The 60,438-nt window shown below is 40.0% G+C and overlaps 1 long non-coding RNA gene across 1 annotated transcript; it reads left to right on the top strand.

The window, feature by feature from the left end:
• Positions 1-37,555: 37,555 nt before the first annotated feature.
• Positions 37,556-55,845, top strand: LOC120522744. Its single transcript, XR_005632513.1, has 3 exons — positions 37,556-38,321; positions 41,796-41,831; positions 55,737-55,845. It is a non-coding gene; the product is annotated as an uncharacterized LOC120522744 (long non-coding RNA).
• The last annotated feature ends 4,593 nt before the right edge of the window (positions 55,846-60,438 follow it).

Raw genomic sequence — 60,438 nt, 5'->3', positions numbered from 1 at the left:
TTAATTGCAGCAACTCAAAATTGTATGCAGCACTTTGTATGGCCCCTGTGTTCTTGTATACATGCCTGACAACATCGGTGCATGCTTCTAATGAGATGACAGATGGTGTTGTGGGGATCTCCCCCAGATCTGACCAGGCATCACTGAGCTCCTGGACAGTCTGAGGTGCAACCTGGTGGATTATGACCAAAACATAATGTCCCAGAGGTGTTCTATTGGATTTAGGTCAGGAAAGTGTGATGGCCAGTCAATGGTATCAATTCCTTCATCCTCCAGGAACTGCCTGCATACTCTCACCACATGAGGCCAGGAATTGTCGCACCAGGAGCCACTGTACCAGCATAGGGTCTGACAATGGGTCCAAGGATTTCATCCTGATACCTAATGGCAGGCCAGGTGCCTTTGTCAACCTGTAGCGGTCTGTGTGACCCTCCATGGATATGCCTCCCCAGACAATCATTAACCCACCACCAAACTGCTCATGCTGAATGATGTGACAGGCAGCATAATGTTCTCCATGCTTCTCCAGACCCTTTCACTTCTGTCACGTGCTCAGGGTGAACCTGCTCTCATCTGTAAAGCACGGGGCACCAGTGGTGCATCTGCCAATTCTGGTATTCTATGGCGAATGCCAATCGAGCTGCATGCTACTGGGCAGTGAGCTCAGGGCCCATTAGAGGACATGGGGCCTTTGGGTCACCCTCATGAAGTCTTTCTGGTTGTTTGGGCAGAGACATTCACACCATTGGCCTGCTGGAGGTCATTTTGTAGGGCTCTGGCAGTACTCATCCTGTTCCTCCTTGCCCAAAGGAGCAGATACTGGTCCTGCTGATGGGTTATGGACCTTCTATGGCCCTCCAGCTCTCCTAGAGTAACTGCTTGTCTCCTAGAATCTCCTCCATGCCCTTGAGACTGTGCAGGGAGACACAGCAAACCTTCTGGCAATGACACGTATTGATGTGCCATCCTGGAGAGTTGGACTACCTGTGCAACCTCTGTAGGGTCCAGGTATCACCTCATGCTACCAGTAGTGACACTGACTGTAGCCAAATGCAAAACTAGTGAAGAAACAGTCAGAAAAGATGAGGAGGGAAAAATGTCAGTGGCCTCCACCTGTTAAACCATTCCTGTTTTGGGGGTCATCTCATTGTTGCCCCTCTAGTGCATCTGTTGTTAATTTCATTAACACCACAGCAGCTGAAACTGATTAACAACCCCTCTGCTACTTAACTGACCAGATTAATATCCCATAAGTTTCATTGACTTTATGCTATACTCTGATTAAAAGTGTTCCTTTAATTCTTTTGAGCAGTATATATATATATATATATATATATATATATATATATATATATATATATATATATATATATATTATATATATATATATATATATATAATCCAATGTGTGTATATATGTATGTTCAAGCATCACGTCCGAACAGCTGGAGCGATTTGCATGACACTTGGTACACACGTTTCTCATTGGTCGACTGAAAACACTGAAGAGTGAAATCAGCCCTAACCCACCCCCTTCTGGGTATGGTGAGGGCTGATCTTGCTTTGTATGCATGTTATCATCCAGTTGACACTCGGAATGACCACCAGGGGCAAACTAGAAGTGTCTGCCAGCTATCTTTATGTTTGAGCACCACCGCCCCTGTTGCTTTTCAAATTAAATAGAGTTGGCCGGTTCCGAGCGTCAACTGGATGATAACATACATACATACATACAAGACCTAAGACAAGCACATTAGTGAGTCTTCATTGTTTGTTCATTTATTTTTAAAGTTGTGGGGTTTTTTTTATTTTTATTATTTTTTTCTAAAAAAAATTAAAAAACACTTTGTTTCCTCCTGGATATTTCAGCTAGTATATACACACACTCATTATACTGTAGGCATCTATGCTTGCCATTACGGGAATTGTTGCGCACGGCGGCTGTTTCCCTTACTTGACAGGGTGAAGACTGGTGTACTACATTCGCACGTACGCGTGTGTGTACTGTTACAATATGTTATACATGGCCAGCAGGATGTGACAGACCATATATGGTTGAATTGTAATTTGAGTGTGACATCATCGAGATGCGCAGTGAAGTAAAGGATTAAGCACAAGAAAACCTGCGTTTCTGAGACTCCTTGTTTAGAAGGGATAATTGATTACCGGAGTGAACTAAGCTTAAAACATGTACCTGGAAAATAATCTCATTTTTCGAATTAAAACATTCGCTGTAATTCATACGGTCAAAGTGAAGTGAATGTGTTGAAACTTCCATCGCGCAGGCGACGCTTTGCCTTAAGTAGCGGAGCCCACAATTAAACACAGTGAAACATACTCGCCTGCACGGATCTCTGCGGCCACTAAAAACGGGAATTCAAGTTTAAGAAATACCGCGTATCTCTACGCTTAACCATTCAAGTAGGACTCCACTGCAAACATGAAAAACTGCGGAACTTGGTGCCCCGAGGACGGACGTGTTGCACCGAGATGCTTAGCAGACAATCGGGATACGCAGACAAAATGGATCGGCCTACAGCTGCTGCTGGGCGACCACCGTGTCTCACACTATTTTGGGAGCACTTCAAGGGGAAAGCTGGACCTCGTTTTTCAAATGAGAAATAAACTATGGAAATCAATAGGCTTTGTGTATTCACAACCGTTGTGCAGATTAAGAGCTCAAATCCCACGATAAAGACGGAAAAAAAAAGCAATATACACGGAGCAATGGCTAAAAAAGGGGAACATAGGTCTCCAGGCACTTTAAAGCATAAATAGGGATGACTTCACTGACATGTGAGAAACCAGGGTACAACGGTGAGACTCGCAGCACTCCCCGGGCCCTACAACTAACAATAATAATATCCGCCCGTTTGTTACGGTGTAATTTTTTTTACCCACTGTTCTTTCTTCTTCATATTTACGTGGCACATACCTTTTATCTTCGGCAATCTCATTCCAAACCAAGCCTCGGGAGCTAACCAGCATAGGGCCTACCGATTTGGCGCGCAGGCGTTTGAAAGCCTAACTCCGTAAAGTGTTCACGCATGCGTTAAACAGATTAGGCAGCACCGTAAAGTGTGTGATGACGTAGCCTTTCAATACGCACCCCATGCAGATCGCCGTCAACAACAGGAACCGGGTAGTAAATACACATGCAGGGCGCAATGAAAAATTTTAAAAAAAAATCATTTTTTCGGCACGGCCGATCAAAACTTAGAAATGCACACATTTTGACATTACGGTTTATTCATTTTAGTTCCACAGTAGTTACATAATGAAAATATCCTGCAAAATAAACGAAGAGGCTTCTGTGGCGTAACGTTGATGCCCAATGTTTAATCGCCAAAAGGGAAGCTTAGGTGTGCCAACTGATTAGTCCCAATTGAGGCGAACTACACGCTTGTACTCTTTGTATTATTTGGCAGGTACATATACATATATGTATATAGGGCGGCACGGTGGCGCTGCTGCCTCGCGATTAGGAGCCCCAGGTTCGCTTCCCGGTCCTCGTGGGTTGCATGTTCTCCCCGTGTCTGCGGGGGTTTCCTCCACAATCCAAACACATGCGGTTAGGTGGATTGCGTTCTAAATTGGCCTAGTGTGTGCTTGGTGTGTTTGTGTGTGTCCTGCGGTGGGATTGGTTCCTGCCTTGTGCCCTGTGTTGGCTGGGATTGGCTCAGCAGACCCTGTATTCGGATTCAGTGGGTTAAAAAATGGATGGATGGATGTATGTTATATAAAGTATATAGTGTTTTATTTTCCCACTCCGTAATAAATCATATAAAGTTTCCTTTTGATCTATTGTTGCAATTTCCTCTTATGTGCAAATTGTGTTTGTTTAAAAATATCTTTAGACATCAATTTTATTAAAAAAATTTTCCCATTTGTCTTAAGGCATCAGGTTTACAAAACCTAATGTATCCAACATTTTTATAGAAATATATGGTCCTTTTCAAAAAAAAAAGAATTAACACAGTGTTGCATGGCATTGTGCGGTGTCCCTGTCCTTAGTGTTAACTGTGACTTCCACTTGTTAGAATTCTTTAATTGTTCTCAGTTTGCAGTCAGGTCAGATGCTGAAGAAATGAAAAGCATAAACCCCCGGTTCAAACCCTCATTTTTTCCCAATGGCTATTAATCTTACAGAAGTTTAACTTTATACCCACAGACTTAAATTATGTGAAGGGTGCTCTGTTATCACTTGAATCTATCTTTTTGATCTATTTTTTTTAAGTAAGTGCTTGTTGCTGTGGTTCATATTTGTATTACGTTTGTTCTTAGTGATGTGTTTTTTAATTTTATTTTCAAGCGTCCCCGTAAAACCAGCTGAGAAACCAATTTACCGTTAATTATAATAAAACTGAACTGAATTTAACAGCTGTAAAAAAAATATTCTCCACTAACTCGCAGAATTTAAACAGCATGAAGTAGTTCAGTTTATGATGAACAGCATGTGGAGGAGGCAGTGATATTCTTACAAGTTTAATTAACAAAAGCACCGCTGTTTTTTAATGGATCCTCATCTCATGTCAGTGATTTTATTCACCATTTGACACAGAGCCAGTTCATTTTTATAACAAAAAAAGGAAATACAATACACTTCTCATACATTTTTATTGAAGGAATAAAGGGGTATGTTTAAAAATAAAAAGTGAAAGATCTGTGAACAATGTTTCTCAAAAACAAATTATACAACCCATATTTATATGTATATATATATATGTATATATATATATATATATATATATATATATATATATATATATATATATATATATATATATATATATATATATTGATAGAAAATTCAGTAATCATAAGATGTATAAATGGTAAATTCATTTAATTAGAACACAACTACAATGAAAATGGCAACAAGGGGTGATTTTAAAACTTTTGGGAAGGAGAACACAAATATATTTACAGATTTTTACCTTAGTTTTTAAAAAAATGTTGTAAGGTTTTTGAACACAATAAAAGTGAATCATTAAATTTGTCAAAACAGGAAAAATGCAAATTTTAGCTTTATGAACAGATGCTACTCAGAGTCCGAGTTGTTATCCAGCAATATTCCATAAAATTCTGTTTCTTTTTAAACTGACATTTTCCTGATTTTCCCCTTAACATTTGTTCACTAAAAATATTTTTATATCACCTTTGCTTACAAGTGCAGCTCAAATTGCTCCACAAAAATATACAGTTACAAAAGAAATGAAGGCATTATAAAAGTAAATGAGAAAGCAAATGGAGGGTCCTTGTCCTTTGCAATAAATACACTGCCTGGTCAAATGGCTGGGGACAAAGACAAATTTGCAGCTTTCAAGGACACTGGAATAATAAACCTCTGGGGGTCCCAAGCTAAAGCCCACACAGCCCCTCTGAAATCCCAGCATACATAATTGTGGCCGTCTCAGTCAATCACAATTCCATTTCAGGACGTCTTGTGAACTTTTTTTCCCTATCACACACAGTTGGAGTTGATGTAACGGGCGTTGGAAGGCGCGGGGGCACCATTTGCAATAAACTGGAAAAACCAACAAGAGAAACACAGCAGAGTGGGGTGCCAGTGAAAGAGCTTACAAAGTGAACACAGCACCATTTCTAATCAAATTACAACCAACACAAGTCACTAAGAAAAGCCAAATTAGAAAAGGGGGCTTGTTGAATTTTTTAAATGCTTGACATTTGTAGCCTGGCACTTCTCCATTGTAGCCCCCCAGATTTTGTTGCATGAATACAGAAGCTGCTGGTTTTATGGTTGATCTTGGAAAAAAAAACAAAGAAACGCTTGAGAAAGAAATATTGGGAGCAGATACTCCAAAAAACAGGCAGGGTCTAAAATACTCAAAGCCTTCTAATTATTTAATAGAACCTTAAAATCAATTCTAAGTGAGACAGGCGGTCAGTGTAATGGGACCGAAACCAAAAAGGCCAATACTGCGATCATTGGCAAGGCCAGCAGATCAGACCAGAGATTGAGATGGGATTCTAGGCGTGTCGGAGGGCCGCCGCTACTTCAACATGGCACACATCTCTCTGTCCTTCTTCCTTAACTGCCTGCCCCATAACGACCAGACTCTTCTACATCACTGTAACGGGAAAAAACATCAACACAATAGATATTCCTCAGGGAGTTTAAACATTAATAAAGTGTAATTCTTATTCTGCCTTCTTTCTGTTCACCTTAGATCAATTATTTCCAAAGTAAACCATCACAATAGATAATGGTCTGCTTAGAGTAAAGTCTAACTAATAATATTATTCTTAATTGTGTTTTGTTTGTATGATTTTGAAAGACCCCAACTTAACTGTCATTATATGTAACATCATTTTTTCCCATTTACATTACACATACAGTAGACATTGTGTTATAATCTCTGTATATCTGAACTTCTAATGTGTTGTGCTCAGGTGTCAGTACTTACATGAAAACATCTTTGTTTTCACTCCTGCCTTATTTTTGTATTAATTTAAAATTAAGTCTCGATTCTTTCAAAATCCAACAACAAAGCACAGTAACTTAAGAACATAAATGTTATTTTGCAAAACAGAACAATATCCCTGTTTAGTGACTGCTGGGACTGATGTCCTCAGTCTCTGTTTTTTGTGAGGATTCATCTCAGGCTTTCCTGTCTAAAATTAAAGCGTTTAGTTACTGGACAGAGTGAGCAGACATACAGTACAGTATTCAAGACAGCAAAATATTATCAATCAAGTAATAAATATGGGGAGGCTTTGCAGGAATTGTGCACAAATTACTTTTTGAAACCTGGAAGCCTCAGTAGTCTTACCTGAAAATAGCAAATCTAACATGAACTGCACATCATCTCGAACTGGAAATCTTAAAACCAGAAGAAAAGAACATCCAGTTGTGTCTCAGAATTTGGGTACACTGGCATCTGTTCAGCCACATGGAAGGCTGGTTACCACCAGGCATCCTGTAGGATCAAGGAAAAATACAATAAAGGGGCATTGTTTTCTAACTGCAGCAATAAGAAATAAGTTCTCTAAGGAGCAAGACTCCTCCGTTATATTCAGTTAAATGTATGTATGTGAACTTCTATAACATAATACATGACAACAGCAGGGTGCCCAGCCTGTCACTGTCCACATCAGACGCACCACACTTCTCTGATGGCTTCGGATAAAAATTTTTAAAATTGCCTGTTTTCAACCATGAATTTTTCTACTAAATAAGGTTAAAGAAATCCATTAACAATTTTATCCGCATCCTGCTTTCTTGTAAAAACTTAGTTGTTGCTACTCTTGTATGTAATATAGCTTTCATCATTATAATTTGTTAACGTTATTATGGAAAAACTATTACATTGATGTAATCTGATGTCAACACAATACAAAAGATGGCTTTGAGGGCACACTTTACCGGTCGAGTGTCAGTCCTGCACCCCTAATTCTTTCTAATTCGACCCCTCGATTACATTGTTTGCTTAATTATGAGCACGCCGTTCGCTCTTTAATAAAAAAAATGTGGACAAATGTTAAAAGAAACACATCACCAAATGCTAATAGGTTGTTACAAATAAATGACATACATCTATAAATCTATTACAAACACGGAAAATGCTGTGATTTTTACGATTAAACCACGAGATTACGAAGTGGTTTAACTAAAGTGTATCTTACAAAAAGCTGTAGATGGCCATTATAAAGTTCACAGACACACGTCGCATTTCATTTCGCTCCCTCTTCATTCGACTGGAGTTAAATTTTTCAGGCGACACATCTTCCATGACGTTATAAAATTCAAAAGTTGCCATCTTTTCCAGTAATAAGTCAACTTACAGGACGGGGTTAAACGACAACAAAAAAATGACTCCAAGTAGTGATGGGCCGCTCGATACTCAGGTTTCGACACTGTGTCAGCTATCGAGCTTCTTCAAATGCGCCTCACGTGTTTTTGAGACCGCAGCGTAATACGTCATTGATATCCGCGCAGTCAGCAGTCGATTTGGTCAGTAACTAGTCTGCTGAAGTGTTTTTGGCTGAAAGCGAAAAAGCGGTTGTCTTGCTATATTGATAAAATACGCAACCCGAGTTCAAATCCTAGTTGGGGCTCGCATATGTTGAAATGAGGATTTTGTATAAAACAGTTAAGTAGTACTTGTTTGAAAGTTAACAAATATATTTTGGAACATTATGAACGAAATTTTCATGGGGCACCTTTTTCCTCAGTGTGGAATTTTGTCCCCAAGAATCTGTAACAAATCGATGAGCATATTTTTTCGTAGGTAGCACGTACTGTAACAATCCAGAATCTATTCTACCCCATTCGATCATATCACAGAGGCTAAAAATGCTTCCTCAAAGCCGACTGGTCATTTCCAGTATATGCGCAAGACATTCCTCATTAAACGTTTTTACTATTCAGTGATTCCAGATCTGTTGCTGATTTGTTTTTTGATTTCCAAAAGAATGTAGTAAAAGCGTGTTCTCAGAACTAATCACCTGTCTTTAAAACAGAATCAGCGCCATCAACAGTGTCTTCTCAATTTAGGAAACCTCAAGTTTCTGCGTTAATGAGACAAAAGTTGTAAAGAAACTTTGCAAATTCATCCAAAAGAAAGAACGTAAAGATCACTCAAGTACTGAGAAAGAAGGACGCTGGATAAGCACATCCCGGAGCCAAACTTTCAAAAGAACCTGACTTTGTCCCGCAACATCCTGTACTTGTAATTCATCTTATCAAAAGGGTGCGCGCGGGTAAATAAGTAATCTTCCGAAGTGCAGCACAACAGAGTAAATAATTGATGTAAATGGGAAATTTCTGAAAGACTAAGTTTTTGCCGTTTCTGTATTCTTAAACCATCTTCCAGTTACACAATCCCCCGCAGTCAATGTCACATTCAATGTTCTCTGCTCCTTAACCTGTCTTGTTACCCAAAGCATCAACACTCAGTTTCATTCAAGGCTTTACCGTCCTTCCTTTCAAGACATAAAATAAAACACATTTCCTCTACATGTCCAATAATAGTAAACTTCAGGAACAGAAAAGCACAAGATGGGAATATTTATGACAAGAGCCTGGACATCAGGATGAGAATGTGCCTTGTCACCCATTCCGTGAGTTTGCTGCCATCCCTCGGTTACACTGGCACATGTTACACTCGGGAGCAAATGCAATGGAGAATATCAATCAATCAATCAACATTTATTTATATAGCACTTATTCATACAAAAAAATGTAGCTCAAAGTGCTTTACAAAATGAATAGAAAAATAGAAGACACAATAAAAAATAAACAGAAGTCAACATTAATTAACATAGAATAAGTAAGGTCCGATGGCCAGACTGGACAGAAAAAACTCCAAGGCTGGAGAAAAAATAAAATCTGTAGGGGTTCCAGACCAAGAGACCGCCCAGTCCCCCCTGGACAATCCCACCTAACATAAGTCAAACAGTCCTCTTTGTATTTAGGGTTTTCATGGAAAGGGTCTGATGATGATGGTCACTAGACTTCTGGCTTTCAGTCCATCAATGTTGGTGCATCAGGATGCTTTGAGTATTGGTAAACAGGCCCCCTACAAAAAAACAGGAAAAGAAAAGAAAAGTTGGGGTCAGTATGGATTTTGGAGCCACCATGAATAGTTATTATGAAGAACTGAACATACAAAAGTATCAGGATTAAGTTAAAGTGAAGTTATAAAAAGGCCATATTAAAGTAATAAAGTAAAAATAAACCCACAATGTACCTTCAAGTGGAATAAATCGACTGTATCGTAGAACATTTCAGATAAACTGATGAATTTTTTAATCATAAACAATGCAACTAACTATTATATGTATTTGTTACTTTTATTTTTACTCACCAAACGTTACAGATCTAAATATGTTTATAATCATTCTCATAAAAGACACTGTCAAATATTAATTAAGAAATTGAAAACATGGCCTTTAGGAATATAAAAAGTTTAAAGTACGACTTAGGACAAGAATCATTGTGCGGTGGGCCCCTCTACTTTGGATATCCCCGAAAAAAGAAACAGCGCAGTCCAAGTCTAACTCAAATCCTCCTTGATGTTTGACCCCAATGATTAATTGTCAATATCAAAATCGATAAAATCATTTTAAAAAGATGACAAGTCTCTATAAGTCAGTTTAATCAACGCTACTTTTTAAAAAGTTTCCCTTATACAGAATATAAAACAGAATCTCAATGTACGGGACTCACTTGAGTAGTAACCGAATAATATTGACACTGAAATTATAATTCTTAATACGGAACAAGTAAAAACTCTGACTTCCTAAACGGACACTAAATGTAGGGGATTTCAATAAATAATTGGAAAACTTGGTGTGCATTTCAATATGATTTAAGAACTCACGTATGCCACCTGTTGTACTATAACGGTAGCTCAAGCAGCACTTGAGCGCACAGTAAATAGTCTAACAGGACTATAATTTAACGAGATGTTACAATAAGGTTCACACTTCGTTCTGCATGTTTAGAAGGCCCGATTGCGGGAAAATGTTTATAGCAATTGTCCCAAGTTGGAATTTCATATAGCAATCAGAAACAAAAAGACACATTAGGCATGCTGGACATTTGTTTGTTTTCTACTACAAATTCAATGACACACCTGGTCTCTAAACCACCTAAAAAGACATACATTTTACAGTGAAACTCTTTACATACACAATATAAATAGGGCGTGTTACTGCCCGACTCGCGTTGGCCCAACCTTCCTCGATAGCTCGATTAACATAGCTATCGTCAAGCTTAAATGGAGAATAGAAAAAACTTTCACAAGAGGAGGATTTAAACGCACTGAACCTGGCGACAACACCACTGAGCCACCTAATCCGGATAAATTCAGCTCACACTGAACTACTACTACTTTCTTACTGCGGCCGGTTGAAAATGTTGTTTGCATATCCGTTAAAATGGTTTAATTAACGAAGTATCATTTTTATTCTCTAATGAAGCGAAAAAATTATTAAAGTATAGATGTATACTATATCGTCTGGTTTTGAACAAAATTAAGTGTTCCATAAAGGTTGAGGGATTACCTAATCTTTTCATATATATATAAAGTTAATATATGACAATATATCTTTGACACTATGTATCAGACAAAGGAAATCACAGCAATCCACAAGACAATAATTTTCTCAGCAACTTTATTGAGCTTAACCATATCAACTGAAATGTGTAATTCAATACAATTACAAAAATTAACTAGAGTTAAGTTCCCGATAGACTCTCAAAAATTAAGAGGTCACTGCACCTTTCAGTGTGCTGAGGCTTTACAAGATTCAGTAACCAGTGACCATGTCTGCTCAAGCCCTATCATGATCCAATCTGGTACTACGCGATGTCTGAGGCTTCAGTAGCCGCTCATCATCTCAGTAGCATGCATGTCTGAGGCTTCAGTAGCGCTGTCATCATCTCAGTAGTACGCATGTCTGAGGCTCTCGTGCCCCGCTCAAAGCCTGTCATGACGCAATCTATTTGTACGATGTCTGAGGCTTCAGTAGCCTCCATCATCTCAGTAGATGCATGTCTGAGGTTTCGTGCCCCGCTTCAAAGCTCCGTCATGACGAATCTCAGTACTTCAAGAAAGCTTCCACTCATTATTTGTTCAACGAGCTCCCGCTTGAAGTAGTATACATATGGCATCAACAGAGTTAAAAACTCAACAGAATTCCCATTGAAATGAAAGTTTGTAGATGATCAATACATGTTAAATGATCGTGCCCGAGCATAATATCTGTAGCAAAAATAAAATTATAAATTATACATCATACAAACGCTGACTTGTTGAATGCATAATGCTGCAAAGAAGAGCTTTAGTAATAACGGGTGTGAACACATCTCTCACTATAATACTACTCCTAAATATCCATTCTTCGCCTCATGCAACGCTTTCATGCAACACTGAAGTGTATCTATATATAATTGTTTTCGTCTTCACTACATACATACATGTATACATTAAAAACATACATTATATACCATCCCCTGAAAATAGTAGTGGTGCAGCGTAGCTTACCACTTCATACCTAAAGCATACGTGGGTTCGGGTCCACCCTCTGTAATTTATGACCCAAAAGAGTCTGATTTTCTTTTTTTTTAATTTTTATTAAACAGCAAATTCCAGCGTGGACCGGAAGCGAGCAAGGCGAGAACACTAGTAAGGATATATCAAATGGAAACGTGCATCTTGTTTTATGTCTATAACAAAAAAAATATTTGAGTAACGATTTCAACTGTTTTTGTAGTTGTTGATGGTGGGTTTAGCGGTTTAATTTTTAAATATTAAATTGATAAGGTGGAATGTGTTCTTGCTTTGAGTGTTAATGTGTTAGTAACTGGGATTGCGCCTCTATTACTGGAAGATTGCTTAGGAATGATACAGACTGGACAACTATGTGTTTTAGGAAATGTTTTATTATTGCACTGTGCTGTGACTAAAAAACTTTTTACTGATCACCTGTCCGGACCTTGAAGATGTGTTCACGAGGGAGGGATGCTGTTGTTAAAAGCAAATGTTTTTCAACAGAAGGTCCAGATGTGTTTATCCCGCTGCTGCTTGTTGCCCTCAGCACTCAATCTTTAATGCCGACCTTGATATGTGCACTGCTCACATTGGAGTGTCCCTGTGTCTGTGTGCCGGTGACTGATCTGGCGCCGTGTCTCTCAGCCTCTCTGATGTGCTCTGGATTGACACCTTTGAATGTTTGCGCAGCACAGCAAATTCAAGCTGATCTACCACAGTGGGTTTGTTATCACCTTATTCCAGCCGCTTTTCAACCTTTAAGTATTTGCGACCAGAGTTTTCATATAACAGTTTTAATCGCTACTTCCAACATTTTTGAAATGTAGATGCATATTTGATTATACCTACTTAACTTTTATCGACATTTATCTAACTCTATACAGTATTTATTGTTCTATTATCAGAATGTAGTTTAAGTTAATTTGTTTTGGTTCCAACAGATGTTTCTTTTTTTTTCACATCTTCTTTTGTTACTACAATTCCTACAGGTTGAGAACCATTGCCTTATTCAATGGAGGGTTCATGGACGTCAAAATGGCAATGAATAGAAATGGATTAATGTAAATACGCGAGCTGCCATCCGCAATGAGACATCGTGATTTTGATGGCGATTTTGGTGATTCCCTAACAGATCTCTTATGTGATCCTTCCACAGTATCTCTCAAAATTATTTAGTTCAAATTGGTTATAAAGATTTCAATTTGGATCATTTTTTTATTATTGTTAATTTTGATGAGTCTTTAAGTGGGATCAACTCGGGCTAGCACTACGCTCAGAATTTGAAAAGCAAACCACCTTAGTTAATTGTGCCATTGACGGCGTCATTCGCTTTAGCTAATTCGTTATTTTCGTGCTCCACAAAATATTGTAAAGTACTAATAAATGAAATATTTCAATACTTGATCGAATAATAACAACTGATTTAAGGATTTCACCTTTTCTTTCTCAAATGTGCTTACCTATATCATGGCAAAGTACAGGGATAAACCATTATTTTCCGTCTACTCCATTTTAATTAAGTCAAACCAAGGAAAACATTTAAGGCTATTAAATGTGATCTCAAGAAAAGATGAGGGTTAATTCTAATACTAATAACAGGAGCGATTATAATGATACAGTGCAAAGGTAAATACTCAATTGAAAGAGCTGGAATCCATGCAGTGAGGCGTCTTATTTTAACTCTTGCTATCGTATAGTGCATTCTGCTTGTCGGCGTTAGTTATATATATATATATATATATATATATATATATATATATATATATATATATATATATATATATATATATATATATATATATATATATATATATATATATATATATTTATTTATATTTTTAGACATCAGACACTAGAAGCTTGCTGACGAACCCTTCTCTTCGTTGTCAGTCTGTAGCAGCGAAAAAATAAAAGCAATAAGAGTTATAACTGACGTCATTGAAGTGGATCATGAGTTTGTGTAATGTTAATGAAAATGGCCAGGAGGGGTCACTAAAGAGGTGAGTGTCAAATGCTTCGAAGCTTCGATACGATTTCCGACACAATTGCTTCAAACGTTTTGATGTTTCATGAGGCTTCACTCCGCCCATCACTCACTCGCAAGTACAAGTCAAACCTGACGAGTGACGTGTGTCGTAAAACATCTGACATGCGCAGAACAAATCGGGCACCGTCGTGAAATGAATTTTAATTAAGCAGAGAGCGCAAAAGAAAAAACGCACATCGGACAGGGTCATAATAGTAAAGTTGTACGCAGTGCAGTGCGCGCGCAAATCGGGTTTACTCCGCAGATATGGCAGCGATAAGTACGATAGCAGGTGATATCAACGATAAATTATGAATAAACGTGAATTACACAACATTGCAAAATATATAATGAATTAAGATTGTAACTGCATTTAACATTAAAGAGGCTGCATTTGCACAGGAAGCTGTCTCTCAAATACCACAAGGAACAAGCCTGTCTCATTTTCTCTCCCGCTGTACACATCAGCAGGACTATAACTATAACGCCAGGTGCTGTTTGTATAAAACTTGCTTACGGTCGGCAACGTGCGTAAACAATTCTTACACAGAAGTCGGGATTTATAAAACACGAACTAGACGTGGAAATTGGCTATAAAGATTCGACCATCTCAAAATTCATATGAAGACCTTTTGAGTTGGTATTTTTAGCGGTTCCTGGCGACAGTCCAATGTAACGGGCAGAAAATCTCAATTCAGTACACGTTTTAATGACGTATCAGTCACATTCTGATCTCCGTCCATTCATCCATCCATTTTCTAAACCCAGTTGTTCTAAATCTGTAGCAGAACACAGTCTGGCTTCTGCGTGATGGTCTCTGTATGTTGGCTCCAGTTCAGCACACAACTCTAGGACCCCTTAATCGGCTTATAAGTCAGTCATCATCGCGAAAAGAACACAAATACCACTATTTTAATGACAGACGTTGTATTTTTAGTTTGTTTGTTTACTATTTAAAATCTGGCAAAATAATCACTGTAAGAGTTTAGAAAATGTATAGCATAACTTTGGATGCGAAAGTTGATTTCCAAAGTTACAGGATTCTCTGTTATATATTTGCCTCATGAAAGAGAGAGAAATTTTACAGTTTTTTATTTTAAAATATTTGGTCACAGGGTTACGCAGCAGCCTGGATGAAGGTTTACCCAGACCCAAGCCACAGGCACGCCGCACTATGTTTGCAATCGGTCGTACGGACGATCTGTATGGTCGAGAGCGCCGGGTGTAAAAGAGGAAAATATTGAATCTCTAAGATGAAATAATCTCTGAAGGTAAATCTGCATTGGGTATAACTGTAATTAAATAGTATTTCTTTAGTAAAAGTTGCTCTTGGGCGGAGCGGATTTTTTCATCCATCCTATAAAGTGCCAGAGTGGTTCTTTAGAGCAATGAAGGCTAACCATTTTTGGTTCCAAAAAGGTCCATCCACATGAAAGTTCCAAATGAAATATTATTTATTCAGATCCTTAATAGGCTACATACAGCAAATACTGTAACTAATGAATAAATGGTAATAAATGTGTGAAATACTAATAATGGCCTGATTTTAAATGATTCTCGCTGCATATATAACACAGGCTAAGTCCAGGTTTCTGTAATTTGTTAGTGTCCTGCTAGGTACCCTACGACTATACATTAAAGATTTCAGGGTTTTTTTTTCTACATATTTGGAATTTTTCAAAGCAGAAAGAGCCAACTTTATATGCTAAGAACTCTTCTGTGCTTTGGAATCATACCAACTACTCAAAGAACCACATAAAGTGCTATTAAGAACAAGGATTTTAAGAGAGCATAGGGATAGCTGGAGCCTACCCTGGCAAGCAACAGGAGCAGGCAGGAATGTTCTAATTGAACCCTAATTTCAAAGTAAACACACACACACATCATCAATTCACCTGAACCACATTTTTGGGATTGTTGAGGAAATCCATGAGGACCCACATGCAAACTCCATGCAGGCAGCACTGGGACTCGACTCCAGACTTACTTACTATGAGGCAGTGGATCTACTACTGTATCAATGTAAAACCTGATTTGATTATTAACATATTTACTGTACATTAATGGTGGCCTTTTCTTCTAAGACTTATTTTAGTAACCTGGTGAATACTTTAGAGCAGGGGTGTCCAGTTCCAGTTCAGGGCCACAGTGGCTGCAGGTTTTCATTCTAACCATCTTCTTAATTAGTGACCAGTTTTTGCTGTGAATTTTCTTCTTCTGACTTAGTTTTAATTGACTTGATTCAGACCCCCAATTATTCTTTGTTTCCTTAATTAGCAGCCAAATAATGAGACTCAAATGAGCCAATACATGACCAGGGGCCTCATGTATAAACGGTGCTGCACACGCAGAAATGTTGCATAAGATCTTTTCCACGTTCAAATCGCGATATATAAACCTACACTTCGCGAAAGCCACGCACTTTTCCACGGTACCTCATACCTTGTCGCAGTAAAGTTCTCCAGCTCAGTTTTGCAGACTGGCGGCACTCCAGCGCGCAAAGCAGTGCTACTGTTCCTGTGTGGTTACTCATTATATTCCCTGACGTGGCTTTATAAATACATTGAAACTAACCGCATATTGTTTATTAGTGTATGCATCTGATTGTAATTAACTCGTAACAATATAATGGTCCAGGGAACAGCCATAGTATTCCAAATACCATAACTGCTTTAGCGTTGTTACTCTCACTGCTCCTTCATCTTTCAGCTCCTCCCGCTAGGAGTTGCCACAGCTGATCATCTTTTTCCATATTACTCACTACTGATCCTTCGGAGTATTTATATCACTGTATCTGAGTGTGAATCACAGCAGCAGCTGATCGGAAAGAGAATTATCGGTATATAGCATCAAGGACACGCTGTCTCAGCCACTGCAAAACGCTTCAAGCCTTTCCTGTATGGACCTCATGGTTCAGAAACAGTTTCATCCCAAGAACTATAAACGCATCCAATCAATTGCTCCTTGTAGAACAGTTTGTACTTATAAGTACAATCACTCTTAGCCATTACGGGAATTGTTGCGCCACGGCGGCTGTTTCCCTTACTTGACAGGGTGAAGACTGGTGTACTACATTCGCACGTACGCGTGTGTGTACTGTTACAATATGTTATACATGGCCAGCAGGATGTGACAGACCATATATGGTTGAATTGTAATTTGAGTGTGTGACATCATCGAGATGCGCGAGTGAAGTAAAGGATTAAGCACAAGAAAACCTGCGTTTCTGAGACTCCTTGTTTAGAAGGGATAATTGATTACCGGAGTGAACTAAGCTTAAAACATGTACCTGGAAAAATAAATCTCATTTTCGAATTAAAACATTCGCTGTAATTCATACGGTCAAAGTGAAGTGAATGTGTTGAAACTTCCATCGCGCAGGCGACGCTTTGCCTTAAGTAGCGGAGCCCACAATTAAACACAGTGAAACATACTCGCCTGCACGGATCTCTGCGGCCACTAAAAACAGGAATTCAAGTTTAAGAAATTTTACCGCGTATCTCTCGCAACCATTCAAAAAAAGGACTCCACTGCAAACTTTTAAAAAAATTTTGCGGAACTTGGTGCCCCAAAACCCGGGACGGACGTTTTGGGCACCGAGATCCCCAACCAGACAACCCGGGAATACGGCAGACAAAATGGATCGGCCTACAGCTGCTGCTGGAGCGACCACCTTTCTCACACTATTTTGGGAAGCACTTCAAGGGGAAAGCTGGACCAACTCGTTTGCTTCAAATGAGAAATAAACTATGGAAATCAATAGGTTTTTGTGTATTCACAACCGTTGTGCAGTTTAAGGCTCAAACCCCACGATAAACCGACGGAAAAAAAAAAGCAATATACAGGGGCAATGGCTAAAAAAGGGGACACATAGGTCTCCAGGCACTTTAAAGCATAAAATGGGGAAAATGACTTCACTGACATGTGAGAAAACCAGGGTAAAACCGGTGAGACCCCCCGGCACTCGCCGGCTACAACTAACAATAATAATATCCGCCCGTGTTGTTACGGTGTAATTTTTTTTCCCCACTTTTCTTTCTTTCATTCTTTATTTACGTAGGGCACATCCCTTTTTACCTTCCCGGCAATTCTTTCCCAAGGGCCAAGCCTCAGGAGCAAACCCAGCATAGGGCCTCCCCGATTTGCGCCCCAGGCGTTTTGAAACCCTAACATGCCGTAAAGTGTTGCATCGTTAAACAGATTAGGCAGCACCGTAAAGTGTGTGATGACGTAGCCTTTCAATCGCACCCCATGCAGATCCCGTCAACAACAGGAACCGGGTAGTGATACACATCGCATGGCCCAATAAAAAATTTTAAAAAAAAATCATTTTTTCGGCAGGGCCCCGATAAAACTTAATAAGCACACATTTTGACATTACGGTTTATTCATTTTTTTTCCCACAGTAGTTGACCATAATAAAAATATCCCTGCAAAATAAAGGGAAACGGCTTCTGTGGCGTAACGTTGATGCCCAATGTTTAAATCGCCATAAGGGGAAGCTTGGGTGTGCCAACTATTAGTCCCAATTAGGGGGCGAATTTAACACGCTTTTACTCTTTGTATTATTTGGCAGGTACATATACATATATGTATATAGGGCGGCACGGTGGCGCTGCTGCCTCGCGGTTAGGAGGCCCGGGGTTCGTTTCCCCGGGCCCTTTTCCCGTGGAGTTGCATGTTCTCCCCGTGTCTGCGGGGGTTTCCTCCCACAACCCAAACACATGCAGGTTAGGTGGTTTGGGTTTCAAATTGGCCTAGTGTGTGCTTGGTGTGTTTGTGTGTGTCCTGCGGTGGGATTGGTTCCTGCCTTGTCCCCTGTGTTGGCTGGGATTGGCCCCAGCAGCCCCTTATTCGGATTCAGGGGTTAAAAAATGGATGGATGGATGTATGTTATAAAAGTATAAAAGTGTTTTTTTTTCCCCCTCCGTAATAAAATCATATAAAGTTTCCTTTTGACCCTATTGTTGCAATTTTCCCCTCTTATGTGCAAATTGTGTTTTTTTTTAAAAAAAATTTTTAGCATCAATTTTTTTAAAAAAATTTTGCCATTTGTCTTAAGGCATCAGGTTTAAAAAACCCTAATGTATCCAAATTTTTATAGAAATATATGGCCCTTTTTTTTCAAAAAAAAAAAGAATTAACACAGTGTTGCATGGCATTGCCCGGGTTTTGCCCCTTCCTTAGTTTTAAACTGTGACCCCACTTGTTGAATTCTTTAATTGTTCTCAGTTTTGCAGTAAAGGTCAGATGCTAAAAAATGAAAACATAAACCCCCGGTTCAAATCCTCATTTTTTCCCAATGGCTATTAATTTTACAGAAAGTTTAACTTTATCCCCAACTTAAATTATGTTAAAGGTGCTCTGTTATCACTTGAATCTATTTTTTTTGACCCTTTTTTTTTTAAGTAAGTGCTTGTTCCCTTGGTTCATATTTGAAATTACGTTTGTTCTTAGTGATTTTTTTTTAATTTTTTTTTAAAAGGGGCGTCTTTTGTAAAACCAGCTGAAAAACCCAAATTTTTGTTAAAAATAAATAAAACTGAACTAATTTAAAAATTTTGTAAAAAAAATATTCTCCACAACAAACTTGAAATTTAAACAGCATGAAGTAGTTCAGTTTATGTTTGAACAGCTTGGGGGGAAATGGGAGGCAGTAAAATATTCTTACAAGTTTAATTAACCCCAAAAACCGCTGTTTGTTTTGGGAAATTCCTCATCTCATGCCCAGTGATTTTATTCCCCCATATTGACACAGAGCCAGTTCTTTTTTTAAAACAAAAAAGGAAATACAATACACTTCTCATACATTTTTATTGAAGGAATAAATGGGTATGTTTAAAAAAAAAAAGTGAAAGATCTGTGAAAAATTTTCTAAAAAACAAATTATACACACCCCATATTTATATGTATATATATATATGTATATATATATATATATATATATATATATATATATATATATATATATATATATATATATATATATATATTTTTTGATAGAAAATTCAGTAATCATAAGATGTATAAATGGTAAATTCATTTAATTAGAACACAACTACAATGAAAATGGCCAACAAGGGGTGATTTTAAAAACTTTTGGGAAGGAGAACACAAATATTTTTTTACAGTTTTTTTACCTTAGTTTTTAAAAAAATGTTGAAGGGTTTTTTGAACACAATAAAAGTGAATCATTAAATTTGTCAAAACAGGAAAAATGCTATTTTAGCTTTATGAACAGATGCTACTCAGAGTCCGGTTGTTACCCAGCAATATTCCATAAAATTCTTTTCTATTTAAACTGACTTTTTCCCTGACCCAAACCCCTTAACATTTGTTCACTAAAAATTTTTTTATTATCACCTTTGCTTACAAGTGCAGCCCCTTTGCCCCCACAAAAATATACAGTTAAAAAAAAACTGAAGGCATTAAAAAAGTAAATGAGAAAGCAAATGGGGGCCCCTTGTCCTTTGCAATAAATACACTGCCTGGTCAAATGGCTGGGGACAAAGACAAATTTGCAGCTTTAAAAGGACACTGGAATAATAAACCTCTGGGGGTCCCAAGCAAAACCCCACACACCCCCCTCTGAAATCCCAGCATACATAATTGTGGCCCGTCTCAGTCAACCCAAAATTTTCCATTTCGGGGCGTCTTGTGAACTTTTTTTCCCTATCACACACAGTTGGAGTTGATGAACGGGCTTTGGGAAAGGCGCGGGGGCACCTTTTGCAATAAACGGAAAAAAACCAACAAGAAAACACAGCAGGGAAAGTCCCCAGTGAAAGAGCACAAAGTGAACACAGCACCTTTTTCTAATCTAATACAACCAACACAAGTCCCCTAGAAAAAAAACCAAATTAGAAAAGGGGGCTTGTTGAATTTTTTAAATGCTTGACATTTGAAAACCGGCACTTCCCCCATTGTAGCCCCCCAGATTTTTTTGCATGAATACGGCTGCTGGTTTTATGGTTGATCTTGGAATAAAAAAAAAAGAAACCGGAAAAGAAATATTGGGAGCAGATACTCCAAAAACAGGAAAAGGGCCCTAAAATACTCAAAGCCTTCTAATTATTTAATAGAACCTTAAAATAAATTTCCCCTAAGTGAGACAGGCGGTCAGTGTTAAATGGGACCCAAAACCCAAAAAAGGCCAATCCCCGCGATCATTGGAAAGGCCCGAGATCAGACCAGAGATTGAGATGGGGATTCTAAAAGGCCGTGCCCAGGAGGGCCCCCGCTACTTCAACATGGCACACATCTCTCTGTCCTTCTTCCTTAACTGCCCCGCCCCAAAACCCCGACCAGACTCTTCACATCCTGTAACTGGTAAAAACATCAACACAATAGTTTTATTCCTCGGGGGAGTTTAAACATTAATAAAGTGTACTCTTACTTCTTATTCTGCCTTCTTTTTTTTACCCCTTAGATCAATTTTTTCCCAAAAGTAAAACCATCACAATAGAAAATTGGTCTGTTTAAAGAGAAAAGTCTAACTAAAATATTTATTTTTAAAATTGTGTTTTGTTTGTATGTTTTTTAAAGCCCCCAATTTTGGCTTTGTTGAACATCTTTTTTTCCCCTTTTTACATTAAAATACAGTAGACATTTGTTATAATCTCTGTATATCTGAACTTCTAATGTTTTGTGCTCAGGTGTCAGTACTTACATAAAAAACATCTTTTTTTTCCCCCTGCCTTATTTTTGTTTTTAATTTTAAAAAAATTAAGTCCGATTTTTTTAAAAATCCAACAACAAAGCACAGTAACAAGAACATAAATGTTATTTTGCAAAACAAACAATATCCTGTTTAAGTGACTGCTGGGACTGATGCCCCTCAGTCTTTTGTTTTTTGTGGGGATTCTCCGGGGCTTTCCTGTCAAAAAATTAAACCCGGTGTTTTTATGGACAGAGTGAGCAGACAAAAGGTACAGTATTCAAGAAAACAAAATATTATCAATCAAGTAATAAATATGGGAGGCTTTGCAGGTTGTGCACAAATTACTTTTTAAAACCCTGGAAGCCTCAGTAGTCTTACCTTAGAAATAAAAACTAACATGAACTGCACATCATCTCGAACTAAAATCCCAAAACCAGAAAAAAAGAACATCCAGTTTTGTCTCAGAATTTGGGTACACTGGCATCTGTTCACCCAAAGGGAAAGGGCTGGTTACCCCCAAAGGCATCCTGTAGGATAAAGGGAAAAAAAATACAAAAAAAGGGGAATTTGTTTTCTAACTGCAGCAAAAAAGAAATAAGTTCTCAAAGGGCAAGACTCCTCCATTATATTCAGTTAAATGTATGTATGTGAACTTCTATAAAACAAAATTACATGACAACAGCGGGGTTTGCCCAGCCTGTCACTGTCCACATCAGACGCACCCACACTTCTCTGAGGGCCGGATAAAAATTTAAAAAATTGCCTTTTTTTAAACCAGGGTTTTTTTTTCTACTAAATAAGGTTAAAGAAACCCCTTTTAAAAATTTTTACCCCATCCTGCTTTCTTTTAAAAAATTTTAGTTGTTGCTACTCTTGTATTAATATAGCTTTCATCTTTTATAATTTTTAACGTTTTTATGGAAAAACTATTACATTGATGTAATCTGATGTCAACACAATAAAAAAGATGGTTTTGGGGGGACACTTTACCCGGTCAGTGTCAGTCCTGCCCTAATTCTTTCCCTAATTGACCCCCGATTACATTGTTTGCTTAATTATGGGGCACGCCGTTCGCTCTTTTTTTAAAAAAAATGTGGACAAATGTTAAAAGAAACACATCACCAAATGCTAATAGGGTTTTTACAAATAAATGACATACATCTAAAAAATCTTTTCAAACACGGAAAATGCGGGATTTTTAGGGTTAAACCACGAGATTAGGGGAAGTGGTTTAACAAAAAGTGATTTTCCCAAAAAAAACGGGAGATGGCCATTAAAAAGTTCACAGACACACGCCCCGCATTTCATTTCGCCCCCTTTTTCGACGGGGTTTAAAATTTTTTCAGGCGACACATCTTCCATGACTTTAAAATTAAAAAAGTTGCCATCTTTTCCAGTAATAAGTCAACTTACAGACGGGGTTAAACGACAACACAAAAGGGCTCCCAAGTAGTGATGGGCCGCTCGATATGGGTTTCGACATGTTTATATCAAAATTTTTAACTTCAAATGCCCCTTTTTCACGTGTTTTTAGAACCGCTAGCGTAATGACGTCATTGATATCCGCGCAGTCAGCAGTCGATTTGGTCAGTAACTAGTCTGCTGAAGTGCTTTGGCTAAAAGGGCTAAAGCGGTTTCTTGCTATTTTTGATAAAATACGCAAAGGTTTCAAACCCTAGTTGGGGCTCGCATATTTTAAAATGAGGATTTTGTAAAAAAACAGTTAAGAAATTACTTGTTTAAAATTTAAAACAAATATTTTTTGGAACTTTGGGGAACGGAATTTACATGGGGCCCCTTTTTTCCCTCAGTGTGGAATTTTTCCGGAATCTGTAACAAATCGATGAGCATTTTTTTGCGAAAGGAAAGCATACTGTAACAATCCAGAATCTATTCTACCCCATATCGATCATATCACAGAGGCTAAAAATGTTTCCCCTTTTAAAAAACCGACGTGGTCATTTTCCAGTATATGCGAAAGACATTCCTCATTAAACTTTTTTACTATTCGGTTAAGATCTGTTGCTGATTTGTTTTTGATTTCCAAAAGAATGTAGAAAAAGCGTGTTCTCCAGAACTAATCCCTTTTTTTAAAAACAGAACCCGGCCACCCAACAGTGTCTTCTCAATTTTGGGAAAAACCCTCAATTTTTCTGCGTTAATGAGACAAAAGTTGTAAAGAAATTTTTGCAAATTCACCCAAGATGAACGTAAAGATCACTCAAGTACTGGGGAAAAAAGGGAACCGCTGGATAAGCACACCCTGGAGCCAAACTTTAAAAAGAACCTGACTTTGTCAGCAAACACCCCTGTATTTTAATTCATCTTATAAAAGGCTGCGGGGGGGGGGTAAATAAGTAATTTTCCCGGGGTGCACCCAAAAATAAATAATTGATGTAAATGGAATTACTGAAAGACTAAGTTTTTCCCGTTTCTTTTATTCTTAAACCATCTTCCAGTTACACAATCCACCGATCAATGTCACATTCAATGTTCTCTGCTCCTTAACCTGTCTTTTACCCAAAACATAAAACACCCCAGTTTCATTCAAGGCTTTACCGTCCTTCCTTTCAAAGACATTAAAATAAAACACATTTCCTCTACATGTCCAATAATAGTAAATTTTGCGGGGAACAGAAAAGCACAAGATGGGAAAAAGGGTTTTTTGAAAAAGGGGCCTGGACATCAGGATGGGGAATGTGCCTTGTCACCCTTTCGTGAGTTTTGTTGCCCCCCCGGTTACACTGGCACATTTTACTTTTGGGGGAAGGAAATCAATGGAGAATATCAATCAATCAATCAACTTTTTATTTATATAGCACATATTCATACAAAAAATGTAGCTCAAAGTGCTTTACAAAATGAATAGAAAAATAGAAGACACAATAAAAATAAACATAAGTCAACATTAATTAACATAGAATAAGTAAGGTCCGATGGCCAGGGTGGACAGAAAAAAAAACTCTCCAAAGGCTGGAGAAAAAAATAAAATCTGTAGGGGTTCCAGACCAGAGACGCCCAGTCCCCTCTGGGCAATCTACCTAACATAGGTCAAACAGTCCTCTTTGTATTTAGGGTTTTCATGGAAGGACCTGATGATGATGGTCACGTAGACTTCTGGCTTTCAGTCCATCAATGTTGGTGCATCAGGATGCTTTGAGGTGGTGGGTGGCGCAGGCCACCAGGAAAAAGAAACAGAAGAGAGAGTTGGGGTCAGTATGGATTTTGGAGCCACTGTGAATAGTTATTATGAAGAATTGAACATACAGAGTATCAGGATTAAGTTAAAGTGAAGTTATAAAAGGCCATGTTAAAGTAATAACATGTAATAAAGTAATACCGACAATGTACACCTTCAGAAGTGGAATAAATCGACTGTATATGTAGAACATTTCAGATAAACGATGAATTTTGTTAATCATAAACAATGCAACATAACTATTATATGTGTTGTTACTTTTTATTTATACTCACCAAACGTTACAGATCTACATGGTGAATATGTTTATAATCATTCTCACTAAAAGACACTGTCAAAATATATTAATGAGAAAATTGAGACACATTGGCCTTTAGGAAATATAAAAAAGTGTGTGCGCTGTCACTTAGGACAGAATGCATTGTTAGCGTGACGCACTCTCTACTGACGATGTCACGAAAAAAAAGAAACAGTGCAGTCCATGCTAACTCAAATCCTCCTTGATGTTTGACCTAATGATTAATTGTCAATATCAAATCGATAAAATCATTTTAAGAAGATGACAAGTCTGCTATAGTCAGTTTAATCAACGCTACTTTTAAAAGTTTTCCTTATACAGAATATAAAACAGAATCTCAATGATACGGGACTCGCGTAGTAGTAACGAATAATATGTGACACTGAGAAATTATAATTCCTAATAACGGGAACAAGTAAAAACTACGACTTCCTAAAACGGACACTGTAAATGTAGGCATTTCAATAAATAATTTAGGAGACTTGTGTGTGCATTTCAATATCGATTTAAGAACTACATAGGCCACCTGTTGTACTATAAATGGTAGCTCAAGCAGCACTTGACAGTAAATAGTCTAACAGGACAATGACTGACTGAAGCGAAGATGCTGCGCCGCTACAATAAAGGTTCACACTGTCGTTCTGCATGTTTAGAAGCGCTGGTTGGCTGAAACTGTTTATAGCGAATTGTCCCAAGTTGGAAGTGCCATATAGCGATCAGAACACGAAAAGACACATTTAGGCATAATGGACAGTAGTTTATTTTTCTACAATACAAATTCAGTACGACACCTGGGTCTCCAAACACACAAATATGAAGCTTATTACATTTTACAGTGAAACTCTTTACATACACAATATAATTAGGGGCGTGTGCCACCTGCCCGACTACGGTGGCCCAACCTTCCCTCGATAGCTCGATTCGCTCGCTATCCGTCCAAGCTTGTTAAATGGAGGAATAGAAAAAAAACTTTCACAAGAGGAGGATCAGCGACACGAACCTGAGCGACAACACCACTGAGCCACCTAATCCGGATAATGCGAGCTCTGCACAACTGAACTACTACTACTGTTCTTACTGCGCGGATGAAATATGTTGTTTGACATATGCACGTTAAAATGGTTTAATTGATACGAGAGTATCATTGTTGTATTCTCCTAATGAAGACGAAAAAATTATATGTATAGATGTATACTATATGACGTACGGTTTTGAACAAAATTAAGTGTTCCATAAAAGGTTGAACGATTTACCTAATCTTTTCATATATATATAAAGTTAATATATGACAATATATCTTTGACACTATGTATCAGACAAAGGAAATCACAGCAATCCACAAGAACAATAATTAATTCTCAGCAACTACCTGAATTGTAGCTTAACCATATCAACTGAAATGTGTAATGTCAATACGAATTACAAAATATAACTAGAGAGTTAAGTGTCAGATAGACTCTCAAAATTAAGAGGTCACTGCCTTTCAGTGTGCTGAGGCTTTACAAAGATTCAGTAACCAGTGACCATGTCTGCTCGAAGCCCTATCATGATCCAATCTTGGTAGTACGCATGTCTGAGGCTTCAGTAGCCGCGTCATCATCTCAGTAGTACGCATGTCTGAGGCTTCGGTGCCCCGTTCAAAGCCTGTCATGACGCAATCTCATTTGTACGCATGTCTGAGGCTTCAGTAGCCTCGTCATCATCTCAGTAATGCACATGTCTGAGGCTTGGTGCCCGTTCAAAGCCTGTCATGGCGCAATCTCAGTACTCTGCAAAGCTTCCACTCATTATTTGTTCAACGAGCTCCGTTTGAAGTAGGCTACATATGGCATCAACAGAGTTAAAAAACTCAACAGAATTCCCATTGAAATGAAAGTTTGTAGAGGATCAATACATGTTAAATGATCGTGCCCGATAATACGTTGTGGCAAAAATAAAATTATAAATTATACATCATACAAACGCTGACTTGTTGAATGCATAATGCTGCAAAGAAGAGCTTTAGCAATACGGGTGACGACACATCTCTCACTATAATACTCTCCTAAATATCCATTCTTCGCCTCATGCAACGTTTTCATGCAACACTGAAGGTATCTATATATAATTGTTTTCGTCTTCACTACATACATACATGTATACATTAAAAAACATACATTATATACCATCCCCCTGAAAATAGTAGTGGTGCAGCGGTAGCGTTACCGCTTCATACTAAAGCATACGTGGGTTCGGGTCCACCCTCTGTAATTTATGACCCAAAAGAGTCTGATTTTCTTTTTTTTTTTATTAAACAGCAAATTCCAGCGTGGACGAGAGCGAGCAAGGCGAGAACACTAGTAAGGATATATCAAATGGAAACGTGCATCTTGTTTTATGTCTATAACAAAAAAAATATTTGAGTAACGATTTCAACTGTTTTTGTAGTTGTTGATGGCGGGTTTAGCGGTTTAAATTTTTAAATATTAAATTGATAAGGTGGAATGTGTTCTTGCTTTGAGTGTTAATGTGTTAGTAACTGGGATTGCGCCTCTATTACTGGAAGATTGCTTAGGAATGATACAGACTGGACAACTATGTGTTTTAGGAAATGTTTTATTATTGCACTGTGCTGTGACTAAAAACTTTTACTGATCACCTGTCCGGACCTTGAAGATGTGTTCACGAGGGAGGGATGCTGTTGTTAAAAGCAAATGTTTTTTCAACAGAAGGTCCAGATGTGTTTATCCCGCTGCTTTTTGTTGCCTCAGCACTCAATCTTTAATGCCGACCTTGATATGTGCACTGCTCACATTGGAGTGTCCCGTGTGTGTCTGTGTGCCGGTGACTGATCTGCGCCGTGTCTCTCAGCCTCTCTGATGTGCTCTGGATTGACACCTTTGAATGTTTGGTGCAGCAGAGCAAATTCAACCTGATCTACCACAGTGGGTTTGTTATCACCTTATTCCAGCGTTTCTCAACCTTTAAGTATTTGCGACCAGAGTTTTCATAACAGTTTTAATCGCGCCCCAACATTTTTGAAATGTAGATGCATATTTGATTATACCTACTTAACTTTTATCGACATTTATCTAACTCTATACAGTATTTATTGTTCTATTATCAGAATGTAGTTTAAGTTAATTTGTTTTGGTTCCAACAGATGTTTTCTTTTTTCACATCTTCCCTTTTTGTTACTTCGCCCACAGGTTGAGAACCATTGCCTTATTCAATGGAGGGTTCATGGACGTCAAATGGCAATGAATAGAAATGGATTAATGTAAATTTGAGCTGCCATCCGCAATTAGACATCGCATTTTGATGGCGATTTTGGTGATTCCCGAACAGATCTCTTATGTGATCCTTCCACAGTATCTCTCAAAATTATTTAGTTCAAATTGGTTATAAAGATTTCAATTCTGATCATTTTTTTTATTATTGTTAATTTTGATGAGTCTTTAAGTGGGATCGAACTCGGGCTAGCACTACGTTCAGAATTTGAAAAGCAACCACCTTAGTTAATTGTGCCATTGACGGCGTCATTTCGTTTTAGCTAATTCGTTATTTTCGTGCTCCACAAAATATTGTAAAGTACTAATAAATGAAATATTTCAATACTTGATCGAATAATAACAACTGATTTAAGGATTTCACCTTTTCTTTCTCAAATGTGCTTACCTATATCATGGCAAAGTACAGGGATAAACCATTATTTTCCGTCTACTCCATTTTAATTAAGTCAAACCAAGGAAAACATTTAAGGCTATTAAATGTGATCTCAAGAAAAGATGAGGGTTAATTCTAATACTAATAACAGGAGCGATTATAATGATACAGTGCAAAGGTAAATACTAATTGAAAGAGCCGGAATCCATGCGTGAGGCGTCTTATTTTAACTCTTGCTATCGTATAGTGCATTCTGCTTGTCGGCGTTAGTTATATATATATATATATATATATATATATATATATATATATATATATATATATATATATATATATATATATATATATATATATTTATATTTTTAGACATCAGACACTAGAAGTTGCTGACGAACCCTTCTCTTCGTTGTCAGTCTGTAGCAGCGAAAAATAAAAGCAATAAGAGTTATAACTGACGTCATTGAAGTGGATCATGAGTTTGTGTAATGTTAATGAAAATGGCCAGGAGGGGTCACTAAAGAGGTGAGTGTCAAATGCTTCGAAGCTTCGATACGATTTCCGACACAATTGCTTCAAACGTTTTGATGCTTCATGAGGCTTCACTCCGCCCATCACTACTCGCAAGTACAAGTCAAACCTGACGAGTGACGTGTGTCGTAAAACATTCGACATGCGCAGAACAAATCGGGCACCGTCGTGAAATGAATTTTAATTAAGCAGAGAGCGCAAAGTAAAAAAAACGCACATCGGACAGGGTCATAATAGTAAAGCTCTGCGCATGCGTGCGCATGCGCGCGCAAATCGGGTTGGCTCCGCAGATATGGCAGCGATAAGTACGATAGCAGGTGATATCAACGATAAATTATGAATAACGTGAATTACACAACATTGCAAATATATAATGAATTAAGATTGTAACTGCATTTAACATTAAAGAGGCTGCATTTGCACAGGAAGCTGTCTCTCAAATACCACAAGGAACAAGCCTGTCTCATTTTCTCTTCCGCTGTACACATCAGACTATAACTATAACGCCAGGTGCTGCTTGTATAAAACTTGCTTACGGTCGGCAACGTGCGTAAACAATTCTTACACAGAAGTCGGGATTTATAAAACACGAACTAGACGTGGAAATTGGCTATAAAGATTCGACCATCTCAAAATTCATATGAAGACCTTTTGGAGTTGGCATTTTTAGCGGTTCCTGGCGACAGTCCAATGTAACGGGCAGAAAATCTCAATTCAGTACACGTTTTAATGACGTATCAGTCACATTCTGATCTCCGTCCATTCATCCATCCATTTTCTAAACCCAGTTGTTCTAAATCTGTAGCAGAACACAGTCTGGCTTCTGCGTGATGGTCTCTGTATGTTGGCTCCAGTTCAGCACACAACTCTAGGACCCCTTAATCGGCTTATAAGTCAGTCATCATCGCGAAAAAGAACACAAATACCACTATTTTAATGACAGACGTTGTATTTTTAGTTTGTTTGTTTACTATTTAAAATCTGGCAAAATAATCACTGTAAGAGTTTAGAAAATGTATAGCATAACTTTGGATGCGAAAGTTGATTTCAAAGTTACAGGATTCTCTGTTATATATTTGCCTCATGAAAGAGAGAAATTTTACAGTTTTTTTTTATTTTAAAATATTTGGTCACAGGGTCACGTGTGCCGCCTGATGAAGGTTTACCCAGACCCAAGCCACAGGCACGCAAGACTATGTTTGCAATCGGTCGTACGGACGATCTGTATGGCCGAGAGCGTCGCTCGGGCGTGTAAAAGAGGAAAATATTGAATTCAAGATGAAATAATCTCTCTGAAGGTAAATCTGCATTGGGCATAACTGTAATTAAATAGTATTTCTTTAGTAAAAGTTGCCTTGGGCGGAGCGGATTTTTCATCCATCCTATAAAGTGCCAGAGTGGTTCTTTAGAGCAATGAAGGCGAACCATTTTTGGTTCCCAAAAGGTCCATCCACATGAAAGTTCCAAAATGAAATATTATTTATTCAGATCCTTAATAGGCTACATACAGCAAATACTGTAACTATGAATAAATGGTAATAAATGTGTGAAATACTAATAATGGCCTGATTTTAAATGATTCTCGCTGCATACGATAACACAGGCTAAGTCCAGGTTTCTGTAATTTGTTAGTGTCCTGCTAGGTACCCTACGCACTATACATTAAAGATTTCAGGGTTTTTTTCTACATATTTGGAATTTTTCAAAGCATAAAGAGCCAACTTTATATGCTAAGAACTCTTCTGTGCTTTGGAATCATACCAACCACTAAAGAACCACATAAAGTGCTATTAAGAACAAGGATTTTTAAGAGAGCATAGGGGACAGCTGGAGCCTACCCTGGCAAGCAACAGGAGCAGGCAGGAATGTTCTAATTGAACCCTAATTTCAAAGTAAACACACACACACATCATCAATTCACCTGAACCACATTTTTTGGGATTGTTGAGGAAATCCATGAGGACCCACATGCAAACTCCATGCAGGCAGCACTGGGGACTCGACTCCCAGACTTCTTACTATGAGGCAGCGGATCTACTACTGTATCAATGTGTACCTGATTTGATTATTAACATATTTACTGTACATTAATGGTGGCCTTTTCTTCTAAGACTTATTTTAGTAACCTGGTGAATACTTTAGAGCAGGGGTGTCCAGTTCCAGTTCTGGTGGGCCACAGTGGCTGCAGGTTTTCATTCTAACCATCTTCTTAATTAGTGACCAGTTTTTGCTGTGAATTTTCTTCTTCTGACTTAGTTTTAATTGACTTGATTCAGACCCCTCAATTATTCTTTTGTTTCCTTAATTAGCAGCCAAATAATGAGACTCAAAATGAGCCAATACATGACCAGGGGCCTCATGTATAAACGGTGCGTACGCACAGAAATGTTGCATAAGATCTTTTCCACGTTCAAATCGCGATATATAAAACCTACACTTGGCGTAAAGCCACGCACTTTTCCACGGTACCTCATACCTTGTCGTACGCAAGTTCTCCGCTCAGTTTTGCAGACTGGCGGCACCCAGCGTCAAAGCAGTGCTACTGTTCCTGTGTGGTTACTCATTATATTCCTGACGTGGCTTTATAAATACATTGAAACTAACCGCATATTGTTTATTAGTGTATGCATCTGATTGTAATTAACTCGTAACAATATAATGGTCCAGGGAACAGCCATAGTATTCCAAATACCATAACTGCTTTAGCGTTGTTACTCTCACTGCTCCTTCATCTTTCAGCTCCTCCCGTTAGGAGTTGCCACAGCGGATCATCTTTTTCCATATTACTCTCACTGCACGACTCGGAGTATTTATATCACTGTATCTGAGTGTGAATCACAGCAGCAGCTGATCGGAAAGAGAATTATCGGTATATAGCATCAAGGACACGCTGTCTCAGCCACTGCAAAACGTTTCAAGCCTTTCCTGTACGGACCTCGCGGTTCAGAAACAGTTTCATCCCAAGAACTATAAACGCACTCAATCAATTGCTCCTTGTAGAACAGTTTGTACTTATAAGTACAATCACCCCACTGTAAACTTGCACTACAGTTATAATATCTCACAACCTGAGCCACTTTATAAAGCGCGTATTTACAGATGATGACGATATCATTTGTAAGATGAAATGCAGCAAAATGTTTATTATATTATACAGGTAAAACTTTAACTTCATTTAAATAATGTATATTGTTAAAAATTAAACATGTGAGGACACGGTGCTGCAGTACTTGCATGTTCACGTATTGTTCCTGCCTCGCGCTGTATATTTGCTGACACTGGCGCGACACTGGAAGGATAGACAGATAGAATAATTAAACACATACTATGAAGATATTTCAATGGTCCTTAAAAGTTTTGAAGAATCGTTGTTGTTAAGCTTACAGATGGCTTAACGTTTATTACAGAGCTGATTGTGTGGCAATCGGATATTTGGGGAAAGAAAAGCAAGGACAGGAATTGAAGGTTAATACGTTTGATTGAGACAGGACTGCTACAGCATGGCGCAGCAACATCTTGTATGAGACATGAACAATGACTGCGCCATCGTGTTGTTAATAACATGCTTTAACTCCTATCATCATGAAAATGATATAAAATATACATCTCAGTATTTCAGTTATTCAGAGAGCTGTAATATCACGAATGTAATGGATTCTGTGTACAGTCGGAGGAAGAGAGCTGGTTTAAGAAGCAAGTAGTGATTCACACACATAGATCACATAGAAGATCAAATACAAAACAAAGCATTTAACGTGCTACTTTAGTTACGATGGGATTTGAGAAACTAGTAAATTAAACGATTTTAAGATGAAGTTTATGATGTTCTACTTTAATGACAAAATAAACTACGTGATTAAAGTGGAAATGTCGAGATTGAAGTTAACATTTCGAGCTTTTTTCTTACTCTGTTACTTTATTTTCTCTGTACCCTAATAAGCTTCCATATGAAACTCAGACGGTGGGCCACGTCTCGCCTTTTCATGGCAACTTTGATATCTGACAACTTCTTTTTTATGTCGGGCACTGTGCGCCATTGTGAACTTGAGCTTGTTTCTCCCGACACGCTTTCTCACTCGATCAACTTCCTTTTCTTGTTTATGCCACTGTATAAACCAACAAATCGTACGTTTTTCTTTGCCTCCACTTGGTATTCGCTGAAATTCTTCTATTTTCCCTCTTGCTTTTCCCATTGCCTTTTCACAGTAAACGGAGCTTAAGGGCGATTTATATTGATTTGCATATTCAAAGAGGTGTAATTCTGGGAGGAGTTTGGGCGTTACATAAACCGCGTGCACGAGCGTTAGTTTTCCCGCTGATCGGGATTTATGTAGCGGAAGAACGTGGAAGTTGGAGTACGCACAGATTCCTGCATCTGGATTTTTCTGTGCGTAAGCACATTTCGGCTTTTGTGCTTACGTCATGTTATAGTGCAAGTTCTACATGAGGCCCCAGCTCACCTGTGCCCATCACACAATATCTGAAAATAAAGAAAATTGAAGGTCTCCAAAACATTTTAAAATGGGTTCTTAGAAAAAACAGAAAATCAACAGGTTAGTGAATGTCTGCTGTTGCAGAATGAGAGCAGCAGCAAGCCATGGAATTAAATAACGGGTTTAATTAACAGCAAGAATCAGCTTCTCATTAAGAAACTGGTTGGAGTGAAACTGGCCGGAGTTTGACGTTGCAGTTTAGCTGGTCATCTGTTGGCTCGTTTCAGATCTCATTTCTGTTTGGCTGCCATTTAATGAAGAAACAAATCCATTCAGAGGGCTGAATCCTTAAAATCAGGGCTATTAAAATGAAGTGAAAAGAAGTTAATTAGCATTGAGACCTGGTCGTTGATTAAGAAAAGAGTTAGAATGAAAACCTGCAGCCACTGCGGCTCTCCAGGATCGGAGTTGGACATTGATGCTTTAGACCAGTGTTTCCCAAACTTGGTCCTGGGGACCCCCTGTGGCTGCAGGTCTTTGCTTCAACCAGCTTCTGTTTTTAATTGGACTCCTGGGCTAATTAAGTGAGCTGATATTTCCCATGTTCTGTGTTTAGGGAACAATATAGAAAATGGAAAACTAAGTTAGCTAAATATATATATATATATATATATATATATATATATATATATATATATATATATATATATATATATATATATATATTAAAATGTACCAAGCAGTTATATAGGAATAATGTATTTTTTCTTTTTAACAGTATTTTCATCTTGATTTTCATTCTGCTTTTCTAGGTGTTCTAATTGTTTAATTAATCCATTATATACTAATTAGTGGGTCTGACGCTAAAGTAGTTGGAGCCTTTGGTTATTCAGTATGTTGTTTGCCAGGGTGTCTGCTCTGCTTGTTTTTAATTGTCATTAATAAGATACAACGAAGGGGAAAAACTGCACAGAGAAAGGGCAGCGTATAATGAAATCAACAAAAGAGTGTTAAGCATTTAAATCTATAGCAAAGGCAGAAATATTTATAAATATCTTATAAATGTAAAAATCATGCTGCTGTGCTTTTCTGAATGTAGAATAAAAGAAAAAGAATCCCAGCTAATTAAATGAGATTAGTGCTATCAATCAATCAACATTTATTTATATAGCACATTTTCATACAAAAAAATGTAGCTCAAAGTGCTTTACAAAATGAAGAATAGAAAAATAGAAGACACAATAAAAAATAAACATAAGTCAACATTAATTAACATAGAGTAAAGAAGGTCCGATGGCCAGGGTGGACAGAAAAAACAAACAAAAAAAAACAAAACTCCAAATGATGGAAAAAAAAAATAAAATCTGTAGGGATTCCAGACCAAGAGACCGCCCAGTCCCCTCTGGGCATCAGGTGTTGTCACTGATTAGGAATTTGATTGGAACAAAAACCTGCAGCCACAGGGGGTCCACAGGACCATGTTTGGGAAACACTGCTTTAGGGGGAGCAGCAGGCTCACCCCACCACTCTTTAAACCCGGCCAAATACCAGTAATTACTTCAGTTCACATTCACTGGGTTTTCTGTGGTTTCCTATTGTTTCAAATGAACACTTTGGAACATGACCGACTGTATATTGTAATTAGGTTATGAATATTCAACAGGGCAATTTTCTCAGCCATACATGATAATGGGTGGGAGGTGACAGGGAGTGGCTGAAAGGGTATGTGTGAGAGCACAGTTTTAAGTTCATTTGTAGTTTATGACAGAAGTTGGTGCATGCGACCTGGCATAGGTAAGGTTTTATCATTAATTCATTTTTATGTACACCATTTTTGCCTTTTTAGCGGGCATATTTTTAATATGGAATCAAAGCAAGGTTTTATACACAAGGGCACAGGTCGCGTCACTTGTAGAATTTCTCAGATAATTCTGCACTTATAGAGTGAATTGATAAATGGGACGTGACAGAGGAGAGGAGTCAGGGGACGAGTTTCTTAGTGAAAAAAGCAAAACAAACAAACCAAAAAAATGCAACTTTAAATGAGCAAAACCAAGGAACTAGCGTTTGACTTTAGAAACCTCTGTTTCCAGTTACTAATCAGAGAGAGAGTGTAGAAGTGGTCCACTCCTACCAGCAGGGTCCACATTAATGACAGGTTGGACTGGTTTCAGAACACAGGGGAACTATAGAAGAAAGGACAGAGCAGGCTCTTCTTCCTTAGGAGACTGTGTGATTGCATACCTTTAATGTGGGAAGTGGCGTCCTTTACGTATTTTGCCGGTCTGTGAAAGCCAGGACAATTTTCTATGTGGTGGTGTGCTGGGCTGGCAACATCACTTCAAGAGAGCCCCACCACATCAACAGTCTAATTAAAAGGGCAGGCTCAGTTATAGGACACACTGTGTGCCATTACGAAGAATGCTACATATCCTCTCTCTGACACACTGAAGACTTTCAGCCAATGAATCACAAAGCAGAAGTGCGTCAAGAAACACGGGGCCATCTTAAAAAATATAATAGTCTCCCAGGCACTGGGAGTGCACTGAGGCCCCTGTTCATTGCGACTGGGGCAGCCAAATCAGAAGTTTTCTTTCTTTTTAGTCATTCTGGTGGGTGGGTGTGCGACAGTTGTCGCATATGCGGAGATTTCAAGGGTAATATCTAAACATATCGAAGAACAAGGACGTAACGGAGAAAGTTTTATTTAGGCTGGTTGTGCTCTGTGCTAAACACCTCATATGTCTTTTAACCAATCAGAGTATGACATGTAAGCATTAATCAGCACTGTCATTTACAGTAAAGTCACTTGTCGATAAGCACAAACTTCTTTCTGCTTTTATTCTGTTATCATTCTGTAACAGACTGCTGTGAGAGACGCTCCTCTTCAGCATGAGGCTGCCAGAGAATAAATGGCGCAATGAACAGCTTTTCTCCTGCCTGATTACGGACTCAAAAGTTTTTTATCAGACTTGTCTTGTTTGAGTATAAGGTCATTTCTTTAATTAAGAGGTTGATTTCTAAGACATTTTACTGATGAGAGGTCCTCCCCCTTTGCACCGATCCCCTTGCAGCACTTCGAGAAACAAACCAAAGAGCTTTATGAGAAAAACACGAACGACCCTCCCTGTCGCTCACTCTCGGGATCCCAGGCCTTCTTAATCTAATGAGATGTGCGTCGAGACAGTCATGGGGCGCTAATGTAAATACTCTAGTCATAAAGTACATGTCTGCGGTAAAGTGAGGCTCGCAGTTGATTGGCATTTTAAATAAATAATCGCGTGCTCGTGGCGACAGCGGTTCCCGTGCGCGATGCTTTTGCGGACGGCCCTGCACTTAGTGCTCGGGAGTAGAATCGCCGACGACCGTAATTGACACCAGGAGCTGCTGATTGCCACGTCCCCGTTTTAAAAGAGAAGCGCGTAAGAAAACAAAAAATGAAAGACAAGAAAAGAGCACGTAGGTTAAAGTAAGGAAGCGCAGATCGGATGTCTCCGCAAACTAATGTGTTTTTGCTTTCGTCCCCAAGATGGTGCCTCAGCTCTTTCACTTTGTTGGGCCTTCCTTATAGGATCTTCTAAATTCTATATTATGTGAGAATGGGAAAGGCGCTATATAAATAAAAAATAATTATTACTGTATTATTATAGATTAACGTGTTGTAGATGATACTCCATTTCAATTCGTTGACAAAATAAATGTACATGTTTTTCAAGTTGATTTCCTCCGGGTACTCCTGTTTCCTGCCACGGTATAAAGACTTGCAGGTAAGGTGGACTGCAGGTGACGTTACATTGACCCGTGTGTGTCTAGCGATTGTTCTTGCGCCCTATGCATGCTGGGATACGCTCCAACTCCCCCGCGCCTCTGCTCAGAGTGAAGCAGGTTTACAGAATGCATGGATATGCAATGGAGGACTACTCATGAAGTAACTGGGTGGGATGTATTCACAGATGGCCCAAAAAACATCTTAGGAAAAACGATAGCAGCTTTTTATATTATGAACTTTGGCGTATGGAAAGGGAAAAGACTGCTAAATGATTTAACAAGCTACACGGCGGAATTAATGGCGTTTATTTTAGCGTTAGACCAACAAAGGTTATTTATCTGCTCGGATTCCCATTCGACATTGTTGTCGTTTAAAGCAGATGAATGTATGACTAGGCAGGATATGCTTCTGGAAATATTGCATTTATATAACCGTGTAATTAGCTGCAATAACATTAAAGAATCATCTGGGGAGAACAGTCAGTAGCACTGACATGTACAAACAGCTGACGACAATTGTTAAAAACACTGGATTAAGGAAAATAATACAGCAATGATTATGGAATAGGAAATTTTGCCTCCATACAGCAGATGGCGGTAATATATCAAGAGAACCTAAACGGCCGTTTGCTAAACGAAGAAAGGCACGCATGCGCAGTGCAAAGCAGGCGGAAACACGCAGCACGTGGTATCTTGTGGCGAGTTTTTCAGTGAAGCGGGACTCTAGGTTTCAAAAAAGGACAGGTACGTACTTGTAAATATATATACAAGAGACTTTTCAAAAGATTTTTGCCACCCAGATTGCGGAGGCCTCAATCGGCAGAGGTGGAGCGGTTCGAAACTCGCTGAACTGCCACGGTAGGCTCAAGTCTTCGGAACCCTATTTCTACTTTAAAAGAGACTGCACATTTTACTGCACCAACAAAAAAAATAATTTTGTTGTGTGTATTCTTTAGCTGTTCGCCTGATGGCTGTGCATTTGGATCTCGGTGCGACGGCAGCTTTCCTAAGTAGGAAAGTTCAGTGGAGTTCTGTGTTTCTCTCTCTCGGTAATTTCAGGCGCAGAATGTGAGGCCGCTCGCTTGTTAAAGTCTGCGTATCAATACGGAGATGCCCATTGTGGACGCGCATGCGCTCGCTCGTTCTGCTTTTTATAACGTCGTTCAGTTCACGCGGCTATTTGTTCGCTTGATCCTGATTCCCACTAACTTAATCTACATTATAAACGAGACAAAATTGACCCTTTTAATCTTTTGAAGAAAAAAAAAATCCATTCTTTGGACCTGTACAAGTACAAACGAGTTAAATCAGTTTGTCATAAACACATGCCAATTGCAGCCGAGTTTGGCCTGGCCCAGTGCAGGTACACGGCTCAAATGTAAAGATGTTCTCAAACACAAACCTGGATGTGGTATGTGCAGTGTTGTGAAAAAAAGAGGTTAACCCTTTTCAATTACACACTTTTGTCAATCAATGCTTAATAGTCCTGCATGTGTGAGTTTAGCCGCTTTATTAGTATAGGAAGGATTTCCAAGCATCATTCTTCAATGAGAAGAGATACTTAGAGGGGAAATATTCAAGGCAGGTGTATGCTCCAGCAAATTCACTAAACTCTCAACCATTATGGTGCTCTGAGGTATTGTAAAGCCTAAAAGCATGCCCAGTGCCCATTTTTAACACAGTTCTGTGCCAGGTTTACCAGTGAATTCGCATTGGGCTGGGCACGACAATTTAACAAAAGTGTGAAAATTAAGGTGGCCCTGTGGAATGCCCATTAATCATCACAGCTAATCCCATTCATTTAGTTTGGGAGTGTGTTGTTTATTATTTCAAATAATGGATCCGCTTTTAATACCCAGATTGTTGAATGTATTATAGAATATCTAGTCTTGTGTTAGCACAAAATAGATAGATAGATAAGACTTTATTGTCTGTGCCCCAAAGGGGTCACGGAAATTTCCCTTTTGACACGCTCATGAGACAAACAGACCAAAAAAAATACAAATACAAGCCAACCATAAAGAAAACCTACTTCATCTGATTCAGAACAGATACTGCTGAGGGTACAAAAGATTTCTTATATGCATTCTTCGCGTAATGGGGTTTTATACCTCCTACCTAATGGCACAAATCTAAAGAACGCATAAAGAGGGTGAGAGACATCCTTCACAATCATGGTTGCCTTCCTCAACAGTGCACGGTTGTGCAGTTCAGAAAGAGGAGTTTGAGGTAATCCAATTATTTTGGAAGCCTGGTTAACTACACGACACAGTTTTGTTCTATGTTTAACGGTTAATAAGTTGTACCAAGATGAGTAATTAAAAGTGAGAACAGATTCAATAAGTGATCTATAAACCAGCGTTAAAACCTCCTTGCTAACATGAAAGGCTCTAAGTTGCCTTTGTAGATGGAGGCGCTGCTGTGCCTTCTTATATACAGCATCTGCATGCTGCATGAAAGACAGACAGGTGTCAATCTCTGTCCCGAGGTATTTAAAAGCCTGAACCTGCTCCACCAACTGACCCTGGATACTAAGTGGCTGGAACAACTGTGATGGAGCCCGTCCTTTGGGGCCACAACACAATTCCTTAGTTTTAGAAACATTTAACTCCAGTGAATTTTCTGCCAATAACTGAACCAGTCTCTGGACCTCCTGCTGATATGCAGAGAGGGCACAGGTATCAGTCATATGGGCCACCAGGGCCATGTCATCAGCATATTGATACAGTGTCATTGCTGCACTGCTGCAGGAAACATAATTTGTGTAGACAGAGAAAAGAAGAGGAGATAGAACCCATCCCTGAGGGAGGCCTGCATTTAAAACGGATGTGCTAGAACTTATACCATTTAAAAACACCTGCTGTGGTCTTTCCGTTAAAAAAATTTGTACCCATAAAATCAGCATGGGATGTACTTGAAAGTCAGAAAGGCGGTATAGCAGAATATCTATCTGAACAGTAATAAAAGCAGAGGATAAATCCCTGAATAAAATCTTTGTATGTGGATGTACCGAATCCATTTGTCTAGTAACAGTATCTAAAAGTGTGAGACATGCATCCTCCACTCCACGCTTTGCTTTATATGCAAACCGGAGTGGGTCAAGTTTGTCCGACAACATGCCGGAGAGATAATCACACAGTACTCTCTCCATACATTTACACAAGACAGATGTTAGGGCTACTGGCCTGTAGTCCTTTGGATCCCTTGGCATGTGCCTGCTTGGGAATCGGAATTATGGTAGATTGCTTCCACTGACTTGGGCCACAGCTGGAATCAAGAAGGTGTTGGAACAGACTTGTGATGACCCCACCTAGCTGAGTAGCACAATCCTGTCAGGGCCAGAGGCTTTATTAGGGTTAAGTTTATGCAAGATGGCAGTCACCAGCTGCTCATCAATATTTAAGGTCTCAAGGGGGGGAGTCAGGAGTTACAGGAGTCCAAGTGATTGGTGTACTTAGGCTATTGAACCGGATAAAAAAAGTTGTTTCATTTTTCCACAAAGGAAGCAGGATCTGAGCAGTCAATTTTGGTGGGTTTTGGGGCCCTGCCCATCATAATATTTAAACCCTGCCATGCTTCCCTTGCGTTTCCCGAGGTTAGTTCCTGCTCCACCTTGTCTTTATAATTTATCCTGGCTAATTTAGCCTTTCTTCTGAACTCCTTTTCCAATTCCCTCACTTTTATCTTATAATAAGTATCTGTTTTGCATTTGCTGTTTAACATTTACATAGACTGAAATTATTTATTGTTACATTTTTAATTGATGTCCTTGCTCTAGATGCCTGTGCAATGTCATTTGTGAAACGGCACCACTTCCAGACCTCAAGATGTGCCGTTGAGCTCAACTTCCCATTGGTTACACGAACTGTTCAGAATCCTGTTACGCTTGTAGTCTTCTATCGTATCTCCTTCTCAAATACTCCTCCATCCTGGAGGCAAACACCAGACGAGTCCGAGAACTTGGAGCTAATGTCCCATTTGCAGGCTCGTGTCCCCCTTACCCCCCGCACGCCGCTGGAGGGACACCCATTTCCACAGCTGGAGCTAAGCGGCGGCAATCCGTGCCCCTTTTGTGATGCATGCTGTGGGATTTTTGATGATTTAATAATAAGACACCCACCCAGGAATAGAAAAAGGGATTTGAACTTGGTTAATTATCAGTTTTGCCTTTGGCAATACCGCCATTCATCCAATAATTCTTAAGTTTCTCTGTTATAGGAGGTGGTGGTCTCCAGCCTTCAGACTTGTATCAAGGTAAGTGAAGCACACTTGTTTTAAGGAGCAGAATAATACAATTTATTGATTAACACATGGATTATAGATATATAATATAGCTACATATATGTGTTGACATACAAGACTGGACACAGACACACTGGAGACAGACAAATGCATAACATTAAGAGGCTGGCTACTGGTATTTAGAGTCCTACTTTATCTTGACACAGATAAATAGTTTTACATTACCAGGTCTTTAAAGGTGATGTCTAATGTTGTGTGGAGTTTGCTGTTTCTCTAGAAGATTCTTTAGATGTTAGATTGCACTCTTTCTCTTCACTGCATGATCCTTGTCAGGGCTGTGCTGTTGCCTCCTCAGTTTACTTTCTGCTGTCTTTTGCCACTTCATACGGAGAAGCCATTGCTCATTCTGGCCCAAGCGTTTAGATCAGGGGGTCCTCAATCCCAGTCCTGAAGGGCCGCAGTGGCTGCAGGTTTTTTGTTCTAACCCGGTTGCTTAATTAGAAGGCAATGCTTGCCAATGATTTAATTTCATGGCTTGTTTGTGCTTTAACTCTGCCATGTCAGGTCATTCTCATATCCTGGATTTTCTTTCCCTTTCTAATAGGGGTGTAACGGTGGTACACTAAAATGTAATTTTGGTTCGGTTCACTTTCTTGAGGTACTCGTTCGGGTTAATTTTCGGTACAAAAAAGGCAGGAAAAAAATGACTTTAAATGCTTTTATTTAAAAAAAAAAAAATACAAACAATAGAATTTGTATAAATAAATTAAAGCGACCCATTTGGGTGATATTTTAAATAAATTAGACTCTGAGTTTTTAAAACTATTGTAACAATTTAAATAAAGAAGTAACAAATGTAAACTTTGAACATGTAGTCAAGAATAGCCTGAATATGACAAATAAAACTATTCAAGCTTAAAGTTTTTGGCTAGAAAGATTAATTTATCCACATTTTCTGCAGAAAGCACAGATCTGGTTGCAGTGACAATATCTCCAGCAGTGGAGAAGACCCGTTCACTAGCAACAGAGGTAGCTGGAATACAGAGGTAACGCTTTGCGAGTTTTGCTATGTGTGGGTATGTAGCCTCATTGCCTTTCCACCAAAGAAGAGGATCAGCTTCAAGGGAAAGGCACCCTGAAGCTCTGTACTTACTGACCTCTTCTTGGACCTGCTGACTAAAGTGAGGACGTGATGGTATTTCGTAGCGAGGCTCAAGAACTTTAATCATATACTTAACGCCAGCGTTCTCAACAACTGAATATGGACGTAATCCCGTAGCTATGAAGACTCCAATACCATGTGTTATTGCTTTGGCCCGGTCAGAGTTGCTCGCTAGATGTTCTTTAAAAGCTGAAGTTATCGGTGTGTTACTGTTTGCACCAAGCTGGTTTTCTTTCTTGTAGAGGAAACATTCACAGATGGATGGTGCCGTTTTAAGTGTGTTAACATATTAGACGTGTTTCCTGCAGCGTACCCGATCTCCGTGGTGGAACAATGTCGACAAACAACTTTGGATTTATCCACTTGCCGTTGTCCATCGGTAACTTTAACGGGGAAGCCAAAGTGTTCCCAGACAGGAGAACGTAATGAGCTGGGAGGGTCTTCCAGCTCAGGCTTCTCGCTTGCATTTGCCATAACCCCATTTGTCACGTCTGCGAGCTACTGGCGCGCCTCTCCCTCATCCAGTGTCCGACACTCGGAGGCGTCCGTGCGGAAACTCACCCAAGACTTTAGTTCCGGCTTGGGGTGCTTAGATCGCACTAGTAATAGATTTAATAAGAAAAAATGCATAAAATATAACCGAAACGGTATGCAAGTGGACCGAACCGAACATGCAAAACCGAAACGGTTCAATACATCCATGTGAACCATTACACCCCTACTTTCTAAGGATATCATCCAAATGATTTGAAGGCTAAAATGGAGGAGTAATTCTCGTCCCCTTCGCTCTCTTCACTTTTCTTCCAAGTATTTAATTAAACCCAATAGTGCATGATAAATACACACAGGTGTCAATGGTAACAAGCTAAATGGAGAAATGCTGCTCTTTTTGTCATTTGCATGTTATTGCTAATTATGAGCAATTAAAAACCAAGAATATTGCTGTTTAAGACTAAAATAAGAAATAAGGGCTCAAAATCGTAACGAGTGAGACAACTAAAGTGAAGCAGATGTGCTACTTGAGCAGAATGTGCTTCTTATTAAGCAACTGGGTTGGAACAAAAACCTGCGCCCACTGTGGCCCTTGAGGACCCCTGGTTTAGATGATGAAATTTAATCTTCTTGAAGTCATAGCTTCTCAGCCTTGTCAGACTACTGGCCTTACAGACTGGGCCTCGGCTTCAGGATCAAAGCGAAGAGTTTGGCTTTGGCTGTCCAATGGCTTATCATTTTTTAGGTTTCAGAAGGATTTATTTTGCCTATTTCCTCATCCCTGAGCTTCTAGGTACTTGCCATTCTCTCCTCTCTTTATGTCTTCTCACCTCTTCCCATTATTTTCAGACTTGGGGTGCATGTGGTTTTAAAGGAAGGTTGAACCTTCTCCTGATTGGAAAAACCAGTGTCTTTTACTAGGCGAAGTTCTTCGGTCCATCTTAGTTGTCATCCTTAGAAATATAAGTCTTTCCCCTTGCTTGAGTCCATTTTGTGCCTTTTTGACTCAAGGGGTCTCTGGAGAGATGTCAGTGCCACTCTGATTGACACTTTTATTATCAGATGACATACAAGCTGGAGTTCAGTCACTTAGTCTGGAATGCACTTTGGGTTCCTGCCTGCATCCCAGTTCATTACAGGCCTGGTGTGTCACTAAAGGTCAGCAGAATGGGCAGTGCCCTCTTTGTCCTACAATGCACAGTACACTTGCACAGTTGAAGCCGCTGATTACAAACATTCAAAACCGATTCAATGTCTGAAGGCAGCATTCTGTACTTTCGTCCTGCCATTATCCCTTGTCTCTTCATGCAGGAGCGGGATTCGATTAGACAGCTAGGGATGTTATGGAAATCCATTCCCTTAGGGTGCCGCTTGAAGAATGAAAGGCAAATGAATACAATTGTCCAAAGTGTATTTTCAAAGCCTGGGGACAGTGTGACCTGGTGCTATCTGCGCCCGAGGCCTTTTCTACTGGAGGGGATGCTCATTTACACAACATGGGGTACATTATAAAAATCTGTAAGTCTTCCATATATTATATACTAGCAGACCTGGCGCGATTCGCTGCACGCTTAACCGCTAGTTTCGCAGCGGATCGTGGTTTTTCAATCTAGACATCCTGTCTTTTTCAGATTCTTTTAACCGCTTGGTTTCAGCAGCCAGTTGTCCTTTTGAAAATCTTGAAATCCTGTCTTCTTTAGATTCGTTTAACTGCCTGATTTTGTCAGCTTAATCGCTTTCTTTCTAATAGAAGTCGCTTTCTTGTTGTGCTGGTTTTGGCAGCGGCGCTTTTTTCCAACCTAGAAGACCTTTCTTGGGATCCGTTTAATGGCCTCGTTGATTGCATGTCTTTCAAGGTAGTTTCAATATCCATTTCTTGCACGGAGTTTTCTCCCCTTTTATAAGTGACTGTGTAAGTACCGCGTGTACTAAACAGTAAATTAGTAAAGGAGAAAGGACTAAACACTAAGGAAAAAGAACAGCAAGACCGCGTCAGCTGCGGAGCTCAGCTCAGAGCGAAATGAAGTGAATGAAATGACGTGAATGGGAGGGGAGATGATCACGTGACTCCCTACCGCCTTTAACTCTTCATCCCTCCACAAACACATAAACACAGTCTCTCGGATCCCAACTCTCCTTTATATATACAGATGATGGGATGAATAACACCATTATATTCAACACTTCATTTTGCAAAGGGCAGTAGGGTGGTGAAGCAGGGGTGCTGCTCCTTGACAAGACCAATGGGCAGGGCGTGAATATCAAACCAGGTCATTGAATACATGGGTTTTGTCATGCATGTTTTTGAAAATAAAACTAGCACAAAAAGGAGGGTAAACAGAAATATGCTTTAATATTATAATACAAACAGTGTGTTGGTGAGCAAGCTTTAAGTGTAGGAAAGGACAGACTTGTGGTTTGCTGTTGTCGCTGTGGTGTGTTGGTGAGAACACAGGAACCAGTCCAGCCATTTGCAGAAATGTTAATGTTGAAATGCCAGAAGAGCACATGCGGTAATGGGGTGTGTGTTTGTGTAGTGTTTCTAACAGCAGAGCAACAAAAATAGACAATTTAGTACATAAGGAAACGTTATTCAGCAATACTACTTGTAATTTTGTTTCACTATGCAATACAGAAAACTTCCAACAGATGGCACTGTAACTACACCCTATCACCGTAAGGTATTTGTAACTACAATGTCAATGCAGCGGCATAACAGGTTTACATCCATATTAATACATCATTTCTCTTAAAGATTTAATGCAATGTGATACTAACTAGGCAGGTCACTATCACAGGCAGGTTCTTTATTAAACAGAGTATAACAGTCTCTTTATGCAATTGTTGCCATAATAAACACTAAGCTATGTAAACCTCTCTAGTGTTAGTGACCTGAGCATCACTGGGCTAAGAAAACCGCCTTGAATGCATTAGTCCCGAAAGTGTCATTTGGACAACTATATGGGCGATCTCACATAAGACCTATGGATTACTCAGGCCATAACGGTGCCAACAGCGCCAGTCCTGAGTGTCACTTGAGCAACTGTATGGACGCCCTCTCACGTAAGCGCTAGACCCGGCATCACACACAACCAGTGTTAATTTTAGCTCCTCGGTCAATGGTGTAGACGCTGTCACCTGGCCTCATAATGGCGCCTCGTAAGAAACGCTTTTCAGCAGCCGGCATTGCGCGCTCTGACAGAGTTATGAACAGTGATGTCGAGGAGCCTCTCTCAGCAGTGATGACGACATGAATCGGTTTTCAGCCAGTGAAAACGAAAGGGACGCTCGCATTTGGGTTTCTGGTGACCCTGCTTTACATAAACCAGCATCACCTTGTTGTGATTTTGAGTAAAGGTGAACGCGTGACAGCCAAGGTGAAGTTATTTGTTGATGACGAGATCGAAAGAATGGATGTTGGGATCTAACTGTTATGCTGAGCATTGTCAGGTAAATGACTGCACACCTAAGCAATTTTTCTGTTGAAGTATATACCACACAAAATACATATTTTGACAGTATAAACCATATTATTATTATTATTATTTCAGTTCTTTGGCTCTTGCAGCCTTTCAGCTGATTTGAGATCCAATGAAACAAAATATATAATAAAAATATTCACCATTATTTCATTATTATACTTTTACACTTCTGACTTTGTACTTTTAGTGTTTTGCACGCTTTACAGTAGAAAGATGAGATTTAATAAAATGTCATTTTTTGAACCAAAACAATGCAACGCTAAATGGGTTAATGACTGCTAGTTCAGAGCAGTTTTCTCTAATGTTTAACCCTTTACTTGTGAACTTGTTCATAAGAACTTACATTTGGTCAACAAAGGCACACACCTGCTTAAAACACTAGAATTACCAGAGCCTACGAGAAAACACGTAAATCTGGCTCACCTTAAATCGCTCAGACCTCTCCAATGGCTTCTTTGTCCTGTAAATGTGCCAATAAAGACAAGCAGCCTGCTATTCCGATCAACTGCTGCTGTGATTCACACTCAGATACAATGATATAAATACCGGAGTGTTGCAGTGAGAGTAATATGGAAAAAGATGATCTGCTGTGGCAACTCCTAACGGGAGCAGCTGAAAGAAGAAGAAGGGTCAAAAAGGAGAGTTTTTTTTAAAGGGAGGGTTATGGTTTTTTAAATACTAGGGAAGGAACCATTTTATTAAAATTTATTTTTCCCCAATTTTAGGGTTTGTTTTTAATTTTAAAAAAGTTTATTTCAGGTTTTAAATTTATAAAGGGACGGAAAATAAAAATTCCACAAAAGGGAAGAAGATTTTTTCGCTGGGGGCCCCCCAAATCAAAAACGAGGGGAACTTAAAACGAGAAGGAGAGGGCCGGGAAAAGCCCCGGGCTTTCCCGTAAAGGTGGTTTTTTTCTGGCGTTTGAGCTGGAAAATTTCTTCAATCAAATTTCTTGAACCACCTTTAACATGAGGCCCAGCTTTTATTTAAGTTTGAAGGGGGGCCCGGCCCCCGGGTTAAATTGTGCAGGATTGGAAAAAAAGCGGGCAAGTTTTTCGCCCTAAAAAAAAAAATTTGGCCTTAGCAGGGGAAAATTTTAATGGGTGGGAAAAAGAAAAGGGGTTTTTTTAAGTTGATTTAATGGGGTTTGGGGGTTGGGGAGGGGGAACAAAAATGCCCCCGGATTTTTTGGTGGGCGGGGCCCCTTTTATTTGTGGTGGGGGGAGTCTTTTTTTTTGTTCACTTTTCCCAATTTTGGGAAATTTATTTTTTATTTGCAATTTAATTTTAAAAAAAAAGTTTTAAAAGGTTTTAATTTTTCTGGAAAAGGGGGTTGATTATTAAAACTTTTGGGGTAATTTCCCACTTTTAACAAATTTTTAAATAATTTGGTTTTCTTTTGCCCTTTTTTTTTAGGCCCCAACCCGGGGCCCTTCCGAATTAAATTTTTTCCCAGGGAAAATTTTTTTAAACAAAAAAAGGGGCCAAGGAAGGCCCAAAAGGGAATTTTTACGGTGCTTTGCTTTGAAAAATAACAAAAATCTTTCCCAAAAGGAAAAATTGGACAAAAATGGGGGGCAGTGCCAAAAAAAAGAAAAAAACCCAGCATTTCCCCCCTTCTCCTGAAATTCCCCTTCTGCCCGAGGGTTGGTTGGGGAATGCTGATGACCCCGCACCAACAAGGGGTGGGGGGTTGGGGGTTTGCCAAAAACCGATAAAAAATCTTGGGGTTAAAACCCTTTTTTCCAAAAATTCAACGGGGTGGGGGCCCCCCTGAAACCCCTGAAATTTTTCCTCAAGTTTTAAGGTGGTTGAGGGGTGGGGTTGGGGAAACTACCCAAAAAAAAGTTTTTTTGAGGGGAATTTTTTCCGGTTTTCGGGCCCTTTTTTTGGGTAAAGGGGCCCCTTTTTTTTTGTTCCAACCTTTAACCCCTTTAAGTAAAATTTCTTTTACCCTGTCAAAAAAATTTTCCCCCGAAAGTAGAAAACCCCCCTTTTATACTTTTTTAAAATACCCTTGGGGGGCTTTTTTCCCCTGTTCCTTTTTTTTTCTGGGGGGTTAAAAAAGTTTATTTGGTTGGAAAATTCCCTTAATTTCTTTTGGGTTAAAGCCCCAAAACCCTTTCCCCCATGGGTTTAAAGTTGGGGGTCTCCGGGTTTAAAAAACCTGGGCAACCCCAAAATTTTTTCTCCTCCAAAGGGTATTTTAAAAAAATAAAAAAAAGGGGGGAAAAAAACCCCCAATAATTTTTGTTTTCTGTTAAAAAGGGAATTTTTACAGGCCCTTAAAACCCCTTTTAAAAATAAACCGGGTTTAAAAAGTTTAAAAGGGATGGGAAAAAAAAAGTTTAAGTGCAAAAATTAAAAAAAAAAAAAAAACAACAAAAAACAACAACCTTAAGCCCCCTTTCTCCCTGGGGTTCCCTTTTTTGGAGGTTTCCTTTGGGGGGGCTTTTTTTAACCCCTTTTCCCCAGCAATGGGGCGAACAGGGGGGAACCTTGCGTGTTTCTATTAAAAAAAATAATTAATTATTAGGAGGGAAAAAAACCTTTTTCCACCTACAAATTCAACGGGGCGGGTGTTACCCTAACCTTCCTTTAAATTTTCCCCAAAGTTTGGGCCCGCTTTGCCCCCGGGCCCAATGATTAAAAAACAAAAAAACCCCCTTTTTTCCTGGGACCCCCTTTCCCCCATGGCGGTTTTTAACCTTTCTGATTTTGGGCCCCCCATAGTCCCCCGGGTTCCTTCTTTTTTCCACCTGGTTTAATTCTAATTTCCAAAGGTTTTTCCCTGGGGGGTTAATCCCTAACCCGGAAAAACCCCAATTCCCCCCTATTTTATACTTTATGGAAACCCCCGCCCGGAGTTGGTTTTTCCCCCGCCCCCAAGGGAACTGAAAGTCCCGGGATATTTTGGGGTTGGGCCCTTTGCTTTCGCATAAAGAAACAACCCCTGGGGTAATCCGCCTCTCAAAAGGGGTTTTGTTGAGGAAAGGGCCCATGGCCGGCCCGAAATTCCCCCTTTTTTCCTTGGGCCCAAAAAAACAGAAAGGACCCGCGTATATAAGTTTTCGGGTATTTTAAAAATAAAATTTTAAAAGGGTAAGAAAACGTAAAACCCCAAAGGTGGGTGTTAAAAACCCATTAAACAATTTTTTATTTGGGAAAATGGCCAAAATTTTGTTCAGGAAACCGATAAAATTTGGGGGGCCCCCTCAAAAAACACTTAACCAAGGGAAAAAAAAGGTTTGGGTGTTTACACATTTTATAAAAATTTTCAAAGGCCTTTTAGAAATTTTGTTTTTGAAAAACCCAAGGGGGTCCTAGAAACCCAAGGCTCCCCTTGTCAATTCAATCAATCAACAAAACAACCCCCCCCAAAAATTTTTCCATTCTTTCCGTTTTTAAAAAAGCCCTACCCCTTTTCCCCAAAGGTTTCCAAAAAGGAGTGGAAAAGGCTTTCTTTCCCCGGCTTGGCCTTTTCCCTTTTTAAAAATTTTGGGGGAAAAAACAACACACAATAATAGATGTTATAATATAAATTTAAAATTATTATTTATTAAAAAATTTTTATAAATAAGGCAGTTTTTAAAACTTTGCCGGGGGCCTGGCAAGACAAAACTTGGGAAATTCGTGTAAATAAAAAAGGTTTTTTTTTCTTCACCGTGGTGGTTTTTTGAACCCCCCGGGCCTAACACAATTCCCAAACACCGTAAAAACCCCCTAAGGGGTTTTAAAATCCGTTTTACCCCCAACCCCCCATGGAAACCAGCTTTACTAAAAAACCGGCCCCCGGTTAAAGGGGTTTCGGGGCCCCCCCCTTAAGCCCCCCAAACCCCCAGGCGGTTCCCGGGGAACCCCCCCGGGGCCAATTCCCTTTTTTGGGGGGGCTAAATTTTTCCCAGCGTTTGGGCTTTGGGAAAAATGGTTTGGCCCCCCCAATCCCATAGTCTGTTTTTTTGGGAACCCCTTTAAAAGGGTCAGGGGAAATTTTTGGGAAAAAATCCGGCCCTTAAGCCTTTTTCCACGGGATTGGGGGGGGTAAATTTTAAGGTTTTTTCCATTTGGGGCCCCTTGGAAACATTGCCAAAACCCCGGGGCATCCCGGCTGGGCTGGAAACCTGGCCCCCTTCCACCCCCAAAAGTAATTTTTGTGGGTTTTCTTAGAGGTAAACCCAAATTTCCACCAAAATTCCGAATTTTCCCAAATTTTTTCTTGTGGGGGAAAGTTAATTACTAAAAGGCCCCCCGGGAAATCTAAAAATTTTACTTTTATGGGTGGGCAAGGGGGCCTCCCTAGGTCCCCCAAAATTTATCCTGAGAAGCTTCCCATCAAAGGGCCAAATTCTTAAAAACTTTTCCCGATTTTTGGGTTTAAAGCCCCAAATTTTCCCTTCCCGGGGGAAGAGGGAAAACTTTTAAAGGTGGGGCCCTTTTCCCCGGGAGTGAACTTTGGGCCGGCCTTCCTTTTAAAACCCAAACCATAAAAACCAAGGTCAATTAAAAAGGGCCCCAGTTAAAAACCATTTTTAAGGGGTTGATAAGAAAGGGCCTTTTTTTTTTTTTTTAATTTTGAAATCCAAACCCCCCCTTTCGAGCAAAGGGGCCACCAGGTTTTTCTTTGGGGGTGGAATTGGGCCTTTTTAATTACGACCCTCCCCTTTTTTCCTTTTTTAAATTCGCTTTGTGAAACGGCCCATACCCCCCTTTGGGGGAAACTGGCTGGCCCAGGTATTGAGGAAAAGATGGGAAATTCCATCCCCGTTTACCAGCGGCATTTTCCAAATTTTGCTTTAACCGCCCAGGGTTTTTGGCCCCCTAAAACCCACAAAAAAACCTTTTAAAAAGATTTGTAAAAACAAAAAATCCCCCCTAAGGGCAAATTGGAAACATTTTGGGTGTTAATTTTTGCAATTATCTTAAACCCAAATTCCCTTTTGGATTTGCTTAAACATTTGCCGGGGTGGTCCGGCAAGCAAATTTCCGAACCCAAATTTTTTGTCCAAAAATGGGAAAAAAAGGTGTTTTAAGCCAATTTGGCGTTTAACAATTGGGTTTTTAAAATTTCCAGGCAAACCCGGGCCCAATAATTTTCAATCGCTTTAGTTAACTTGGGGGTTTTTTAAAAAAAAATTTTTAGAGTTTTTAAAACCCGCCCGCTGACAAGGGTGTAAAGAGGCCCTTGAAAAAGGGGAAAAAACCCCCCTTTGAAAACCCAATTTTTTTTTTTCAAAAAATTTTTGGGAAAACAACAAAAAACCCCCCCTTGAAGGAAACCTACAAACAAAAGAAAAAACCCCCGGGGACCCCTTTAAAAATTATAAAAATAAAAAAAGGCTACAAGGGAGTTAAAGGGTAAAAATGTTCATTTGTTTATCCCTTTTTTTGGGGTTTAAAAGGAGGGATCTTTGGGTTTCCCAAAAAGTTTTGGATCCAAATTAGCCCCCCAAATTTTCCCCCCTTTCGAGGCTGGTTTGGTTTTGGGAGTTGGTAAAGGTTTGGGGGGTTTTTTTAACTTCAAACCCCTTTCCCAATTTCCCTTGTTTAAAGGGGGGACAATTTTTCCCGACCTTCCATCCCTTTCTTTTAAAGGGAACCCCTTCTGATCTTTTCTTCCAAAGGTAAAAAATTTTCCCAAATTTGAAAATTTCCCCCCAAAATTTTTTCCCTTTAACCCGGACAAGAGCCCCCCTGACAAAACCCCCCACAACCCGGGGTTTCCCCCCAACCCTTTAACTCTTTGGGATGGGGGTTTTTGGAGGGAAAAGGGGCCTGCCCTTTGGGTTTCCCCAAATTCCATTTAATTGGGGAAATGGATTTTTCTATGGGGCCAAAACCTTTTCCCCCAAAAGAATCTTTGGGGCATTAGAAATCAAGCCAGGTTAAGGGAGTTTTTTGAAAGGAAAATTTTTTCCCCCCTTTTGGAAAAGGGGGCCAAAATTTTAGGGTTTTGGGGGGTATACATGCCCCTGGAAAACCCCCCTTTCCTAAACCCGGGCTCCCCTTAAACCATTTGGACTTGGACCCCTTTAAACAGTTTTTTCCTTGGGGGTTTTATTCCAGTTTTAGGCCGGACCCCCGGGGGTTGCAGTTTAAAAACCCCTTGCCCCCCCTTTTTTATTATTTTACCTTTACCCCCCCCCTTTTTTTTTTTTTTTTGGGGGGGTTTTCCCCCCCCCCCCCCCCCCCCCCCCCCCCCCCCCCCCCCCCCCCCCCCCCCCCCCCCCCCCCCCCCCCCCCCCCCCCCCCCCCCCCCCCCCCCCCCCCCCCCCCCCCCCCCCCCCCCCCCCCCCCCCCCCCCCCCCCCCCCCCCCCCCCCCCCCTTTTTTTTTTTTTTTTTTTTTTTTTTTTTTTTTTTTTTTTTTTTTTTTTTTTTTTTTTTTTTTTTTTTTTTTTTTTTTTTTTTTTTTTTTTTTTTTTTTTTTTTTTTTTTTTTTTTTTTTTTTTTTTTTTTTTTTTTTTTTTTTTTTTTTTTTTTGGGAATTTTGGGGTGATGCCCTTTTAGATTTGTTTGTCTCCATTCCCCCCTTGCCTTTAAGTCTTTTTCCCACCCCAACTTTTTTATTTCCCCTGGGAAAAAACTTTTTGGAAAGTGGGGCTAAAACCACCCGGGGGCCCCAAAGTAAAAGGCACAGGTACAGTTCAGAAAAATTATAAAAATCAAAACAAGCGTTGAGGTTAGTAAGGATCACCCCAAATGTCATTTTGTTGACTCTCCTTTTGCTTTAATGACAGCCTTGAGTCTGTTGGGATTCTTCTCTATCAGTTTTGCATCTAGATTGAGCCCACTCAATATTTGCCCCCACTCTTCATCCAGAACTGTTTAAGTTTGGTCAGATTGGATGGTGAGTGTTGGTGTTCTGCTATCTTCAAATCTTTCCACAGATTTTCAGTGTGATTTAGGTCTGTCAATTTTGCTGTGTGCTTCAGGTCGTTGTCGTGTTGAAAGGTGAACATTCTGCCCATCTTCAACTCTCTGGCAGAAGGTAGCAGGTTTTCCTCAAGAATTTGATGGTATTTTACCCATCCATTTTTTCCTTCTACCCTTATGAGAGCCCCAGGCCCTGCAGCAGAGAAACACCCCGACAACAGGATGTTGCCCCCTCCACGCTTTACTGTAGGTATGGTGTGTTGTGGATGGTGAGCTGCATTGGATTTCTACCAGATGTACCATTTGGTATTGAGGCCAAATAGTTTGATTTTGGTCTCATCTGACCATAAGACCTTTTTCCACTTGGCATCAGAATCTTCAAGGTACATTCCAACAAAGCTCAAACGAGCCTTAATGTGGCCTTTCTTGAGAAGTGGCTTTTCCTTGCGACCCTCCTGAGCGAGCCACAATTGTAAGCGCTTGTGAGAATTGTTGTCACATGCACACAATGACCACTCTCTGCCATCAAATCCTGTAACTCCTTCAAAGTGGCCATTGGCATCTTGGTAGCCTCTCTTATCAGTTTCCTCCTTGCTCTTCCATCCAGTTTGGAGGGCGGCCGGATCAGGAGGGTCCTAGCAGTATAAACACTTGCCACTTCTTTATTATGTACTTTACTGGGCTTCTTGGGATTGATGATGCCTTTGAGATTTGTTTGTCTCCATCTCCTGCCTTAAGTCTGTCCACAACTCTATCCCTGAGATCTTTTGAAAGTGGCTAACCACCCATAGTCAGTAGTTTGCTGTCAGTTGCGCTACCAAGCAAGGGAATGAATGCTCAGGAACAGCTTCACAATCACACTCATTACAATTGATCACAGGTGGAAGGCGCCAGTAACCAGGGTCTGCAATGGAAATGGTGGGCACTGACACCTGATTGAGTTTAGGAGGGGCTAATCCTTTATTCATCTCAGGATTTCTTGTTTTTTATTTTTTACAATTCTTCTGAACTGTAGCTGTGATATCTTTCACTTGGATGTTACAGATTGCATTGATTAAGTAAAGCTGGAAAAAATATTGGTTTGTGTGTTTTCATTTAGGGCTGTAAAGCAACATAAATGGTGTGAAAGATTAAGGGTTTTCCTTGCACCCTTGTACCCTCAGACCACACGTCAGACACCAGATAAAAGTCCAATAATTATTTATTATAATAATAATTGTGCACAAAGCACCAACACTCCACTATTCTTCAATAAACAATACAATAAACTAATAAATCACAATCCTCCACTCCCAGGCGGCTTAGCCACCCTGCCTCCCTACTCAGCTCTCTGTCTGGGAGCTCCCACAGTCCTTTATATTCCCTGACCCGGAAGTTTTCCCCTATCTCCAGTCCATGTGATTCTCAATCACTTCGGGTCAGGTAAAAGTTCTTTCTTCAACCCGAAGTCATGCGCTCTTCCTATGCGAACCTCCGGGTCACAGGGCATGAAGAAGCCCTCGGTCCTCCCTGCAGCTCCCTCCTGTGGCCCCCATGGCATCCAGCAGGGCTGTGCATAAAAACCACATTGTCCATGATGCCCTGCTGGTCTTCTGGGGACCTCCATGCTGCAAGGAGGGCTCCACCTGGTGGCTTGGGGGTATTGGCTGGGATGAATGGCCGCCATATCTTACAATGGTAATATTTTGAAAGGGGGGGGGGGAGACTCTTTTCTATAGCCACTGTATAATTCCCACACTGTGTAGACTGCAAATCACAGGGGTTACCTATAGAATTTGAAACACTTGGGAGGACCAGCTGGGCAAACTGTGTGCAGTGTGGTCCTTCATATTGTACAAGCCATGAGGGTAGCTCCACATGTGCCCTGTGCTCTTTGGTGCAGTTCTGAATTCTACTCTGCTTTTCTACAGGTAAAAGTCTACAGCCTTCAGCTCTCAGATATGGAGGAGGTGAGCCCATCTGTCTGTATGAAAGGTCAAGGTGAAGAGGGGGGCTCGGAAGAGGTCTGTGATGATAAGAAAGAGAGTCCACACTCCACAAAGAAGTGCTGACATCAAAGAAGAGGACTGTGAGTGGGAATCTGCATACCTTCAACAGGAGAGCATCAGCATGAAGAAGGAGGATTGTGATGTAGACACTGATTCGATGCCCGAGAGCACTGAGGGGCAGAAAAATATAACTGTACACAGTATGAAGGATGAAGACCTCAAATCGGAGAGTGAATCTCAGTGTTTATGTCCCGAAGAAAAGGTTCCTGCATCTGACTTCACACCCAAAAGTTCCCCACAGCAGCATTCTGACCAAGTGAAGTTGGAATCGATGGACGTGAGAGGGACCACTGATGCATCGGGTTCAAGTCACTCTGGTGAAGGTAGGTGCTAAAATGAAAGCAGTAGCTGAGGCTCTGGGCAATGGTAGTGACCTGATGGGCACCTTTCACCAAGTCTGTGAATGCAAGTTTTGTCATTTGATTTAAACACTGGCATCGCCAGCATTGTGCATCATTACTGCAAGTTGATAGGCCAGCATGATTGCGGTCAGGCGGTGAGATATTAGAGTTAAGAGTCGCAAAGAAACGCACATTTACAGAACTTACCTACTGTACCGTCCTCTGATGGCTGGCATTCACCGTGCACTTGTGTCACGTGTTACACTGGGGGGAGTCGAGATGCCCTCTCACACTTACTGATCAAAGGAGGCCTACACCGTACACTTTCTTAGCCTAAGGAACGATCAGAGGCCTTTAGAGCAATCTCACGTGAGACCACTGGGTGGTGTGCACAGTTTGGTAGTGAGGAGAATGATGGGATACGCGTGTATCAAAAGTATTCACATCCCAACACCCCCTCCCCTGGAAGTTTTCACATTACAGTAATCCCTCCTCGATCGCGGGGGTTGCGTTCCAGAAACGATAGGTGAAAATCCGCGAAGTAGAAATCCTATGTTTGTATGGTTATTTTTATATATTTTAAGCCCTTAGAAACTCTCCCACACTGTTTATAAATATTCTCCACACAATTATACAGTAAACCCTCATTTATCGCGGTTAATCCGCTCCAGACAGATAAATGAATTTCCATGAAGTAGGATTCTTTATTTTTAAATCTTTATTTATAAATATTTTCGCAGTTAGAGCATAGAAAACCTGTTTAGGACCTTCTAAATATATTTTTTAACATTATTAGAGCCCTCTAGGCATGAAATAACACCCTTTAGTCAAAGGTTTAAACTGTGCTCCATGACAAGACAGAAATGACAGTTCTTTCTCACAATTAAAAGAATGCAAGCATATCTTCTCTTCAAAGGAGTGCGCGCGTCAGGAGCAGGAATATCAGAGAGAGAGTAAAGTAAACAAAAATCAATAGGGCCGTTGTGCTTTTAAGTAAATGAAGCACTGCGATAAAGCTGCTGCAGTGAAGGGATCAATGTGAAGGTAGTCTTTTCAGCATTTTTTAGAGGAGCGTCCGTATCTTCTAAGCAAACAGCCCCTCTGCTCACACCCCCTCCGTCAGGCGCAGAGAATGTCAGAGAGAGTGAGAGAGACAGAGAAAAGCAAACAATCAAAAATCAGTACGGGCTGTTAGAGCTTTGAAATGTGGGAATGTATATCATTGAGGAGTTTTATTTAATATGTAATACGTGCTCTAATTGGGTAGCTTCTCAGCCATCCGCAATAGCGTCCCTTGTATGAAATCAACTGGGCAAACAAACTGAGGAAGCATGTGGCATAAATTAAAGAAAACATTGTCCATGAAATCCATGAACCAGTGATATGCTTACATTTAAAATCAGCGATAAGTGAAACCGAAAAGTCGAGCGATATAGTGAGGGATTACTGTATATTGTCCTACATCAGAGGGGTCCAACTCCAGTCCTGGTGGGTCGCAGTGGCTGCAGGTTTACATTCTAACCCTTTTCCTAATCAGCAATCAGTTTTCACTGCTAATTAACTCCTTTTCCCTTCATTCTTAATAGCCCTGTTTTAAGGACTCAGTCCTCTGAATTGATTTGTTTCTTCATTAAATGGCAGCCAAACAGAAATGAGATGTGAAACGAGCCAACAGATGACCAGCTAAACTGAAGCGTCAAACTCCAGCCAATTTCACCCCAACCAGTTTCTTAATGAAAAGCCAATTCTTGCTGTTAATTAAAGCCGTTATTGAATATCAGGATGTTGCTGCTCCTATTCTACCACAGCAGACTGTTTTTTCTAAGACCACCGTCAAGATGTTTTGGTGACCTGAGCAGACCAACATGTCAGAGATTTTCACCTTTCTTTATTTTCAGGTTAGCTGGTTGCGTGGCTGCAGCAGACGGGTCTGAGTCCGTGAATTAAAACTAAGGCAAAACAAGTTAATCAGCAGCAAAAATGGCTCACTAATTAAGAAGATGGTTAGACTAAAAATCTGCAGCCACTGCGGCCCACAAGGACGAGGTTGGACACCTCTGTCCTACATCATTGAATCACAGTTGATCTAATTTGGAATTTTTGACATGGATAAACAGAACCTCCCTCAATGTCAAAGGTATCTCACTGGATTACAACTATAAAACACAAATAACTGATGTGAAAGAAATTAGGGTTAGGGTTAGGGTTAGAGGCAGCCGCCCATATTGTTTCCCTGGCTGCAAAAGGCTTATATTTGCATACAATGTGTACAGGTTCGAGTCCAACACAGAACTGTTTAAGTATGGAGGATGAGGGGTTTTTATAGCTGGTTCCTGGGAAGTGATGTCCTCAGGGCAGGGACAGGAAGGATTTCTCGTGGTTGGCCTGCGGAGAGAAAAGAGAGAGGCTTAGTGCACCCCACCGCCCCCTGGCCTGGCATGGAATCGGCGTTTCCTGGTCCCTTTGGTTGACTTCCAAGCACTTGTGTGACACTTATCACGTGAGGCAGGCACCACTTCAGGTCAGAATTTAGTAGATTCACCTTTAGCAGCCATGACAGCCCGTGTGTGTGTGCAGGTCTCTTGTTAGCTTTGTACGTCTGCCCCGTGCCATTTTGCCCAACTGCTCAAGCTCTTTAAGGTTGCATGGAGGTTGTGAGTCAACAGCCACAAATTCTCCATTGGAGAGAGATCAGGACTCGACTCCACCACACCAGGGCATTTGTTGTTGTTGTTGTCATTTCCGTGTTAGCTTTAGTTTTATGCTTGGGGTTTGGTACTTCATCTTCTAAGGTGCACATTTTCATGCAGGCGGCATCACGGTGTCCCTTGAAGGTCTGTGCTATCTTCATTTTACCATCATGAGTCTTCCAGGGCCTGCTGCAGAGAAGCATCCCCATGTTTGCCGAGGTCTGATTTCACTTTGACTTTTGTCTTTTTCAGTTGGTCAGTGGGAGAAACAACAAATGAAACTCACAGTGATACATTGCTGTGTTAATCATTGTGGACCACCCGGCTGGCAATGCCACCTGGACCCAACACAGGCAAGCGTGGCACACACTGATTTTTCTTTTCTCTTGTGGGAAACATCTTCCCAGTTTCCCACAAGCACAGCAGCACAGTCCGAGCACAGACCGATGCACAAACAATCCTCTTCCTCTTTCTTCATCCTCCATTCCTGTCAAGCTTTGTGCTCTCCTCCTGACTCTGGCTCTTTGAGTAGTGGCTGCTGGCTCCTTTTATAAGGCACCCAGAAGTGCTCCAGGTGCTTCAGTACTCATTTCGGCAGGACTTACCGGTGTGGCAGAGGAACTGCCCAAAAGGGCTCAGCAACTCCTTCTGCAGCACCCCATGGCGGCACCCACAGATCCCAACAGGGCTGCACCAAACTACTGGCACTACTGCAACTTACGGGGATTGCCATCTAGCGTCCCCCCAGTCCTCCCAGCATGGATGCGTTCCAGCCGGGCAAGGGCCCCGGCTGCACGCCACACAATACAATGAGAAAACCTCCATCTTTCAGGTGCTGTATACATGTATCTGATATTTTACAGGAAATTTGAGCACCAAGATGCTGATTGTGAGCAAAAGCAGCCCACTTAAGAACTAAAGACGCCTTTGCTACAGATAATTGCTGTCCACCATCAAATCAAATGGAATCCAATGATGAACCTCCTTAAAAACTGCAGAGTAGGCCCCCGAATGCCTTGATCTTTAATTCTAATACCAGTCCATGGCTACTGTACTTTGTAACTTGCCAAAAGTATTACCTTTGAAATGGCAGCTGTCTAAAACTGAAATGCAGAAAGGCAAATGGTGAGGCCCGACTGTTTGTGCCACAGAGATTTAGGTGATCATCTTGGACTTGTCTGTTTTATCTGACGTTACCGCCGTTTTCAAATTCATTAACTGAACAACAAATACTACTTAAAATGCTAATAAAATAATACATTTTTTTTTTTTCTGAGCCACATTATTTTACAAAACTCAAAGTTATCTCACCAAACAGTGGTTACTGTGCTCGATTATCCAGGGCAGAATTGTGGAGTGGCTGGAGCCTTATGCCAACCAGCAACGGGCGCCAGTAAGTCGTAGGGTGAACACTCACTACATACACTCTCACACACAACGGAACAGTTTAGCCTGGCCAGGCCACCTGCAGTCATATGAAAGTTTGGGAACCCCTCTCAGCCTGCATAATGACTCCTTCAACAAAAAGATAAC

Source organism: Polypterus senegalus, unplaced genomic scaffold, assembly GCF_016835505.1.
Source record: "Polypterus senegalus isolate Bchr_013 unplaced genomic scaffold, ASM1683550v1 scaffold_947, whole genome shotgun sequence".
NCBI classification, from domain to species: Eukaryota; Metazoa; Chordata; class Cladistia; order Polypteriformes; family Polypteridae; genus Polypterus; species Polypterus senegalus.
Note: the sequence above shows the minus strand (reverse complement) of the source record. Positions and strands in the feature narration are given on the sequence as shown.